The sequence below is a fragment of the Anolis sagrei genome, chromosome 3 (genome assembly GCF_037176765.1).
Source record: "Anolis sagrei isolate rAnoSag1 chromosome 3, rAnoSag1.mat, whole genome shotgun sequence".
In the NCBI taxonomy this organism is placed as follows: Eukaryota; Metazoa; Chordata; class Lepidosauria; order Squamata; family Dactyloidae; genus Anolis; species Anolis sagrei.
In genome coordinates, this window is record NC_090023.1 from 90572528 (window position 1) to 90633475 (window position 60948).

The window sequence follows — 60948 nt, forward strand, 5'->3', positions numbered from 1 at the left end:
TCATATATCAGATGCAGCTACCTTATGGCCCTCTCTTCCAGGAAGTGAGGGAAAAGGTAACACAAGCTTTGATTCCTCTCACATACTATTTTCATATTAGTCTTGCAAGATTTATGGAGCAAGCTGTAAATCTGATGTTGCTATGGCTTATGTTTATATTTTGTAGGTTTTGCAGAATTTATATTTTTCGGGGTTTTAAAACTGTGTCATTTTAAAAAACTATTTTGAGTCTCAGTTCCTGAAATAAAAATGGGGGAAAATAAGAAGAAGAACAATTATTACGGCAACAATGACTATTTATATGATTATTACATTGTTCTTACTGTGTTGAATGTGATTCTAAATTAATGTTATTACACGTTCTTATAAATATGCAATGCATGTTTTTAGGTTGTTTATATTTGTTATAGGCATTACTTTGTGCATTGTTTAGCTTTTACATGAGGCAGAAGCTAATTTTACATGTCTTGATTCCCCAAAAGAAATTACAAATATTTTCAACAAATACCACATGTTTTTACTAAAGAAATGCAATTCTTTTGTAAGAAAAAAACCCCCTATGTGTGCTTCCTTGTTTACCCAATAAATAAATGTAAATGAATCTGTGGGGAGTGCTCACAACCTAAAATGGATATAGAATTTTGAAGCCCATTATTCCAAGCTCCTGGTGATTCTAATTTCTGTGCCTTAAGAAACCAAGGGAGCCATATGGAAATGGAAAACAAGTTGTTTTTTTTTCCAGAAAATCTGCCCACTTTCAAAACTGTAATAATAAAAAGGATCTCCCAACAGTAGTAAAAACATTTTATATGATACTAGCTGTGCCCTGCCACGCGTTGCTGTGGCTTTTAGTAAGAGTTTTGAATTCTCTGCCTGGCCTCTCTTCCTTCCTTCCCTCGCTCTCTTTCCCTCTCTCTCTCTCACACACTCCTTCCTTTCCCCTCTTTCTCTCTTTCCCCCTTTCTATCTCTCACACTCCTTCCTTTCCCCTCTTTCTCTCTCTTTCCCTCTTTCTCTCTCTCTCACTCCTTCCTTTCCCCTCTTTCTCTCTCTCTTTCCCTCTTTCTCTCTCACACTCCTTCCTTTCCCCTCTTTCTCTCTCTTTCCCTCTTTCTCTCTCTCACACTCCTTCCTTTCCCCTCTTTCTCTCTCTCTTTCCCTCTTTCTCTCTCTCACACTCTTTCTGTTGGGTCATGGGAGTCCTGTGTGCCACGTTTGGTTTATTTCCGTCGTTGCTGGAATTCAGAATGCTTTGATTACAGGTAAACTAAAAATCCCAACAGCTACAACGGAGGGGGGTGGGTGGAGGAGGAGTGCAGGGGCGGGGCGTCGGTGGGTGTGGGCGGGGCTTGGGCGGAGGGGGTTGGAGGAGGAGTGCAGGGGCGGGGCGTTGGTGGGTGTGGGCGGGGCTTGGGCGGAGGGGGGTGGGAGGAGAAGGAGTGCAGGGGCGGGGCGTCGGTGGGTGTGGGCAGGGCTTGGGCGGAGGGGGGGTGGGAGGAGGAGGAGTGCAGGGGCGGGGCATCGGTGGGTGTGGGCGGGGCTTGGGCGGAGGGGGTTGGAGGAGGAGTGCAGGGGCGGGGCGTTGGTGGGTGTGGGCGGGGCTTGGGCGGAGGGGGGTGGGTGGAGGAGGAGTGCAGGGGCGGGGCGTTGGTGGGTGTGGGCGGGGCTTGGGCGGAGGGGGGTGGGAGGAGATGGAGTGCAGGGGCGGGGCATCGGTGGGTGTGGGCGGGGCTTGGGCGGAGGGGGTTGGAGGAGGAGTGCAGGGGCGGGGCGTTGGTGGGTGTGGGCGGGGCTTGGGCGGAGGGGGGGTGGGAGGAGGAGGAGTGCAGGGGCGGGGCGTCGGTGGGTGTGGGCGGGGCTTGGGCGGAGGGGGTTGGAGGAGGAGTGCAGGGGCGGGGCGTTGGTGGGTGTGGGCGGGGCTTGGGCGGAGGGGGGTGGGAGGAGAAGGAGTGCAGGGGCGGGGCGTCGGTGGGTGTGGGCAGGGCTTGGGCGGAGGGGGGGTGGGAGGAGGAGGAGTGCAGGGGCGGGGCGTCGGTGGGTGTGGGCGGGGCTTGGGCGGAGGGGGTTGGAGGAGGAGTGCAGGGGCGGGGCGTTGGTGGGTGTGGGCGGGGCTTGGGCGGAGGGGGGGTGGGAGGAGGAGGAGTGCAGGGGCGGGGCGTCGGTGGGTGTGGGCGGGGCTTGGGCGGAGGGGGTTGGAGGAGGAGTGCAGGGGCGGGGCGTTGGTGGGTGTGGGCGGGGCTTGGGCGGAGGGGGGTGGGAGGAGAAGGAGTGCAGGGGCGGGGCGTCGGTGGGTGTGGGCAGGGCTTGGGCGGAGGGGGGGTGGGAGGAGGAGGAGTGCAGGGGCGGGGCATCGGTGGGTGTGGGCGGGGCTTCGGCGGAGGGGAGTGGGAGGAGGAGGAGTGCAGGGGCGGGGCGTCGGTGGGTGTGGGTGGGGCTTCGGCAGAGTGGGGTGGGAGGAGGAGGAGTGCAGGCAGCATGGGCAGGGTAAGATGAAGGAGGGGGCGGAGAGATGCTTTCGACAGGGCAGGAAGCGGCGTGGCGGGGCTTGGACTGGGGGAAGAGGGTGGCAGGGTTAGAAAGGGGCGAGGCTTGGCAGCGGCGTGGGTGGGCTTAGCAGGGGGAGGGGGGAAGTTGCGTGGTGCATGTGTGGGCGAGAAGGGGGCGGGGCGAAGTTGGATGTCGGTGAACTACAACTCCCATACTCAAGGTCACGGAGGGAAGGGGTGGGGCGAAGGGAGGGGGCGGGTCTTTCCGGAGGGGGTGGAAGGAGGAAGGAGTGAGTCAGGGAAGGCAGGGGGGTTTGTTACCGCCGTGTTTCAGGGCCGGAAGGGGTGGGAGGAAGTTGCGATGCGTGTGTGTGTGTTTGTGGCGGCGACGTGTTCGTGCTGGGCGAGGGAGGGAGGGAAGTGCCGTTCGGCCATTCGGCCATGTGTGCGCGCGCGCTGGGGTCTTTGCGGCAGTGCGCATGCTCAGTTGTTTTGCCACTTTGTGAGTGTGTTGTTGTGTTGTTTGTAATTGTGAGTGGATTAGTTTGTACCGAGTGGGTTGTCCTAGGGCCATGGCAATTTTGGTGCAGTTTCGTTGGGGGGGTTTAGAGTTTACCTGTCCGGTATAACCAACCTAACAGATTTATATATATAGATGTGTGCCTATATGTAGATCAAAAGGTTCTGTTTGTTGTGCCTCAGCCAGCTATAAACCAAATGATTCAAGTCCAAGATAAGCCATCAAACTGAACACCTGCCAACACCAGACAGCTGTCACTGCATTAAAAAATCATTTTCTCCAACAATAGAGATTTAAGCCAATCATTTTATGAATATTTTTCTTCACCCAGCCAGATTTTTGCAATGCCTAATGTCAGTTGGCCGCATATAGAGATGAAAAACAGCTCTGTCTGGCATAGTTTGTCAGGATGTTTTATATCAGGTGAACAGATGGTGGGAAGCTATGTAGTAAAGACTGCAGTGTACATGGAGATTTCCTAACCAATTTCAAACTATTATGCACATTATAAATGGTCAGGTGCGGTAGAGGTAACAGAGCAATACTTTAAATATATTTCAACTACAACTGCCTTTTACAAAAAGTAACCAAAATCCTTTCAATGAGCATTTCAGACACTGCAATTGTATGCCATTAATTTCAAGGTATTGGTCCTAAAAGATGGATGTATCTCTTGTTTTATTGGACAATGTTATGGGTCAATCACAATTAGGCAATTTTACGTGTCAAGGGTCTTCCACATTAGAATTGCTGATCTAACTGGCCATACATCCTTCTATGTCTCTTCTTTATTTAGTAGAGTGTATGAATTGTGTTAACTTCAGCTAATTTTGTGAGGCTGGAGCTCTTTAGGTGGAAAATGATATTGTGGCATTAATTTATTTCCCATCACATGGGAAGGAGGAGGGTGGGCATGCAGCTCGCAGGGTGACTCAAATTGTGGCCTTCATATAGTCCCTGAAACATTACCGGGACGGGGGGGGGGGAGGATAGTGTGATGAGGTCCCAGGGGTATGATAAAAGGACATGAAAGAAACAGCTTGGTATAGTGGTTTGAGTATTGGAGTAGGAGTCGGGAGAAAAGGGTTGGAAATCTTGTTTGGCTATGGAAACGCACTGGGTGACATTGGGGTATCTGACACTTTCAGTCTCGGAGAAAGATCCATGTGAGGGGTTCAATACCCCATTCAGCTATGGCTTGGACTAATCAGGTTTTCTCAGCCTCAGAGGAACACAAAGGGAAACCCCCTCTGAACAAATATTGCCCCCAAAATGCCCATAATAAGGTCTTCATAAGTTGGAAATGACTTGAAGGCACACAACAACAACTGCTATGGGGCACCAATTTGTTATTGTTGAGGATAAGCAATAGCAAAATAACAACTAGATTTGGGGGCCAATCACTTTAACTTGGGTGAGTGAACAGAATCACCTGACCTTCTATCTCAGGCAGCAAAATGCTTTTTCCTGTATATCTTACCAAGTACAAACAGTCCCCAAGTTACGAACAAGATAGTTTCTGTAAGTTTGTTCTTTTTTTTAAAAAAAATTAAGATTTCCAAATAAACACCATCAGAAAAAGAGTTGAAAAAAAGTTCTGTAAATTCTGTAAGTTTATTCTTAAATTGAATTTGTATGTAAGTGGGAACAGGTACATTTTTAAGTGTAGCACCAGCCATATATAAAAAAAATTAGGGATGTGCATTCAGGGTAAATCTTGACCTGTTTCGTGTCCTAGCTTTCAGTGGGGATCCCAATCCATTTTTTGGGAGCCTTCTGAAATCGGGAAGGCAGATATGTGTTTTCGCTCTTGGGTACCGAAAGATCCGTTTTCTATCAGCCCATTATGGGGGGTGGGGTGTCTTCCCAGGCTCCCTTTCCTGTCATTTTAGGCATTGAAGCTGTTTTAATCTAGAGGAGAGGTGCTCTGCTGCAGGCAGGCACGCACTCTAAGGAAGCTTCTTACCTATTTTTGCTCTAGACGAAAGGCGCTCGGCTGCAGGCAGGCGCACAGGCTTTCTGGGCTTGCACATGCACTCACTTTCCAAGGCAAGGATACAAGTTCTTATTCTTACTCTTGAGGAGTCACTCAGTTGCAGGCTGGTGCATGATTTAAGGCTGCTTCTTACCTGTTTCTACTCTAGAGGAGAGGCACTTGGCTGCAGGCAGGCTTTCTGGGCCTGCATGCCACACACAAACACACACACACTTTCTTGGGCAAGGAGCCAAGAAGCTCCACATGCTCACAAAAAGCAGGCAAGGAGCTGGGATCGGCTCCTGCTTGCTTTCGGGTTAAGCTGATTTTTGTATGGGGAGGGGCTTCCCCATTATGTGCTCCCATAAATAACAGATGAAATGAAGGGAATCACTTCCGTGCACAACACTAACATACATAAGCTTTGGATAGCATATGGAAGGGTTATTGAAACGAAAGGACAAACAGATCTCTAACTGAGAAATTGGGAGAGAGAGTTTGCTTAAAGGGAAACGAAAGACAACCAACCTTCTTCCTCCTTTGTGACTTCTTGAGTTAGAGGTGAGATATGGAGAGAGAGGCTTTGTTTAAAATGAAACAGTAACTCAGTTTATTTGTAGCATTCTTGTGGCATAAGCATAGTGGTTACAAAGGATCAAATGCTTGCTGATTACAGAACGTTTCAATATGAGTTTCATTTAATCTATTCTTTTCCTCCTAAAGCACTGTTATGCTAATACATAAAAACAGGTTCAAACTATCTTTAACTTGTTCCTCTAAATTTTCAGCTGCTTCTCAGCTAACATCTTCCCCGACTCTAACTCACTAACCAACTTCCATAGACTGTTTAGTTGGGCTTTTTCCAACTCTTAATTACTCCACATTGGAGAATGAACACCTGGCTCACTACTTAATGCAGCCTCTCTCTTCCTGACTACCTGTCAGAAGCCTAAGCTTTTCGGTCTAGTCCCACCTCTTTAGGACTAACCATCCTTAAACTCATCCAGCAACCAACTGCCCCCTTTTTTAAGCCAACATCCTTTTTACCAGTGACAGTTGGCTCCGCCCCTTTTCTTCTGCCTGGAGGCTACGTTGCTATGGCAACGCCTGGGGCTTCTGGCCACCTCTCAGCTAATATTAATAAACCTATGTAAAACTTATACTTTAATTGGGCATTTTGTTACATACACCCATAGTGTTTGTTTTGTTGTCTGTGCCCCTGTTAGAGGATTGGATTTTGAAAAATTAGGCTTGTTGTGGAAACAAGAATTAGTGATAAAGCTTCACTTGAGACCCCCTTTCCTCAAAATAATTCTTCCAGGAGTGAATTTCCCTTCCAAGGGGTGGATTTTTCTCCCTGTTTTAACTCACCCAGATTTTTAACTATGAGTCATTTGTAACTCAGGTGGACTGCCTGTATAGCCTTCAATATCTGTCCCCAGATCATAATGGAGAACGCTCCTACACCTGGCAACTGAGATGATCCATGCCAGGATTGCTTAAAGACGCTGAATTGTTTGGCCAGGTTCCATGGAACAATGACTATGCCTTTTAAAAATACCACCTTTGGATCTTAATTAGAACGGACATGCAAAATAATGGTCACCAATGCTCCAAATGCTGTGAGGACAGTGCTTCCAGATGACATGTTTATTGTGCAAAGGCCTGCCTTGTCCATAGACATTGGGGCATATTTGAGTGAGTGACATGCAATGACAATCAATGAAATCTGCAATTCCCTTGAGTTTTCTCACAGCTCCTTCTGTATTCCTTTTTAAAACACACATACAAAAAAGTATGCATGCACACAACAAGAGAAAGAATAGCTGAATAACACCTTTTGGTTTATTTATTTATTTATTTATTTATTTATTTGGGGTTCTTTTACCCCGCCCTTCTCATCCCGAAGGGGACTCTAAAAGCTCCCCATTTGAAAGCACCCAAAAGAGAAAGAAAGAAAACTTTCAAAATAGCTTCTTAAACTGTCTTTTCAATTCAGACCTTATTTATCTTGTCCACTGCATGCTTTATTGGCATCTGTAACAATTGTTATTATTGTGATAGATGTCCTTGTTTTCTTCTTTTATGCATCGGTTTTAGTTGCATTTTTACGAAACCACTGGTTTGTGTCCTGTGATAAGTTTTCTCTGATTTTTAAAAATTGTGTATTATTTTAAACATTCTTTTAAGCCCCAGATTTCTGCTGTAGGAATGGAGCGGAAATAGGATTGTTACTGCACTATATGCAACTTGACACCACTTTATATATATATATATATATATATATATATATATATATAGCATACTAGCTGTCCCCTGCCACGCGTTGCTGTGGCCCAGTCTCTGTATATGTGTTTTGTGTGTGTGTGTATGAGTGTGTGTATGTTTGCGTATATATGTGGTTTTGCGCATGCGTTGTAACGTATTTTTTGTTTTTTGGCTTTTTATGTCCCTTCTGCTGTGTTTTTCAGTGTTTTTATGAGTGATGGTCACTCATTGGCCTGATAGGTGTATTGTGTCCAAATTTGGTGTCAATTCATCCAGTGGTTTTTGAGTTCTGTTAATCCCACAAACAAACATTACATTTTTATTTATATAGATGTTGCCTATGTTATCTTCTAAACTCCTTCAGAAGGAAATGTGGTTATGTTATACTCTATTTGTTTCCAACAACAACAACAACAACAACAAACACTACTCCAACTATCATGGTTCAATGTTATGGAATTATGGGAGTTGCAGTTTTACCAGGTCTTTCACCATCTCTGCCAAAGAAGATCAGTGCCTTATCAAACTACGAATTCCAAGATTCCATATCAATGAGAAATGGTGTCAAACTGCATTAATTCTGCAGTGTAGATGCTCCTCTAGCCAGCTAGCCTGCAAAAATTTAAAGAGGGAGGAAATGGGCATGGGAATTTTTTGTGTTCCCACTGTGTTCAGACAGCTACACAATCATTCCCACCTCCCAATACTCTTATGTGCAGAATTCTAAAGTGTCAGAGGTAAGAAAATTTTCTGTTTGACCATGACGTAATTTTTTTGTAAGAGACATCTTCAACACAATGTTACACTGTGAGATACACTTTTTCAGGATGTCATTTTCCATTTTTCCTCAGCTCCCCTATTTCTCCATATCACTCCCAATACTTAGTGTTCTGTAATCACTGGGCTTACGCAGTCCTCACTGGTCCTTTTCCCTTGATGTTCTTGCTGTTTAAGCAGATAACTATGAAACTAGGCCTCAAAAAGACTTTAATACCTTTTTGTTGGGTCTATTATGGTTACGTAAGGATTGGTAATCACAGAATGAAATTGCTATATTAGCATGTAGGACATGCATTACAGCCACAAGAATGTTTTGTGATTGGGTTGTGTTATAATTTTTGATCATTTGATTGCCCACTGGGAGTCTGAAGTAACATAATCTAAGAGTTGATAAACTTGTGCATACATCAGTTCCAATGGCTTGCACCACTTAAATGTCTTCCCACTCTATATTGATACTGTGTTTAAAGACAAAGTGCCTGCCACACTTGCTGGTGAAATGCTGATCAACATCTGTTATCAGCATTTGTAAATAAAACATACGTCTGTTCAACAGTCCAGATCAATATCTTTCTGTCAGGTTATGGGCGCCATTCTATTTACAGAAGTCTTCCTCAACCTGTGCCCTCTAGATGTGCTGGACTACAACTTCCAGCATCCATTGTCATATATAGAGGTTCCCAGGTTGGGAAAAGTGGTATTTCCTGACATTACTCTACATTTCTCTTTCTCTCTGTCTTCAGCCTGATCTATATGTTTTACTGAGTAGATTGTATGAATACCTTATTTAGTTGGATTATGGCAGAAAACAAACTCATACCAATTAAAGATTTCTGCTTCTGTCTTCTCTTATTGTTTAAGATTGAGAAAGCAATATAATCTGGTGGTGAATGGAATGTGCACCTTTAGACAAAATCACATTTTAGTTGGATGTGTTACAAAGTAATAATTGGCGTTAGGAAAAAATCTTCGTTATCTGTAGATGTGCATGTTCTTTTAAATTACTTACTTGTAACGCGGAATTGAACTGAAGGTCGATATTGTTGGGTCTTCTTTGTTTTTAAGGTTGCAAAAAGTCTGATACCACAAGGTTGGAAAGATAAACAGTTACCATCCATTCATTGTTCTACAAAAAGAAGATCTTGGTGCTTGAGCTATGCATAGAGGTATTTTTGTACTAGACATCAACTCAAGAAAATGTGTTTTTGGAAATATGGTCAGCTTATACTAATGCCTATGGCTGATGTATTTTGCTTTCCAATTTTTCTTTCCACCCCTCCCAATTTTTGTAACTATACTTTAAAACTTTTTTTAAAAAAAAAATGGATTCACACAGAAGAAGATATTTCAATGGTTGCTAATCATGATAATGATGCATTTTTTCCATTATCAGATGCGGCATGTCTCTGAATATTAGTTTCTAGAGGAGAGTGGTGGGAGAACACCATCATCTGTATGTCTCACTGCTTCTTAGAGCTGTCCAGTTAGCCAGTGTGAAAAATGTGGTGCTAGACTGCAACGATTAAAGAAATCCAAAGATGTGAAGTATATTACTGGATAATGATCTCAACAGAGTCTGCATGTGCAGAAACAACCATTTTCTCTGACTTGTAGATTTGTTGTTATCACCAAATTACTTCAACCTGTGATGATTTAACGGCTGGGAGACCTGTTACTTCCTTGAGTGAGTTTATCCACATCAAGCAGGGATTTGACCCTGGTTTCCTCAGTGTCCTAGGGAGAATCTACACTGTAAAATTTATGCAGCTTGACACCGCGTTAGTTGTCATGGCTCAATACTGTAGAATCATGGGAGCTTTAATTTGATGAGAAATCAGCATTCATTGGCAAAGAAGGCAAAAGACCTTGCAAAACTAGAACTGACATGATTCCATAGCATTGAGCTATGGCAGTTCAAGTGATATCAGTCTGCATTCATTCTACAGTGTAGATCCACCTCTAGTCCAATCTCAAACTACTAGGCCATTCTGACTCTCTTCCACTCCTACAGAATCCTATTCAGGATTGACTTTCTGGGAAAACAGTGCTTTAGGATTTCTTGCAGTAAACAAAATCTGCCTTGTTTTTAGACCTTGTTCCAGCACTAACTGCTTAAAAACAGGACCAAAAAACAGGACACCTAAATTTAGCAGCAAGAAATCAAACACCAATAAAACACTTTTAAAAGGGTCCTGTGGTCTGCTAACAGCAGCAAAGCAGGAGGAACACATCAGTAAGCATTTCCTACTCATTTCAGTGGCTTTAGCAACCTGCTGCTGAAGTTTCCCCTAAAATGTCAATAGTAAGTCATCCCGAAAGCCAGACAAATGCAGTGGTTTGCGTATTGGACTCTGTACACCAATGTTCAAACCTGCACTCAGCCATGGAAATTCACTGGGTGGCCTTGGGGGGAAAGGCACATTTTCTCAGGCCTCTGAGGGAAGCAAATGCCTTTGAACAAATCTTGTACCACTATCACAGACTTCGCTGAGGAGGAGCGAGAAGTTTCCCAACAAAAAACACTTTTACAACAAGAATTTTTAAATAATTTTGTGCACGAAACAAAGGTTATATACATTCAACCAGTAAAAGGTAAACCTGCTATTATCTCAGCCAGCTATGTGGATAATTTTGTATTGTGGAATATTTTGGAATTCCAGATAAGAGATCCTCAACCTATATTGCCCTTTAGTGTATTTTGAACTAGAAGGGTAACTGGAAGGGTAATTTAAACTAACTCCAAGCCCATCATACTATAGTTGTTCTGAGACTGAAGCATCATAAACAGTTAATATTTTAATGATCCAGACAGTTGTCACTCTGCTGAAATATATGGAATGACATTTCCATCAGAAAATAACTTTAGTGACAGTGCCCAGCTAAGCAACAAAATGTTGCTTCTGAGTCCAAACACTGGAACTAGTATAGCTGCTAGAGAGGAATGTATTTGTTCACTGAGAACAGGACATTTTTGAGAGCTCCACCATCAATCTGTAGCAAAAGATATCAGAGAATGGGTCACCGTGATGCTATTGTTTCAATTATTTTGTCCTTTGACTTTTTAAACAAGGTTATGACAGTAATCTTGTTACCCACAGAGTAACTACCAGATACCTACTTTGTTTTCCACTTGGTACAGGTGGAGATCATTCTTTTTTCCTGAATCTCTAGATATAATTTCAGTCTTGTTTATTTTATATGCCTATTAAGACACTGCTGCTTTATAGCACCTGTTTTTATTACCGTGATTTGGATTTTCATTATTCATATTTTAATTGTACTGGTGCTTTATCATAAATAAGCTATGCTGGGAATTTATAATGAAATGCACCATAAAAATATCTATAATAACTAAAGCACAGAATAGTTCTTTATGCTCCTTTCCTCTTTCTTTAAGTTAAGGCATTGTCTATATTAAATATACTGGGATTCTACTTTGAGTTATTCAGATTACTTTTGCCCCCAGACAATATGTACCCTTCATTGTTTGTCTGAAGTTATTGGACATTGATTTGATTTTGAAGAGTGTGCTGTAGAAGCTAGGCATTCAACTAAGTGAAAGAAGAACAGTAATTCTGCTTAAGGGCTCCAGGTACCAGCAGGGCTAAAGAATTGGTGGATAATGACAATGTTTGTTTTCAGGCCCAAACATGAAGCCAGGATTGTGTTGCTGATTTTTTGAAATGTTCATATGCCCTAGAACATTATCACACTTGGCTGATGTCTTGCCACAACTGCATTAGTGTAGGGAATTGAAACATAGTGGTTTTAGGACATCAAGTATCATTGTCCTAAAACTATAAAACTCTAAATGGTTCTGTCCCAGCTTACCTGTCTGGATGCATCTCCCTTTATGAATAAGTTCAAGCATTAAGATCTGCCAAGACAGTCCTGCTCTTTGTCCCTCTGCCTTCACAGGTGTAATTGGAGGAGACAGGGGACAGGGCCTTCTTGGTGGTGGCCCCTCGGCTGTGGAACTCCCTTCCCAGTGCGATCGGAACGGCCTCCACCCTCCTGGTGTTCAGAAAAAAACTTAAAACCTGGCTGTGCAAGTAGGCATTTGGAGAGTGACAGAATTACAGTATAACGCCTATCATGATATAGACAAGAATGAAGCAGCTAAACGACAATTATGGGTTGGTACAATGTTTAATATGTTTTATGATGGTTAAACATAAACCAGAAAGGAGTCTGTGGGTTTAATTGGTTTAAATATGTATTTATATGTCTATTGATTTTAGTTAGTTGTGCTATGTATTGTTTTTGTACATATATGGTGGCATTGAATTTTGCCAATTTTAAGACACTCTGAGTTCCCTTTGGGGTGAGATAGAGCAGGATAGAAATATACAGCAAATCTATATAACTAAAAATGTTATGTTAGTTTGTGGGATTAACAGAACTCAAAAACCACTGGGCAAATTGACACCAAATTTGGACACAGGACACCTAACAACCCAATGTATGTCCTTCACTCAAAAAAATTGATTTTGTCATTTGGCAGTTATAGTTGCTGGGATTTATAGTTCACCTACAATCAAAGAGCATTCTGAACCCCACCAACAACGGAATTGAACCAAACTTGGCACACAGTTCTCCCGTGACTAACAGAAAATAGTAGAAGGGTTGGATGGGCAGTGTCCTTTGGTTTTGGAGTTGTAGTTCACCTACATCCAGAGATCACTGTGGACTCAAACAATTATGGATCTGGACCAAACGCTATATGAATACTCAATATGCCCAAATGTGAACGCTGGTGGAGTTTGGGGAAAATAGAATCTTGACATTCGGGAGTTGTAGTTGCTGGGATTTGTAGTTCACCTACAATCATAGAGCATTCTGAACCCCACCAATGATAGAATTGGGCCAAACCTCCCACAGAGAACCCCGATGTGGGCCACAGCAATGCATGGCAGGGGACGGCTAGCAAATAAATAAATAAATAAATAAATACTTCTCTGTATTAGTGCAATCATATTGCTTTGGCAATCCATAGTCCCATGGCCTCTTAACTCCTATATTTTACCCAGTGTGCTTTTTGGTTTTCATATATTTTCCCCCCACAATTTTGAAATTATGGGAATACATTTTTTTAAAAAAAAATTGAAAAGAAATTGGGGGGGAAAACAAAAATAACACAGAGAATAGTGAGAGGGAATGAGAAAAGGGAGAATGGAGGACAACCACATCACATGACTTCCAGCATATTGGAAATATATGGAAAATGACCAATTGCACAAAAGTCAGTAATGGGAAGGCAAAGATATTAAGTGCCATTGATGGGTTTAATCTGTCAGTGAAACCTGTCCTATGCAAAGCAGTATAGGATGGAGACAGTGATGTCTGGTAATTACTTGCCAAAGATACTACAGTATTATCCTGCTGAAATTCCACTTTGCCAGCCTTATGCGATAAAGTCCTTAGTGAATCACAGTTCATTGAAAACACTGGTGTATTTGAAGCATGCAACAAAGAAGGGAAACATTGTTCTCCTTTGTTGTTGCTGATTTCCATGCCACATATCCTGATCTGATGAAAGACATATTCTAAGGACATTCTTCCTTTAAACAAATAGTTGCTTGTCCTTGCTTCCACATGACTCTGTTGTTTCCAGAAACTGCCTAAATCAATCAAAGTCATTCATCCATGAATCTATAATCAAGGTCTTAAGTTCAGCTCACAAAGTCGCCAGCAGGGAAAGGAGGTCATTGCCAAAGAACCAGGCCTCATTAATAGCCAGCTCCACCGTTTTGAAGCACTCTCCTCTCATACTGCAGGAAATGTTGCCTCTTTCTGGCTCCATTCCACCAGTAATGAGTTGGTCAAGGTCTAGGAGCACAGGGCAGATTCATGCTGTTGAATAGGCAATATCGTTTCCTTAATGGGCCTTGCTAGGCTGCATCCTAGATGTAAATGAAATAAAAGCTCTGCTATCGGCGCGGATGTCTGGGAAAATGGGAGGAATTGTTTATACGCTTCAATACTTGAAAATCCCCTAATGGCAAAGTTTAGATACATTACTCTTCATCTGGTACTAGTTTTTTTTTCTCATAGCAAATAAGCAGCTTGCTCTTAGCTGCTCTATGAAAAGGAAAATAAGATATTTCTTCTAATAAGACAGTTTGATCTTGTAAAAAGGAGAAACAGAGTCAAAATGCCTCCCACTATTTCATCAGAGAGAGACATTTGGGTTGATGTAGCGATGGTAAACAATGCAGAGGGAATTGTTTCAGAAACTGTAAAATTTCATGGATGAAAACTGGGACACATGTGGTCAAGTGACATCAGAATGTTGTCAAGATGGCAAATACCAATGAAAGAAGAGATATAGGTCATGTGAGGCTGCAGCCGTTTGCTTTTCCCTGAGCCTAATGGGAAGGACACCTTCTGCCTCCTCCATTCCCCTCTCTACTACATTTGAACTCAGTTTGCAATAGCCAAATTAAGAACAAATCATAAGCGAGAAAATCACAGGAGCAGAGAAAGTAGGACATTATTAAAAAAGGATCTAAAAACATGCAATAGAGGATTAATCAGCACTGTCCGTGCCAAAGAGGGGCAATTAGAAGGTAGGCTGTTTACCACCAGATTTTTTTCTAAGCCCTATGACTTGTTGCCTTTCTTCCTTTCTACCCACCTAAACCATCAGAATAATGTTATGCCATCCTTGCATCTCATCCTAGAGATGTTTAGGAAAGAAGACTTTGTTTTGCTTGTTTTTTCTATGTGTGCTAGGGAGGGCAGATGCTGACTGTCACCTTCAGTATAGACAGTATAATTTTTTAGACTCTCTAATGTTGATCTCGCTCTAAAAATTGCTCTCCCATCCAATTTTATTTAAAAATAATAAAATAATGGTCTTGCTTCACTATAGAATAAAATTAGTCCTGCAACTACTCTGTTTCCCCTAAAATAAGACATATCCATAAAATAAGCCATAGCAGGATTTCTAAGCATTTGTGCAATATAAGCCATACCCCAAAAATAAGACATAGTGATAGGCATGGCTATGCAGCGTACAAAGTTGGTCCTGGTCATTCTGTGCATGCTGCAAGCTGAGGCATAGAGGGAGACATAGAAAGTAGAAGTCTCCTCAGTGAAGTGAGGAGCAGGACTCTCTGCTTTAGATAATGTGTGTCATCGGGGGAAGAAGTAAAGCTGTGGCTGCCATTTTACTCAGCACTGTGGGTCTCTCTCCCCCAGCACCAACCAGCAACAGTCTGGGGGTCTCTCTCTCACACAAACACCAGGGGGTAGGGGAAAAGCTTCAGCAGGCAGTCTGCTACTGAGTCCAAAGAGATTATCCCATAAATGCAGATTGTTGTATCGTACTTAATAAAAAATAAGACACCCCCTGAAAATAAGCCATAGTGTGCCTTGTTGAAGAAAAATAAACATAAGACAGTGTCTTATTTTCAGGGAAACACGGTATCTAATTCTTTGCCAACAAAAACGTGAGAACAAGAGAATCATCATGTATAATTTTGGATATTGAAGCTTGTGTTTTTAGAAGACTTTTACTAGTCCCTCATGATCCTAAAAGTAATGAAGCAGTGAATTCTGCAGTTACATCCGTACAAAGAGAACATCTTCAAAATATTATTTCATGCCTGCTTATATCTGAAAGAGCAGGAAAGAGTTCCAAATGCAATCTGATGACTTACTCGTTTGCAAGAGCTGTCCTATCATTGCTCACAAGGGATATCCACACGCACGCAAACACACAGGCAAGAAACTGTGCAGTAATGAAAATCACACTGTGTAATTTATTATCCCTGTGCAAATATTGAAACTTCTGGTTCAGCTGAAAATTATAGTGCTCCCCAGGAAGTTCGACAGGTTCATTAAAATCTAAGCCAATAGTGAGTAGTTAAGTGAAAAAAAGTATTATAATACAAACAATGCCATAATATCTAAAGCCCAGCATGGATTCTTTGTACTCATATGATTTGACAACTGCTGTCTTCGTGACCAAGGCATGGATAACATGTCTGAAGGAACCATAAAAAGAAATATAGCATGCCATTAAAGCCCTGATAAATCACAAAATAATGTAATTGGGATTACGTTCCAATATGTACCATTACCTCACTGTAGGTGACTCACCTTGCCCTGAAAATGCACAGAACGTATGCAGAGGAGAAAAGAGAGACTGTCACATATTTTGTACACTGCCATTTATCTAATCTGACCTACGCTAGATTCCTTTTCATTTCTAGACTGATATATTTTGGATTGGTAATACCATTTCATCCTCCATTTTATTTTAATTTTTGCTATAAAAGAAATAAATTGTCAGCTCAAGCCCATCCACAATTCCATGACACTATCCTCCCCCCTCCCCCTTCTGTCGATCTGATTATAGCATAGGGACCTACATGTAATCAATCTTAATACTTCGGATGCATTGGCTAATGTACATTCATAAACAGGACAAGCATACAACAGTAGGTGAATCTACACTATATAAACTAATGCAGTTTAACATCTCTTTAACTGTCACGTTATGGAATCCTGAGATTTATAAAACTACATATCTCATGATTCTATAGCATTGAGCCATTGCAGTTGAAGTGGGGTCAAACTGCATTACCTTAATTCTATAGTGTAAATACACCAAGGATATACATTCAGAATCCCATATCCAGAAGGAGGCACCCACTTTCTTCCTTTAATATGATAATCCATGTCATCTAAATTGGGGCTGGTTCACCCCTAACATAACAGCATAAAATTCTGTATTCTTGTGAAATACTTTCAATTGTGTGTGGACATGGAGGAAAGGTTTGTATTCAAACTTGAAGATTTTAAATGATTTAAAATTATACCAAGGTGTTAATTCCAAGATTTGTCCATGAGTGCTACGTTACTTCCTCTCACTTTTATGTAGGGGTGATCTCACAGTGTTGGATAGTCATGCATGGATGGATCAAAGTCCAGCACTGCACCGTGATCCTCCATGCTCCACTTGTTACCATGATGTGGAGTTTCAAAGGTGATCGGAAGCCACTCTTTCTTCTATTACTGCTATTAGCCTCCTTTAACTGTTCATTCAGAACTCTCTGTGCCTAATATTTCCTTCATACAATATGTTGCCTGGACTATCTTGAATGTGCCATGAAAGGTTTTGAGGTTGGGGAAGACAAAGAGGGCACCTATATTGTAGAATTAATGCAGCTTGACACCACTTTAACTATGCTATGGTACAATGCTACAGAATCTTGGGATTTGTAGTTTGGTGAGGCACCAGCATTATTTGGCAGAGAAAGCTGACCCCCTTGTAAAACTGTGACTCCCAGAACTCCATAGCATTGAGCCATGGTAGTTAAAGTGGTGTCAAACTTCAGTATAGAGGCATGCAAAACTGTATTTCTTAATTGGTTGCTGCAGTTTGTATTAGGCTAATTCCCAGAATGAATGAAGCATCTATTTATGTGAAAATGTCTGTGGGATGTAACCCCAAGAGGACTTCTACACTGCAAGGGACTTAAAAAAAATCAGCAGCATACATCTCTGAAGACTTCCTCCCTCTGCTCCAGACTATTACCGCTTTCCTTAGAGAGAGGATATTTTTTCTATATTGGAAATTTTTGGGCAATCATGACTCCTTGCATCTCTACCTTAGGGATTTCATTTTTTCCTGTAGTAGATGAAGGCTTTCCCATTTTGCTAAGATTTTTGAAATGATTGTTTTTCAGGGTAAAGTGGTCTCCTCTAGGGATCTTGATATTTCAGAATAAGTGAGTAAGTGAGTTCACTTACTATCAGTATATGCTCTCACCCCAGAAGAGGGAAAGGGGAAAGGGAAAGGGAAAAGGAAAGAAGAGAAATTCTGAACAATGATGACAAACTGATGGCTAAACATATTCAGTGGGCAAGGGATTCTCACTGGTGATTGAGGGAGACTTGGAGAGAAAAATAAACTTGAAGAGAAATCAGGAATGGAGTGGAGAGACATAAAATTCTGAACTTAAATGCTACATGTAATAACATTTTCCTGTATATTCTCACTTATAGGTATATGGAATGCAACCTCTGTTCCCCATGTGCTGCTAGTAGAATGGTACCGCCATCGTATGTGCACAAGAGAAAGGTCTCAGCTTTCTCATCCTTAGATATATACTGGGAGTGTGGGAAGGATCCTAGAAAAACACTGTTCAGTGGTTGAATAAAGCTGTTTTCAAGGGATAGGGAATAGACAATAAGAATGAGACGCTGGAATCAGGGCCGTAGACAGAAAAAAAATTCGGGGAGGGTTGACAATTTTTGGAGGGGGTTTGAAAATATCGGGGGGGGGTTGAAAATTTCGGGGAGGGTTGAAAATTTCGGGGGGGGGGTTGAAACCTGCCTCCTAGCTCATGCTGAAGCAAAGAGCACAGCAGGGGGCAGAGCAACCTTCAATAGCCTGCAGCTCCGCCCCTGTCAACCACCTCCACCAAGTCTGGCCTCCTTAATGAGTTGCTTGGTTGCTTCACTACATCAGCTATTGCTGCAAGTAATGACAGTGTGAATAAATTGTCAATATTTGCTTGAGATAGTACAGTTCTGGAGGGACTCTTAATTTTTTGCATCTCATAGACTTAGCATGGGGATTTGGTTAACCAGTTAAAATTCATGAGTAAACCAGGTTTTTTTTAAAAAAAATCTGAAACATTTCGGGTGGGGGGGGGGTTGAACCCCTAAAACCACCCCCTCGCTACAGGCCTCGCTGGAATGGATATTCTGAAAATGGGGATATTGTCTGCTTGTCTGGTAGCAAAAATGGCTGCCTTGAAAATAGCAACATTTTGTTGAAGGTCCCAGTTGTTCCTGTTGAAAAACAAAGTACAAATTCAATAAGCAATTTCAAAGATGCCAGAAAAAGTGACAATAACAAAAACTAATAGATGGGGTGGCACTTAAATCACACACAAAGTGCCAGGAGACTAGTTATTAATTGCCATGCTTGCTTCTGATACAAGAGTCAGTTTCTGTGCCAACCTAATAGATGCAATTTTACTTCTTTTTAAAAGGGCAACAACACAAGGCAATGCTTGCAAAACAAGCCATTTGACCTTTTAGTATATGACCATTTCCTTCCCTTTTTGCATCACATCATATTCAGTCTTACATAGCAGAAATCAGACTTCCCTCTTCTTAGTTTCAAAAAGTTGGTACGATATAGTTTGTTCGCTGAGAGAAGAAAGGAAATAGTAAATAAACTAAGCTTACAAGCAGTGTGATTTGTTTCTTTCCATTGCATATTCTCAAAACTGAGATATAGATTTGAAGAAATATGAAAAGATTAATATCATACTGTGAAGCTAAAGATATTTTTAAAAACAAAATGTAATTATAACTGTAACTTACTACCTTGTAGGCTTTGGAACTGTACCTGACTTTAGAAAAGTAATTTCCTATCCCTACATTGTTTTAAACATGTTTGTAGGAGGCACAAAAAGAATTCACAATGACACTCTCTATGCTTTTAGTTTAAATTAATGCATGCTTAATGTTGCTCCAGACTTGTTGTGAAGGCAAGAAAGGATGACACTAGACTGATCAGTGCAAGGACGTGTTTAAATTCAGGAGTGGAAAATAATTGTCAGTCTATGCCGTTCTGTCTCTTGTATGGCATTGAGTAACATTTGGAATTGGGATTTGTTATCTCCTCAAATGTTAATGCAACATTTTCTTCTTGGAAGTGGTAGCCCCAGCATTTCTGTGATACTTCATTTTACTTTTTTTCACTGTTCCTAAATTGTTACGTTCCATACACTCATCCTTCTGGGACTGTCAACACAGTTGTGTTTTCTTTACTTTTTAAAAGTAACTTTCTGAGCACTGGAATGGTTACAGTGTTATGGGAAGAAGGACAAAAACAATGCTTGACAATGCTCTCCGTGTTAACCATTTTAGTCAGCGTATTATAGTAACTACACACATATTGTGCGATACATTTTTAAAAGCAGGATTTGGGCCAATAGAGCTGTTCATTAGTATCCACCTACAATAAAGCTGATATGCTGCCATGGGCACGGGAGCTTAGGGTGCATCTACACTGCAGTATTAAATGAATTTTCATACCACTTTAACTGCCAAGGCTCAACACTATGGAACCATTTTAATTGTGGCATTGGGATCTGTAGTTTGTTGAGGCACCAGCACTCTTTGGCAGAGAAGGTTAAGGACCTTGTAAAACTGCAACTCCCAGCATTCCTAGAATTGAAGCCATTGTAGTTAAAGTGGTGTCGAACTACATTAATTCTACAGTGTATGTGCACCCCAAGAAACAATGCAATGAAGTTGCCATGTCTTGAGGACAAGAATGACAAAGTCATTAGGTAAGATGAAGTGGAAGATACCGATGGCAGAAGATATTGTTTTTATACTCATGTACCGTTTATACATTATATACTACACTTATAGTGCCTTGTAAGCCACCCGAGTCCCTTTTGAGAGATGGTGGCAGGATATAAATAAAGATGATGATGATGATGATGATGATGATTGAATGATTCTTCCCCATTGCTTATGAATAGCAGCAGTTCGTATCAAAATTGTTGATTTTAGAGTTTGGATTTGACTCTGCTTGTTTTGTTATTCATCTTTGTTAGCCACTTCATGGTCTCTCCCCCCCCCCCCCCCCCCCCGCTAAATCAAGGCACAGATCTGAAAACAAATAGCAAGTACCCTTAAAAAGTGCAGAACACATTTATAGAATCAATATTATGCAATGGCAAATCAGAAAGCAACATCTTTCAATAACCAAGAACCCAAGCTGTGATTCTCATGATTCATGAAGGCTGGCCCTATGGGGGTTGAGGGAATATTTAAAATACAGCACTCTTTTCATGTAATCAATCCTAATCATCATTGACTCAGTCTGCATTTTAATCAATTTTCATTAAAGGTACTTATCTGCTTCTTAACGGTAAGATGTGCTGTAAAACCTCTGCCAGAGCTCTCCAAGAATTTCTAGGTCTTAAAGCAGCATTAAGAGCTCAATAAGCAATGTTAAGAGAACTTGTGAATATTTCAGGCCTAGCATCCCTTGGGCAGAATCCTAGAGGAGCCGGCTGTGTAATGTACAACTACCCAAGTTAGAATCCCTTATCTTTATCCCCCACATCCACATAAAGTTTCAGTGCACAATGAATGCACTCCCAAAAATTATCTGTTTATTTCAATATGTTTGCCACTTAGTTCACCAGCAATCCCAAGGCAATGGACAATAACATGATTTAAAAAGACATTAATAAAATGGCTTGAAACAGGTGTTGTTGTTTTTTTTTAAAAAAAAAACATAACTTAAGCAATCAGAAGTCCTCGACAGAGTTCTTTTAAAATGATACAACTAAGCAACCAGAACCAAAGGCCACAAAAAAACCCAGCACAGTCATGGCTGTCCATTGGAAATTTTAAAAGGATGCTGAAAATCTCACTTCCTTCCAGAGAAAACTTCACATCCAAGGTGAAATCTCTGTTTCATATACTCACCAGCTTAAACATGGAAAAACATGCAGAAAATCCTCTTGTAAAGATTTTGAAAGTTTAGGGTTAGGGTAAGTTCTCTTATTTAACTCTTGTCCATCAAATTTCTATTTATCAATGAAAAGGGAAAATGAAATCATAGGACACTTATGATTCTAATACTGTAAGTACAGGGGAAAGTCGCATGCATTAATGAACATGATCCAAAAACAACATGACAAGCACTAGGGATTTGGATTGTTATCTTCCAAAATTATCTTTTAAAGACTATAAATATAAAAAGATAAAAAATACTGTATAAAATTAGGATGTTAATCTTATACGGTATGAATTATCAATTATATTTTAATGTTTGAGATAACTCTCAAGGATCAGATAAATGATGTCAAAATAAATCTTGATTTTAATTTTCAGATCATTCCACCAGAGCTAATTCTTTTTACACTGATACAAATCAAAGCGGGGAGCCTTCTTTTTCCAGCCATTATTGGGCCAAGCTTCTCAAATCCTTCTGGTGATAGCAAGTTGATTTCCTATACCACCCAATATCCTTTCTTAAACTTTAATTTTTTTTATTGTTGTAAATTTATTGTATCTCCACAGTTCATGGGAGGTTTTAATTGTGGCATTTAACTTGTATACTGCTGGCATCTAATTGTTGCCTTTTGTAATCTGCCCTGAGTTCAGAGGTGAGAAGGACAGGATATAAATACCCAAAATAAATAAATAAATAAATAAAAGTGCAAAGCATAAAGCTATCTATCTATCTATCTATCTATCTATCTATCTATCTATTTCCTTGGTAGAATTGGACAAAGAAAATACTGAATGTTTTAGACTTTATTATTTTAAGTAAGGATTAGCTATATTTTTTATTCTGACATCTAATTCATGGAATTCAGGCCCTTTATAGTAACAATTTCACAGATTTCATATCAGTATCCTACAGAAAATTCCAGCCCCCAAAATGTGTTGCAGTACCTGATAGATCGCCTTCTCCGACCTGGCACTTTCCTTATGTATTGGACTTCAGTTCAATAATACCCCAGCTTCAGGAGAACATCCCACTGAGAAATATGGTTATGAAATAATTGAAACCAGTAAAATACAAATGCAGTAAATTAATCAATAAAGGCTGGAGATTGATATGGGGCCCATCTATATCAGCCAAATTAATAGGTTGGGAGTTAATGGGTTCTGTGGCATCCACATGCTGCCTTGTTTTTTTAAAAATGAAGGATGTTGCACAGCTTTCCTGCATTTTGGGCCACACAACTATTCTGCTTTCCCCAGGTACAGAGTCAGGGGATGGAGCAATTGCACAACCGAGAAAGGAAGGTAAAGGAAGAGTGATTCTTCCTTTCCAAAACCTCTCCCTCATGTTGTTTCTTCACTCAGACTAGCATCACTACAGGTGCCAAGCAGCTACTTCTGCTAGATCAACAAGAGGAAAGTAAGGATAGCAGTCCAGCAGCAATGAATTCTTTCCAGTGCCGCTGGGCTGTGTGAACACCCTCTGGCTTGGAGCCACACAGCGCAGACACCTTCCAGTCCTTGAAACAACTTGGAAGCTGTCTGTGCAGACTTTGGCAACACTGATCTGAAGTACCTCACCTAAAATCAGCATCACCAGTCCTAGCACTTGTAAATGGCCCCTCAGCTATGAGAGCACCCACTCCACAGGCTCTGAATGCTTTGACCACCTAAGGAGAACTAGGATGAAAAAATACTTGCTGACAGATAATTCTTGCATGAATATGGTATTCGATCTGTATTTCCCAGATAAATTCAAGTGGACTACAATAAGGAGATATGCCCTAAATTTGGAGAGGAGCATGCTGATGGGATTGACCTTCTTTCTTGCAGCCTGGTCCATTGAAGTTTTATAAGCCATCACATCTAACATGATGTAGGTAGAGGTTGTCTGAGTTCATGGAGATATGAATGGAAGATGAAAACTGGGTGTGAAACCTGTGGTAGATCTCTCTGGCAATCCAAGTTCTGTCACCAAATGTAGGGGGACATGAGAGAAGCCTCCCCACAGGATGGTAATACATCTGGGTGTCCCCTGGGCAACGTCTTTGTAGACGGCTGATTCTCTCACATCAGAAGCAACTTGTAGTATGCAACCATCCAAACCAAAAATTGATCTTTTCAGAATCAACTATGACAATAATCTCAATTAACATTTAAGGCATGTCAGCTGCCAAAGAGCAGTTGCTTTATGAACTGTCAAGATAAGATATGTGACATGTTGTGCGTAATTGGAGCAAGTTAGAGGGAGCGGTCAATCCCCCTGTTTAAACAGTCCCACTGGCTGCCGATAAGCTTCCAGACCCAATTTAAGGTGCAGATTATTACCTATAAAGATCAAAACAGTTCAGGACCTGCCTATCTTCATGACCACATCCTCCCTTACGAGCCCACACGGTCCTTAAGATCTTCTGAGGATGCTCTTCTCATTCCCACCTCATTGGGGGATGAGGGAAAGAGCATTCTCGGAGGTGGACCCTCATCTCTGGAACTCCCCCCCCCCCCAGGTAGATTAGGCTGGCACCCTCCCTATCCACATTCCATAAGGAACTAAAGACGTGGATGTTTCGTTGTGCATTTGACTAACGACTCCTTTGACAGATGGTCTCTAACCATGACCTGAATTCAAGTTCTTATATTTGATTACTGCACTTTTAAGTTAAGCTGAAATTATCCTGTCTAATTGCTCTATTCCTATGTTACTATACGTTCTATCCACCTTATAGACCAGCCTATCCTTTAACTCGTTTCGCACACTGGCCCCCAACATTGGCCCCAACAAAGCAGGGGCCAACAAGGCAGGCCCGTAGCCAGGATTTTGATTCGGGGGGGGGGGGGGCTTAGTTTTATTTGGGGGACTGAGGATCTACCCTAGCAAACCTTTTGTATTGTTATCTCAATAGCCCCATGCATATGGGATATATTGAGCCCCCCTCCCTCCCCAGCTACATGCCTGCAATAATCGATTCCTCCAGGCAGGAAGCACCCAGGCTTTGAAGCTGCAAAGCCATTCAGTGCTAATCAAGGTGGCCAATTGCAACATTCACACTTGCTTCAAGCAGACAAGAGTTCTTTCTCCCACTCTGGACATTCCACAGATATATAAACCCTACTTCCCTATAGACCTCACAACCTCAGAGATGCCTGCCATAGATGTGGATAAAACATCAGAAGAGAATGCCTCTGGAACATGGCCATACAGTCTGGTAAACTCACAGCAACCCAGTGATTCTGGCCATGAAAGCCTTTGGCAACAGAATCCCCAAGTAAGTCACACCCCAGATACATTGGGGCTTTCATCCAAGGAAGGACTGCAGGCAGCCTTTCGCAGAAGTGCATTCGCATCTCCACCTTTCTGTTCCTGTGCCAGCTCTCCAGGATAATAATTACATTGCTTACGGAGGCGGGCAGACGCAAGCAGAGATAAATGTAATAGTGGGCAGTGAATCTGCTTAGAGCTGCTGCCTGTGTTCATCCCTGATGATTTGCTGGATCTCATGCCTCTATTTAATAGTTTTGCAGGGACCTGAATACAGGTTGAGTATCCTTTAGCCAGGCTTCCAAAACACACCAAAATCTGAAATTATCCACTTTGGTGGCTGACATAGAGACACCTTTGCTTTCTGCTGGTTCAGTGTACACAAACTTTGTGTTCCATGCACACCATTATTTTTTTTAATTATATAAAATTACCTCCAGATGATATTATAAAGTGTACATAAAACATCAATGTATCTCAGGCTTAGATTTGGGTCCCATTGTTAAGATCTCTCATTATGTGGACTTTAGATGCAAGCCAATATTCCAAAATCCTTAAAAATCAGAAATGCAAAACACTTTTGGTCAGGCATTTTTTTAGAAGGGAATCATAGAATCATAGAATCAAAGAGTTGGAAGATACCTCATGGGCCATCCAGTCCAACCCCCTGCCAAGAAGCAGGAATACTGCATTCAAATCACCCCTGACAGATGGCCATCCAGCCTCTGTTTAAAACCTTCCAAAGAAGGAGCCTCCACCACAACCAACGCAATCTCTGAACCAATTATGAAGCAACACAGAATAAATACGCAATGCCTGGAGAGTTTTCTCTTGGGTTCTATTTTTTTTAACTATGTCACTATGTCATGTTGTTGTTAGTCGCTTAGTGAAATGTTTCCTAAAGGCGAAGGCGGGGAGGGGGGGGGGGGGGAGAAAGGCGCGCGCGGGGACTACTGAAGCCGAACAATGACAAGCGAAAACGTGACGGGGCCTACAGCGCATGCGCGTCCCGCGTCTCTCTTTGTCGAGATGTCATCTACCAGTCTGTGCCTCGATGGCACAAGAAGGGGGCGGTGACGGGGCCTTTCCCCCCGCCCCTTGCGCTTCTGATTGGCTGAGCTTCAAAGCCTTCGTCTTCCGATTGGCCCGCCTTTTACTCCTGCCAACCCGCCCGCTGTCGTTTGCCTCGGCTGGTTACTAACCCTTCCAAGCCGCTCGAGGGAGGTGTTCGGCTCAGGGATTGGCTGCTCGGGAAATCCTCCCCCCTCCTCTTCCCCCCCGAGGAGCGAATGAAGTTTGGAGGTTGGGAGAGAAGTGTCGCGCGGCCCGCCTTGCTCCTTTCCTTGGCCCCGCCCCCCTCCGCGCGCTCGGGCTACTTGCCGGGAGTAGCCCCTCCTTCCCCTTCAGTTGCTCGGGCGGGAGGGCGGGAGGCGGTTGGTCCTCTTCCGTGCGGCTGAGGGACTATCCGCGGAGATTCCTCCCTCAGCCCCCTCCCTCCTCATCGGCTGCCACGCGACGGCAAGGCGCGCGCCCCCACCGCTCCTAAGGAACCGTAAGTGACGCGGCGGGGCTGGCCTCGCGCCTGGATGCGTGCGTGCGTGTGCGCGCGCCTCCTTGACCTGGAGCCTAACGGCCGGGAAGCAGCTCCTGAAGCGGGTGGACATATTACGGGGCTTTTTTTGGGGGGGGGGGGCAGGGATCGGCTTGTCCTGTCAGCAATGGGTTCAACCCCTTCCGCTTCTTGCTGCCCTGTTTCCCCCTTCCTTTTTCGTACAGTGTATCGGGGAAAAGAGTTACGTGTGACCGGGTCTGTTCCTCGAGGGATAGCTGTGCCGGAGTGTCAACAAGGACAACAACAACCCTGGAGAGTTAGGCCCCATTCCCACCTGGGTCTTCCTGCCCCGAGTCCCAAGCGATGCCCTTTGTAAATATACTAATTTCTATTAAAAGGGGGGGGGGGCATACACCTATAATTCAACATTTAAAAAAATGAACAAACACATCACCTGCGTCGTAACTAATACTAGTACAGTAAATATGGTTGGAATTGGGGTCTGTTTGTGTGATTCTTCTAAATTGGGAATTTGAGGAGGAAGGGAATAAACCAAACTTGAGTCTCAGCTAACGCACGCCCTCTTCTTAACATTCGCTGTCCATGGTTAAGGAGTAGTTGTGCTTCTCATCGTTGTTGTGCCTTCAAGTCATTTCTGACTTACAGGGACCCTATCGTCTTTTTTTTTTTTTTTTGGAAGGCAGGATTTGTTCAGATGGGGCTTTTTTCTTGCCTTCCTCTGCGGCTGCAAGAGTGTTACTTGTCCCAGACCACTCAGTGGATTTACATAGCCCTTATTGCCCTAGTCCCAACACTTTGTGTCCCTCATCCTGTATTTGAGAGCCAAGGTAGACTAAGTCTCTTGTATTCTTTCACCAGTCTTCTAGCTCTGCCTTCAAGTAATTTCTGACTTACAGCAACCCTATCGTCTTTTTTGGAAGGCAGAATTGGTTCAGATGGGACTTTTTTCTTGCTTTCCTCTGAGGCTGTAGAGTATTTTTGTTTATTTATTTATTTATTTATTTATTTTTTATTTATTTGACTTGTATACTGCTACTCCCAATTTGGCTCGGAGCAGTTTACAGCAGTAGATTAAAACAATTAACTTTAAAATACAATAAAAACAAGAACAGACATAGTCCCGAGTTATTCACCCATCGAAAGCTTGTCGGAAGAGAAAGGTATCTCCGAAAAGCAAGTAGGTCTCGGATAGATCGGGTTTCAACTGGCAAGGCATTCCATAAATAAGGGGCTACAATCGAGAAGGCTCTCTGCCTAGTAGAGGACAGATGATAAGTCTAGATGTTGGGGACTTCAAGCAAATTTTGGTCTTCAGACCGAAGTAATCTCTGGGGTTGTTACTTGTCAGTGGAATCACTCAGTGGATTTACATAGCCCTTATTGCCCTAGTCCCAACACTTTGTGTCCCTCATCCTGTATTTGAGAGCCAAGGTAGACTAAGTCTCTTGTATTCTTTCACCAGTCTTCTAGCTCTGCCTTCAAGTCATTTCTGACTTACAGCAACCCTATCGTCTTTTTTGGAAGGCAGAATTGGTTCAGATGGGACTTTTTTCTTGCTTTCCTCTGAGGCTGTAGAGTATTTTTGTTTATTTATTTATTTATTTATTTATTATTTATTTGACTTGTATACTGCTACTCCCAATTTGGCTCGGAGCAGTTTACAGCAGTAGATTAAAACAATTAACTTTAAAATACAATAAAAACAAGAACAGACATAGTCCCGAGTTATTCACCCATCGAAAGCTTGTCGGAAGAGAAAGGTATCTCCGAAAAGCAAGTAGGTCTCGGATAGATCGGGTTTCAACTGGCAAGGCATTCCATAAATAAGGGGCTACAATCGAGAAGGCTCTCTGCCTAGTAGAGGACAGATGATAAGTCTAGATGTTGGGGACTTCAAGCAAATTTTGGTCTTCAGACCGAAGTAATCTCTGGGGTTGTTACTTGTCAGTGGAATCACTCAGTGGATTTACATAGCCCTTATTGCCCTAGTCCCAACACTTTGTGTCCCTCATCCTGTATTTGAGAGCCAAGGTAGACTAAGACTCTTGTATTCTTTCACCAGTCTTCTAGCTCTGCCTTCAAGTCATTTCTGACTTAAGGCAACCCTATTGCCTTTTAACGGCGCTCCATGCAGTCATGCCAGCCACGTGACCTTGGAGGTGTCTACGGACAACGCTGGCTCTTCGGCTTAGAAATGGAGATGAGCACCACAACTCAGAGTCAGACATGACTGGACTCAATGTCAGAGGACTACCTTTACCTTTACCTATCGCCTTTTTGAGGGCAGAACCTGTTCAAAGGGGACTTTCTTCTTGCCTTCCTCCGAGTGTGTGTGACTTGCCCCAGACCACTCAGTGGATTTACATAGCCCTGATTGTCTTAGTGTCCTAGTCCCAACACTTTGCCATCTCTCATTCTGTATAGCAGAGCCAAGATAGGCAAAGGCTCTTGTGCCCCCCCCCCCCCCCGTCTTCTGACCCCCTTCAGAGCACAGGATTATTCTGTGAAGTGCCTATGAGTAAAACCAGGGTGGTCATGCTGTTGAAATGTGTGATCTTCCATATCTGAGTTCTATTCAGAATGAAGAAGGGCAGGGTTTGCTCTGGGCATGGATGCTTCCTTTTTTCTAAAATCTGTATTAAAGGGAAAGTGGTCCTCAGCTTTTCTTGTATGTCCCCCGCAGCTTTGTGCAGTTCCTTTGCCCATGTATCGTAAGGGATTTAATTTGGTTCTATCCAACTTTCTGAACAGTGAAGTCAGAAAAAACTCTAAAATCAGGACAGTAAATAAGGAGCAACACTCAAAAAGCAGGGGAATTCCAGACAAGAATCAAACAAAGGATCCCCCAGACAGCAATCAGCCAAGCTTTGAAGCTGCAAGGCCATTAAATGCTATTCAAGGTAGCCAGTTGCAAAATTCACACTTGCCTCAAGCAGACAAGAGTTCTTTCTCCCACCCTGGACAGGTATTCCAACATTCCTCACTTGCCTAGTTTCCAACAGACCTCACAACCTCCGAGGATACCTGCCATAGATGTGGGCAAAACATCAAGAGAGAATGCTTCTGGAACATGGTCATACAGCCTGGAAAACTCACAGCAATCCAAACTTCCTTCCATTTTGCCTTTTGTCTTTCAATACAGTGTGGATCATTGGTAGCCTCTTTGCCAGATAATGGTCACTGTTTTAAGATGTGGCTTATGTAAATTTAAATTGCATGTCTAGATTATTCTGACTCCAGACTGAAAATGGCTAAGAGTGTTTAAAGAGAGGGGGAAAACTGCCTTTTCTATAACTATCCCATGACTTCCCATAGTGAAGTGTGATGATAATAAAAACAACTTTTTGAACAAATTGTTAAAATACTATGTCAGTTAAGCACATCATGGGCAAAGTAATGTCATGGCTTCAACTCCATTTTGAAGATAACAAATCTGGGTTTGAGAAAGTTAATTTTTACATATGCTTGCAATATCCATTAGTTTTGTCTCTCCTGGATTTTTCAAGCCTTTTATATAGGTGCTTTGGGTTCATACTCAGTAGAAGTGAGATTCTTCCTTACTCTGTAACCCACTTCCAATTGCTTTGACTGGTCATCTCTCTATTTTTAGAAGCTGGTATTTAGGAGCTCCTTTATATAAGGATATTTGAACTGATAACAAAAAGGATTTTCTTGATAATAAGTCCAAAGTAGGGAGTGATTTCCTTTGTGTTGTGGCTTCTATTAAAAATAAAAGTGCTGTGTAAATTTCTTGCTACTGTCAGTATAGTATCTCATTCTACTTCATACCAGCATGGTTAGAATACTCCTTTCTTTGTTTTTTCTCTCTCGCTTGAATGTTCAGAATAGAGAACTTGATCATTGTCTTGAATAAATGGGAATACCCATTTTTCATTTTTCTCTCATACCTTCAGATGCATAAGAGAGAAAAGGTGCTGTCTTGGCCCAATTACATAATTAGTAAAATGTCTAAAAGAAAAAAAACAACCAAAACAGAAGGGTGCCTTGTAAGAACAGTTTGAACATACAAAGCAATTTTCAAAATGGTAAAATTTGAATACCACAAAACTATCTGTACAGTGCTCCTCAAGAGCATCTTAAACACGGTGCTGTATTTCTTAAATGAAGGGCATCTTATTAGGGTGTCATATGATAATTTCCTTGATAATGTTGGTGAAAAGCTATTCCTCCCTAATGTACCTCTTTGCTGCAGTTATGAAGATCTAAAGTGTTTTCATTCTCTGTTGTAGATTATATTGTGATAGTTTGCATGTCCACAACAGCGCAAGCTAGATAGCAGCAGCATCAGTATTGGAAATCAGTTTAATATAAAATGATGCCTTTTCAGAGCTGATAAATTCAGTTGCTGTGTAATGAATTCAGGAATATTTATCACTGAAATACCAGCAATTGGGCTAGACAGTGAAGCTGAAACTATAATGTATGGAGTTATGTTGTCTTTCCCTTTATTAGACAGATACTAAGATGCACTTTGCAGTTTTGAATTTTTAATGTCTTTGGTAATTATGATAAATTTTAAGTTATTTTAAAGAAATTTTACCTATGATATCCATTTATATCTAGACTTACTTTTTATGTTGGTCTAACAGTTAGAGCTAATGTATATTTTTAAATAACTCGTGTATATATGGTGAGAAGAGCTCTTCAAATGTATTGTCCACTGTTTGCTGTAAAAGTTGGAAGAATATGCTGGCAGTCTAAGAAAGCATTGTAAAACATAATGTTCAATTTACATAATTTGTCTGAAGGGCTAACATACAACTTGGTTTTATTTAACTCAACAGATGCAGTTCATGTTGCTTTTTAGTCGTCAGGGGAAGTTAAGACTTCAGAAGTGGTATGTCCCATTGTCTGACAAAGAAAAGAAGAAAATAACAAGAGAACTTGTTCAAACAGTCTTAGCCCGTAAACCGAAAATGTGCAGCTTTCTGGAATGGAGAGACCTGAAGATTGTCTACAAAAGGTTGTTTTGCCTATATAATCTTGTAATGAACAGTCAGAAGAGACCGGCTTTCCTGCCTTGACTGTGTGTGTGTGTGAGGGGGGGGGGGGGGGGGGGAGGGGGAGGATTTACATTTTTTTCTTAAATGACATTTATAACAATAAAGAGATTATTTATGTCTAGAATAATTTTCATGCATTTAAGAATGTGTTCATAAAGCAGGTTTGTATGAAACTGTTGTAAATGAGATACACATATTTGAAATTGCTTAAATGATAAAAGTTCATCACATTCCGTTTTTTATAAACTAGGCATTGATTTAGCTGAAGTATGGAGAGATTGCAAATGTACTTAGATTTATTCTTCGATCAAGTGGAGGGTGAACCAAGAACTGTACTGACAATTCTAAAAAAGTGAAATTACTTCACCCATTTTGTTTCACTATATACAACTTGTACTTTGGTCGAATTATAAATCTCTCCTAGTTGAAAATTTCATGCCATACAAATCAGCTTGAAACACTTATTGAAAAGATGAAGCAGAACTGGGGATTATGAAGATGCTATATCTAGCTAACAACTACACAGACCTGACTGACTTGTCATACTTGGAATCTGGAGGAAATGCTTCCTATAAGTTCAGCTATCAAGATTATTTTTCCTAAAATCTACTGCTTAGTTTATGCATGCATAAGATCAGAAGCTCACTTCTGTTTAGTTTTCTTGAATATATATGATCTTGACTGAGAACTATTACCTATATTAGCATAGTAAATGTCTGACATAGGTGTGTTTGGAAGCACCAAATCACTCAAAAGGAATCATCATCAGTAGGCCCTCCACTTTTCTGGCAGTTAGGAGCATAGAACCGTTACAAATCCAGAAATAAATTAAAAAAAAAAACTTGAAATCTGTATTTTCCAGGGTGACTCTGATCAATCTCTGCTGGAAGTTGACCATAGATTCACCCTGGAGGTTCTTAGAAAGAACATATTAATGAAATATGCAAAATGTAAACCCATTAATGTTGAGGGTGGATTGTAAAAATGATCGTCCACCACACTTTATGGATCAGCAAGAACAAACAATACGTTACAGAGTTTGAAGAGCATATCAAACTGTTAAAGGAGCATATAAAACAGATATATATGGAGGACAACCAATATAAAAACCATTTGATAAACCTACCAAAAGAGGCTGGTCTTTAGGGCACTATATCCAAATGTTAAATCTCTTCTGCTTGTCCATTCCACAAATTTGGGGTGGCTGGGGGGGGGGGACCCTTTTCTTAGTAATAATTGCCAGCTTAGCCCTATTTGACTGAAGTATGTGTTCCCAAGAGGTATGAGTGTCGGGAGTGGATAATATGGGAGAAGGCAATCCCTTAGGTATCCTGGACCCAAGTCGTGTAAGGCTTTAAAAGTAACAATTTGTAACATGCCTGGAACTAATTGACAGTCAGCAGAATTATTTTACTATCAATCTAATATGATTATTTATAGATGTACCAGTGACAAGTCTGGCTGTCATGCTTAGCTAACTGAACTTGATACAGAGTAGCCCAATGAACAGCACATTGTAGAAGTTCAGCCTTGAGGCCAACAGTTCATGCTATCATCTTTAGATCATATTACTCTAGTAAGGGGTTGCAGCTGTATGGTAGCTAAAACAGATAATAAGCAGATTGGGCAGTCATATGCATCTAATGTGCCAGTTGGAGCCACAGATTCACAGGCACTCCCAAGCTGTGAATACAGTCTTCTAGGGGAGTGTAACTGTCCAGGACTAGCTGAGAAACCTCCAAACCCAGATTAGGATCTTTGGCAGTAAATAACTCCATCTTGTCATGAATCGTCTTCAGTTCATTTTTCTTTATCCAGCCCATTACTTCCTCCAGATATTCATTCAGAGGAGACATGCTTTCCCTAGCAATCAACCATGGTAGAACAATGAAGATGGAGGGAGGAAGTAACCCACACAGACAAAATACTACTGGGGAAGCAACATATGGAAATTGATAGCAGAGAGGAATACGCGGGCACGAGACTTTGGTCAGCTACTGAAATGTATGAAGTGGAAAGAAGGATGTGGCCTGTTGCTTACTTATAATGAGCCTGGGACACAAAATGAGGAAATAATTTTTGGTTTGGGAGATCCTGTGATGTATATCTGCTAAATCTAATCATGTCTACCTCCCTCTGCCTTGTAAGGAGAGTCTGGGATGTGGAGTATTTGCTGAAGAACGCGTGCCCTTGCCTTGTGGCTAACTTCTGCTCAATTTCAGTTAAAATATAAAACTGTAGGTTAAATAATGATGTTTTAATGGGTTAGAAGAGGGATACAGTCCAGACATAAGCTGTCATTTAGCAGACTGATCACCTAAATGTGCTCAATTCTTTGAAACAGGCAAAACATCTTCCATCAGGCCGACCGCTCCCATTTGTGAGAAGTGATAGGATTGCTATCCAACAGTTTCAGGAGGGCCTCTCCCTTGGGACAATATGAACCTCTCGTTTCATTGTGGCAGAGCAATTAAATTTGCTAATCAGAGAGGTTTCTGTTTACATGACAAGACACACATTTCTTAAGACACAATAGTTGTTAAAGCCTTCATTTGCTACCAACAGTGCAGTGAAATAATTCATAATCATCATCATCATTATAAAACCTTACAGATTCATTCATAAATTATAAATCAAGTTTGAGTTCTGAAATGGCTACTTCAGTAATTGAATTTGAGCATTTGAGTCAAAAAACACATTCTTGCTTTAGCTGAACTCAGAAGAAACTTCTTTTGCCGGCTTTCATTTGTGTTTAAGAATCAACGTCTTTTTTCTTCTCTGCATATCTGCTAATGACTAGAATATAGAGGTTAATTAAAGAATTTGCCAGCATAGACAGCATCACTGGAGTCATGCAGCTTCTTAATCTTGAGAAATATTTCTTCACAATGTGGTGCTATTATATTAGAACTAAAAATAGCTTTCTATTTAAAAAGTACTTTAAGGTCCAGTGAATTTAAGAAGAGTTAGATTACCATGCATACTTGTGTATAAGTCAAAGGCAGGTTTTGTAGCCAAAATTATGGATTGTCCTATGGCTCCATTCCATGGAGAAAGAAAATGCTACCTCCACTTCAGGGGACCAGCTGCCCCAGACCAACACCACCATTTTCCGAGTCCTGCATTCAAAAAGTCCTTTTGCCATTCTGTTCAGAGAAGGGGGTGGTTCCTTTTTTAAGGTACAGTATTAACTCTTATCAAAAAAAGAGACAACCTTTGGTGACTCCCAGTAGAGTGGCAAAAGGTGAGAGATTGGCCTGTCCAAAGAGATCCTAAAAGAAGTCTACTTTTTAATGCTCTTTTGAGAGAGACACCAAAGAGCCGCCTTCCTTCTCAGTGAGGCTTGGGCAGCAATCTATACTCATAGGTTAACCCTTCGTGAAAACTCGTTTAAGGCAGGGTCTTCAGAATTCTAAAACGTTATATCCACTGTTCTTTACTCTCTCCTTGGTTTTTCAATTCTTGTTTTGCAAACAATTTGACCTTTTCTCTCTCTTTCAAAAAGTCAAGAAGTGATGCTGCAATAAGATGAGTGCTTTTAAAAAAGTTCTCATCTTTTGCCATCCAGTGAAAGCGATTATAAGAGTTAAGGTCTAACACTTACATTCACCAATGGATATGTCTTCTCAAGTTTTTTAGGGTCAATTTTTTGGCTGAAGATTTTAGATTTAAACATGAGTGTGTGAGTGTGTGTGGTTTTTATTTCACAAGCATTCTTATACATGAATAGGCATAGATGTAATTCAGGGTAATAACGGAAAATATACAGGTCGATTATCTCATATCCAAAATAGTTGCCACCAGAAGTGTCTTGGATTTCTGGTTTTGGAATACCTGTTTTTCCATATGTATGGAATGACAGATTTTAGAGATACAACCAAAGTCTAAACATCAAATGTATCTTATATGCACAGCCTGAAGGTATATTATATTCTTAATAATTCTGTGTATAAAACAAAAGTTTTTATACATTGAACCAGTACAAAGCAAAGGAGTCACCAGCAGCCTGCCCATGTGGATAATTGAGATTTTGGAGTATTTTGAAATTCTGGATAAATGATACCCAGTCTGTTTCTAATACATGTAAATGTCTTCAGTATTTAACATGATTTCCATAGTTGTGCTTTCCTACTTTTTAAAATAGTATGCATAATAGCTATTTTTTCATGCTTACAAATAATGCTCCGTACAAATGAAAAACTAAAAATCAATTAAATCAGTTTTTAGCAAGTGACTGAACAAAGTACCATCCATATCCACAGATTCAACCATCCATGAAAATATTCATTAAAAATCCCAAAAGTAAACTTTTTTTGCTATTTTATATAAGGGACACAATTTTGTTGCACCAACAATATTTATAATGGAATTTGAACATCCTGTGTTTTTGGTATCTACAGGGGGTCCTCGAACTAAACCTCAGTGGACACTAAGAGCCCAGTGCAATACATAGTGTATTCTTTCAGATAGCTTTAAGAATTAATCACGTTTTTCAATGTGGTATTTCAGAAATCAAATCCAAAAATCAAAACAACAGAATGTTCCTAGATAACTTGGCAAACTATACAGCCGATACTACTCCAGAAGCCTGTTTGAATAAGACAGAAATGTCATACATAGGTATCTGGCAATATATAGGGTTTCCAAAAGTAGCATATATGTATAAAATTGGAAATTGTAGCTAAATGTATCTTTATGTACAAAATATTATTTACAAAATTTTACAAAACTCACACATATAAAATAAAAGTTTGTTCATTTTTTCTATGCATAGAAACATTTGGCACACCCTGTAGAATTACATTATTAGACAAAAGTTCATTATATAGAATTTTAATAGTCCTTGTGAAAGAGCTGACTGTAATTAACAATTCTTTAGGAAGGGAATGCCAAATAATTGTAATTGTTTTGGCTTGTATGTTTTAATTTGTGTTAATTAGAGTAGGAAATGTAGAGTATTACAAGGATATTTTGCTCATTAGTTTGGATAAAGATACAAGAACTATAGACACAAAAGCCTGCTGGGAAACATTGGAATTAGATACTTCTGGTAGCCTTCCCAGTAGCATGATAGGTTTCCTGTGTTTCCAACAATTTACGCTCTTGAATCTAAGGGACAGTTCTACATATAGTTGAGTAATTAAAGACGTTATAAATATGTAACTATCAATACTGAAAACTCTTGTAATTATTTTTCCTCATAGTATTTTGTTTATGTGCTTCATCTTTTGGAGTTTCAGCTGTCTTTTCTTTCCTCTGCTTTGTGAAGCTGTTTTCCCCCTGGTTTTGACTTTTTATTGCTCTTGTGTTTTTATACCTGCACCTTAGAAAACAAGGATTCTGGCTAATTAATATACTGATAGAGAAAGGGATGCCCTTTTATTACAGACTATAAAGATGAAATAGAGTGCCTTTCATCAGATAATTCACTTTAGTTGCTGGGGGAAGTCTTCTCGGTAGCAACTCCGAGACTATAAAATTCCCTCCCTAGTTGCCCTATGTGTCCTTTTCTACTGTCAGAAAAAGCTTTTTTTACAACCCAGACCTTTGATTATTAACTGGCCACTGCAGAATGTCCTTTAATCAGGATACGCTGCTATTAATAATCATTATTATGTTTTAAATGCTCTTAGAATTAATATTAAGTTAATATTTTAATATAACTTCATTGAATTGTTTTTGACTTTGAATCTTTCCTAATTTTAGCTATAGTCTGTTTCAATTTACACTGTCAGCCACTTTGGATTCTGTATTGGGAGAAAGAATGGATTGACTAAAAATAAGTAAATAAATAGAAAGAAAGGGAACCCACTCCTTTAAAATAAAATACAGGGTGTTTCAAAATGATAGATCCAATTTGAGTATAAAACTAAATGATATTACAGTATGACCCCATATATGCATAGGATATATTCCCAGACTTTGCATCTATTAGCAAAACCATGGATAAGCTATTGAAATGAAGGGCCTCTATAGGAAAAAATATTATTTCTTTGTGTGTGTACGTGTGTGTTGAGAGAGAGGAAGAACAAAATGATATTTTTGAATGAGGGAGTGGGACCAGTCATTCCTAAGCATAAAATATGTATTCCCTCGATGGTACAGAGGAACAGTTTACAATCATTTGGAATATATCCTCTTCTGCTTGTTCTAGATCCAGTAGCAATAGTGCCATTTGCTTTCTGTTAAATCTACTGGATTATTCATCCTCTTGGATGTTTTGAGTTCTGTCTTGATCATGACATGAAAAGTCACAACAAATTATTTTAAAATTACGTACGTTGATGTATAAAATAGTTTCTTCCTTCCCTACATTTAATTAGTTTTAGTTAACCTGAAGACCAAATGCTTTACGGTTAAGGAAGGTCAAACGATTAACATATGCAAAAGTATGTGGGAGTATTTTAATACTTCAAAAAAGAATTTGACAATGATGTATAAGATTATGCAGCTGTTATATTAACATATATTTGTTACAGATATGCAAGCCTCTACTTCTGTTGTGCCATTGAAGATCAGGATAATGAGCTAATAACACTGGAAATAATTCATCGTTATGTAGAATTGCTTGACAAATATTTTGGAAGTGTAAGTTAACTATTTTTCTTGCATTTAATCTAGATTTATATTGCTCTTATAAGACAAGGCAGAGCAATGATTTTTCAAGGTAGATTTTTTTGCAACTCTCTGCAATAGTTCAAAAGAGTTAGGGGACCAACAGGACTGCTATGGGAAAGAGAAATTTGGCAGTGTCTCCCTTGGTAAGAAATCTCTGCTGATCTTGATTCCCTTCATGAACTGATACGTTTGTGGAGGAACTCAGTTCATATATTTTAATCACACTTTTACATTTGTATACATATTAACCTGTATATAGAAAGGTTCTTTCATATGTATATATATTCTGCACCTGAAAATCTTAACAGTATTTTGCACATTGAAAAAATATGCAGAATAAAAGAAGAAGACTGAGTTGGACTTGATTTTATGACTTTGATGACAGAATCCCTTGGCTAGCACAAAATGAGAAATAAATAAATAAATAATCTATTCTAAGCTATTACATAACATTGTTTTGCATTTTACATTTGCAGCTTCTTTTCTGGAAAATGTAAAGATAATTATGATACTAGGTGGGAATGTGGGGTGAAATACATTGTCAGCCTAATCATTATATGTTTTCTAGGTATGTGAACTTGATATTATCTTCAATTTTGAAAAGGCTTATTTCATTTTGGATGAATTTCTCTTGGGAGGAGAAGTTCAGGAAACTTCAAAGAAAAATGTTCTTAAAGCTATTGAACAGGCAGATCTATTACAGGAGGTAAGCAAATTTTATTTCTCTGTCAAAGCATACCAGCATGCTGTGCTCTTCTCTTCGAAAAGCTTTTATTCTTTTAAAAGTGTAGAAAAAGCTTTTCAGCATGTCTGGCATGTAGCTTTTACTTAATATTCTGTATACATAATTGTGTTGCCTATTTCTTGTTCTATTTCATTCTCATTCTATGCATAGAGTAATAGTAATGTTTTAAAAATAGCCTTATTTCATGGCTTCTTTGGACTATGTTAGATGTACAGCAGCTGCTGTCTTTATCTGTGTTTCTTGTACTTTAAGGGCTTTTTTTTAAATTCATATTCATTTATATGATTTTCTTTTTATTACTTTAATGGAATGATAACTAATTTTTGTTGTACCTGATGCATGTATGCCTCTTTACTGTTTCATTGCTGAAATGCAGAAGCTAGACTCTCTTCTTTGACACTTTTTCAGGTATATTTAAAATTAATTGTGTCTTAAAAACAAGTCAGAATGCCATAGCTAAATAGATTTGCAGTAGGTGCTTAGAAAATTAGTTATATGTCTAGCCTTAGAAGTATATAAAATAGAGTAAATATGTGGTTGAAACCTTTTCTCTCAGATGCCAGCAAAATGTATAAATGTTTGAGTATCTGCTGCCTTTAGTGCACTGATTCAGAATTAAATACAGTAGTTGAAAAATGGGGTGAGGAGTATGGAATATAATTTATTGTATTTCAAAATCTGATAACCTCCCTTGAGGGAACTAAAGGTAGCAAATAGACAAAATAAAACTCCTAGAATAACAAGCTTCCCTGCAAGCTCTCCACATTCCTTTTTGTGGCACTATAATCCTAAAGTGGCAATATAGAAGTAGTAGTCAAGATGTTTTGCAATGTAAGTCAGTTTTAGTCCATTTCTTTGTGGAACTTAAGTTAATGTTGGTTGCCTATATAAATGCAAACTTGTAGCTTTGCTATATGGACAGTAACTTATATGTGTATGTGTTTTGATCTGTTATGGATGCTTTGCTTGAGTCTGTCTTATGTTCCCTGTGTGCCTATGGTATGGTTCATCAGTGAAATTTTAAGGTAGCGAAAGAACAACTTTTTCTTAAAAACATTTGTCATCAAAAATCTTTTAGTGGTTAATACAGAAGTATCATATAGAAGAAAAGGCTCAGCTTAAGATGAAAAACTTCCCACATTGAAACTGATAGTGTAGGAGTTTAGTAGCTCTCTATGGTTTGTTCATAATATACAAGAAGCACTACAAAAAAACTAACTTTCGTTCCCCCAAAGAAAACATGGAATGAGAAAAACGAAACAATAGATTGCCATCAGTTATGTAATGGCTGTAGCTTACTTTCTTATTTTTTGTAGGTAGCAGTTTGAAATGTCTTATGTTGGTTATTAAACCTACATTTTAATCAGTAGCTCGGTTTGTTGAGAAAAATGACTCATTTTTTTCTGGTGAATGTAAAAAAGTGATCTGCCTCTTATTACAGTTGAATAAGTCTGTCACTAATTCTCTCTGTATTCCTCACTATTGACTAAGGATGCTACACATTTCCCCATTATATGATTCTCATTCATGCCATTATTGCATGGAGAGCCTTCCAAAATCTCTGATATGCAATGCTTCACCACCACCCCTTATCTAACAGTTTCTTGTAGTTTACATTTCGTTTATGACAATGAACTTCCTCTTCCTCCTATTTACAGTAAATTATGTAGATTGATAAGGGTGGCATCCTGCAGCAAAAATGGATATTTCACATTGTTATAATGAGAGGCTGATACCATTTTTATTTTCATTTCGTCTAGCTACTCTTATGAACTGTTGAGCAGATTCTGAGCAACTTTACCATAGGAAAGAATCTGCATGCTATTTTGTTATCATTTGATTTCAGCATTGGAAAGTTCTCTATGTATACACATGTATATAAATCTAGAAGTGGCTGGCTCCTTGAAACAGCACCAGCACTTTCCCCTTAGAACATAGTTTGAAGTCTCAAATACCTTGTTCTCCTGGTATTTGGGATTTCAATTCCCAGAAGCCCCAGCCAGCCTGACTCTCAGGAAGTTTGGGACCTGAAGTCCAAAATACCTGGAAGATCAAAGGTTGGGAACCATTGTCTTAGAGCAACACTCAACTTATCCATGACTCATTTCAAAAGCCATAATTGCGACCCCAAAAAGTGGACCTATTCACAAGTATATATAGCAATTCTAGATTGAATCTCTTAAAGATGCCACATTTTATACAGAATCTACTAGAATTTGTTGTTTCATTTCTTTTCACTTAATTAGTTTAGACTCTTTAAGTCCCTAAAATGTGATCTACCTACATCTGGAATTATTTGTTTAAATCAATGTTTCTCAAGCTGTGCTCCTCCAGGTGTTTTGTCCTTCAGCTCCCAGAAATCCCAGCCAGCTTACAAGTTGTTAGGAATTGTGCCAGCTAAAGTTCAAAACACCTGGAGGAGCACAATTTGAGAAACTCAGGTTTAAATTGACATTAGCAGAAGAATATTGCATGAAAGGTCTTGGTTTTTATCTACTTCCTCAGAATTCATATAGCAGTAGAATGTTATCCTCCTGAAACCTAATTGCAAGTGCTCTTATTTAGTTTTTTATATTTAGTATTCTATTGTTTATTTCTTTATTTTTATTTTTTAATATCCTGTCCTCTCTCCCTCATAGATACATTATGATAAAACATATAACAATATTAAGTGATCAAGATAAAATTATCCAGTTGTTTTAACTACAGCAGCAAAACAACACAAAAACAAAAAAGTGGGCATCACTCCCTCAGATTTATTTAATGATATTTTTTGAAAGTTGTGGCTTTCATTGGTTTGTTAAATTACTGCACAGTTGTTTACTAAGTTCTTTGACTGAAATCGTTTTGCTGTTGTCAGTGCAATTTTGTATCTGGTGTATGCAGGAGCAAGATGAAAAAGATCATGCGTTCAGGAAATGACAGCATTTGTCTGCCAGTTCCTAACTACCTAATTCACAATTCCTAGTTTCCGGGTGGGGAGAGTTGTTAGAGCTGAAGTTCCCAGGGTGGGATGGCTTGCATAGTCATCTGTGCTACAAGACAGATGACTGTCCAAGTTGCACTTCCCAAAATGCATTCATTCAGGATAAACAGAGAAGTATGATTTTTAATGGCAGAAGCATCAGGTAGGGAGGCTTCCCCCCTGTCATCAGGCATTTCTCTGGTACTAGTCTTCTGGTATTTTTTTTTATTTCCAACTAGAATTCCCTGGTGCATTTTTACAACTGTGAAAGTAGGTGCAAGGAAAAATAGTAGAATGGTTACATACTATATCCCTCTTAATCCTTCCCTCTAAACATGCAACTTCTCCCATTTTTAATTCATTTAGAAAAACCAAGGTCTTCTGATCGCATTCAGCCAAAATGCAATAAAAATATTTAATAGAGAGTATCTGAAGTATTTTTCCATGTCACTTTTGTGACTTTTGTACAGACATGACATGGAAAAGCTGTATCTCCATTTCAGGCTGCTTTGGTAATGATGCCAGGCTGCAAAGATCATATTCAAAAACCAAGTTATATATGAGCAAGACAGAATTCTAATATAATAGGCTTAATTGTGTGTTTCTGTGTATGTATGTGTTAGAACAATATTTTTCCTACATCATATTGTCTTTCATACATTATTCTGCGTTCTTGGGACATAGGATCAAAGCCTAGGTTAATGTGAAAAACATTCCCTTAATGTATGTATTTGAAACTTATAAAAACTGCTTAACAGGGCATTGGGAGTGTCCAGAGGGAGATGTATATTTTTAAACTGCTTGCATAATACATGAAATAAGTAGTTCTCTTGTGAAGTAAAGCTGTTTAATCCTCATTACAAAGCTTATGCTTTGAGTTATGTAACTGTCAAAAATAGTTTCATGTTTTTTACCACTGATCACAGAAATAATCTTAAAAATATGCCATGCAGAAAAGGATTTTGAATTAAAACCTTCAGTAGTCAATTCCATTGTCTCGCTACTTGTGTCTTAATACAATTATACTAAAAGGAACTACACATTTATTTTAATTTATTAAAATATTTATGTACCTCCCTATATCTAAAATTTCATGGTGGCATTCAGTTAGGGTATGTTTGTGTCTACCTGTATACATTTTGCTGTTTGTTGTTAGTATATTTAACTTTCAACATTTGCAGATTTTAACTTTTGTGGATTTGATTAATATGTTCTTTTAAGGAATCTCTAGATTGTTCAGTGCAATTCTATCATCAGCTTCAGTTGGATGTTGATCATAGAGACCACCTGGAGAACCTAGCAATTTCTAAGATGTGTTCTCTCAAGTAAAAAATATTATCGTTTTTAAATTCACATTTTTAAAATTTGCCATGTTCCCCTTCCTCCCATGAAATTGGAAGTTCTACTATACTAAAGTTAATTTATAGTTTAATTGCCATTGCAGAGAACCAAGAACTATATTTTAGGGCACGTGTTGGGTGCGAGTGAGGGTCTAAGAATAAAATCAGCTCCTTGGAAATTGATGTTCAGCTTCATTCATCTTTTAGGATGAAAGGAAGCAAGTATCTGCAGCCATCACATATATTTTGACTCTTACACATGCACTCATTGTGTTCAGAGTAACTACTATAAACTTAAACTTGTAAAAAGATTTTTGCTATGTTGAATCCTTATTTTTTGTGTGTGGAGTTCACTGCAATTTTGTCTTGTTAGTGTTTTCATTAACTTTGTCTTGAAAACATTAATGTTTTAAGCAGTGCAGTGAAGCCAGTTGCTTGAGCAGCCCTCATATGTATAGATTTTGTGACAGTGGATTTTATTTTATATATGGCTAATTTTGCAACATTAAAAATGTTACACTATGAAATTTTCATTATGCTTGATTTTGTTTGTAGAGCCAGAATGAAGACTGGGGAGGTTTGTCTGAGGATATCTTATGATTAAGAGCAATCTAAAGGCTTAGCGTTTTGATCCCATCTGTTCAATTGGTAACTACCAAATTTACCATTTTGGTGGCATGGATGACATGAGTGCTTTGCAGAGTTTTGCACGTGTAACAGAGCCCTTGCCTGAAGTATAAAGAGGAGCAGAAAAATTACAAGTGATGGGCTTCTGCAATACTTGCATGACAGTACTGAAGTGTGCTTTGGGTGCTCTGCCTTATTTTCCTTTTCATACTAACAGCATCAGTTTGAAGTGTGTGATTTATGGTTTTTGTTTTGGTGTTACTCGTTTTTAGGTGTCAATAGAGCTTGGGATTCCCAAAGCTAATTGCTAGGCAGATGTTGACTTCATAAAGCATATTTAAATATGTCCTGGAAAGTCATTTTGTTTGCTGTGAAGTAAACATAAACTTTCAACAGAGTAATTTGTGTACATTTTAACAGTTGATTTTATATGCTACACAGTAAGACAAGTCTAACCTAAGCATATAGGGATTGCAATATATTTTTGTACAGAGCAACAAGGGATGTGCAACATGAAGAGGTAAGTGCGTGAGACAGAAACACAAAGTCAAAATTCAAATGAAAACAGCTCAGAAAAAGTAGCTTGTTATTTGTCATCATGTTGACTTTTCTTTTTACACCCTTATGAATACAAGGCCTCCCAAGAGCCCTAGTCATAAATTACCCTACTCAGAACTTCCAAACTTAAAATTATAACAGAAAATATATATTAATTAACGTGGGCGTAAAAGAGTCTTGAATCAGCAACATTTCCCTTTTTTATGCTTGCATTGACATTTCTGAAAAATTAATATTATAATTGGATGCCATCTACATAAGATTGTCTTTCAATTTATACAGTCTTGTACAATTCTTGGGGTGATAAACATCCAGGTGGATGAATATCAGAATGTTTTTAAGCAAAACTATTTATAAACAGATTTTAATAGATTTGAAAAATAAGTTATAGTTTCTACTTAACTTAAATGTAAGAAATGCAAACTTATACGTTCAAATCTGCAGTCAAACTGAATATATAACCATTTAGAGCACATGTTTAGTAATGAAAGGAAAAAAATAAATAAACAAATCCCTCAAATTATTCACTGATTTTCTCTTTCCCATCACATTCTTTTTACTACATTTTATGCTGTTTGCGAACATGTTCAGATCTCTAGAGTGGCTTTTCAGAGTTGCACTGGAGAGGAAGGGTGGAAAAGTATTGAGCAAAAAAAAGCTCTCCACATTCACTTTGGGATCCACACCTTTGAATATAACATAGATGTGCAGATACAAAAAAATTCATATGAATTGCGTGATTATCAGCTAAACAGAATAAATTTGCCAAGGAAGAGAACATCTGAATGCAAACAGTTTTTAGTTCCATTAGTTTTATAAGAAAGTGGTCAAATCCATTGTTTTCCTTAGTGCAGAAACAAGTGGAACATAATTTAAAATGTTAAACATGTTTGTACTGCTTTTATGTTAAGCAGCTTTTACATTTGAGGCAATGACTTAGGGGCAAACCTAAAATAATGAGCAGAAATTTTGGGGAGCAGCATTAGTCTCCACTGTTGAAGTAGCACTTGGTGAGGGTATTTTACTCTGGGGCGGTGAAATGTCACTCTAAATTGCAGCACTGAAAATCTTCAGCCGATAACAGACAGGATAGCAGCTTTGCTTTTATATTTCATCTAATGACTCACCTGAGATTAGAAGGGAGATCATCTTAATCCTGAAGGGATATTTCTCAGACTTCTTGCAGTGATTTATGCCCTGAGCTGGGATCTAATAGGATTTTTGTTGCTGATTTTCCTTGTAGCCTTGTTCCCGTTTCAATCTATTTCAGACAACTGGGAAACCTTTTAGAGCAGGGTTTGAACATTACATGGAGAGGTTCAAGGGGATGGAGGAAAATACGGTCTCCTTGTCATCCATTAAATCAAGACTTGATGCTTGAGTTCTGATTAGCTTTCTCTTTGCAAAAGATTTGACACCTAAGTGTATTTAAACTGGGTTTATTGTCCTGTCTTCTGAGTGGATTAAGAAGTGCTGTACTCTTGCTGATGAGGCTAAGTGTGTTTGGCACATTTGTACCTAATCATGCCATCAAGTGAGTTGGCCTAATAGCAGTACTTCATCAAAACTTTAATGAATTGACTTTTAAAATACTTTGTCTTAACCTTCTAATGAGGATAGGATAATGTATAACTGTTCAGCATTTTGAAATGTGCTTTGAGATTTATAACTGCCAGTTGGATCATTGACCTATGAGAGATACCCTTGGATTATCTTCATTTATACTTTAGATAGTTGGACTATGTTGAACTCAGATCAGGAGACAGACTTGCATGAGAGAAAAGTGTATGCTGAAGTTCTAGCAGTAATTTTTCAGAGAAGGTTGTCCAAAGTATGAAATACTTTTGATCACTAATGAGATAACTGATGTTCTGAGCTTGTATTGAGAGGGCAGTTTATCTTCTCTAGAAGAAACTAGCCAGAGAGAACAAGTGGAATTGGCTAGATTGCTGGCCTCGTCCTGAAAAGAAATGCTGGCTTTGCAACCCAGAAGATCACAGGGTTTTTGTATGCAGGTTTTTGCATGATAACATGCAGGTTTTTGTATGATAGAAAACATAGCATCACTTCCAAGTGCTTAATTGCTTGAACTGAAGACTTGTTCAACTCATAAAAAATAATTATGTAAATTGATCAAAAGCCCCCCCCCCCTGCAAATGAGATGACATCATGGGGAAATAGTTAACATAAGCCTTCCCCCAGCCTGGTGCCCTCCAGATATGTTTTCAGCATTAAATTAGATCATGAAGGTTTTTATGGGTAGTAGCCCCATCCACTCCCTGCACTCCACAATATCATACTTGCCATACAAACCCTAGTTCTTTTTTGTATGCCTCTGCTGCAGCATCAGTTAGGTGTCCAGCCCATCTGGGCCACCAATCTCCAGCTCACCCCTTGCTCGGATATCAGCCAGCACACCAACACCTTAAATCAAGAAATAGTCTTTTTAAGATCTACAGAGATACTCGCAGGAACACCTCAACTAGTGAGAGTCCAAATGTGGCAGGCTAAAATCCAGAACCTTAAGCCATGGCTAATATTGAATGAGAGACTCTTCCCTGGGCACACGGAAGACTGGGCAACTTAGAAGGAGCTGAACAGACTGTGTTCTGGCACCACGAGATGCAGAGTTAACCTTAAGAAATGGGGCCACAAAGTGGAGTCCATGACATGCGAGTGTGGAGATGAGCAAACCACAGACCACCTATTACAATGCAGTCTGAACCCTGCCACATGCACAATGGAGGACCTTCTTATAGCAACACCAGAGGCACTCCAAGTGGCCAGCTACTGGTTAAAGGACATTTAGTATAATGCCAAGACTTTTAAACTTTGTGTTTTTTAAATACATTACGACTGTACCCTCAGTTTACTTCTGATACGATAAATAGTTAGGTGCTCTATGAATGTTTCTATCTACATCAGACTGATTCTTGGTTTGACTTGGACTAGGTTTGTTTCAGTGTCTCTTTTTGGCTTTCACTTATGTTTTTTTCTGCTCTGTTTCCTTGCTGGTTTTGATGTTTCTTCAGCATAGGAATTTCTATTGGTTTATGCTTTATTTTGCTTACTTGGAAAGCTGTATCTCTTGTGGGGTTGAAATTCCCAAGGGTGATAGATACTTTAAAGTTTCTTTTTTGTCTAGGAGAGGGCCACAACATTGGTGTCTGTTCTAATTGCTAGGCCTTCACTCCATAGCCCATTGGAACCATATTTCATTCCTCAAGGCTCATGACCCTTCAGACATTGTTGTGAATAAGGCTGTCCTTATGGCCTCAATCTCAAATACAAAAGCTTGGTCCTATTGAACACAATCTTTGCAGACAACATCAGGTTCCTGCTTTTATGCAGGATTCTATTTCATATTTAGAGCATGCTCTTAACTATTTGGACACCTTTAGTGCATTGGCCTTATACATCTGTCAGATCCAGGTACCCTTAGCTTAGAAAGCAAGCTCACCTTGAGATAGTAAACCTTTATTTAAGAAAACAAAGGCAAGTGTTTCATGTCATGGTTGCCAGGACTGGTATGTCATGGTATTCTGAGGACTGCCAACCATCACAATCATATATTTATAGGTAATGTAATTTAAATAATTTGTGGGCTTTCACCCCATTAGTCAAGTTATAGCAGAAGTTATGCTTTTTGTGATCCTTTCCTTTACTGGGCAGGTAATGAAAACATCTTTGGCTTCCCCCTATACTGCCCTTCAAATGGAAAAGGCTTAGATGCCAGGCTCCTATAACAGGCCCATAAATCAGCCTAAACACTATAAGCATCCACAAGTTATGAGGCTTGCCATATTTGCTAGTAGCCAAGCAATTAGTCTTAACAGAGCACTGCCAAGCACAACCCATCATCACTTTTACATGTATGAAGCATGAGAAGTATTCAACTGAATAGCTTGATACATTGATTTCAGTAAGGGCTTCGACAAGGTCTCCCATGACCTTCTGGCAAACAAACTAGTCCAATGTGGGCTAGGCAAAACTATGGTGAGGTGGATCTGTAATTGGTTAAATGGACGAACCCAGAGGGTGCTCACCAATGCTTCCTCTTCATCCTGGAAAGAAGTGACGAATGGCGTGCCGCAGGGTTCCATCTTGGGCCCGGACATGTTCAACATCTTTATTAATGACTTGGATGAAGGGCTAGAAGGCATGATCATCAAGTTTGCAGATGACACCAAATTGGGAGGGATAGCCAATACTCCAGAGGACAGGAGCAGGATTCAAAATGATCTTGACAGAGATGGGCCAAAACTAACAAAAGGAAGTTCAACAGTGACAAATGCAAGATACTCTACTTTGGCAGGAAAAACGAAATGCGAAGATACAGAATGAGGGACGCTTGGTTCGAGAGCAGTAAGTGTGAAAAAGATCTTGGAGTCCTCGTGGACAGCATGTTAAACATGAGCCAACAATGTCATGTGGTGGCAAAAAAAGCCAATGGGATTTTGGCCTGCATCAATAGGAGCATAGTGTCTAGATCTAGGGAAGTAATGCTACCCCTCTATTCTACCTTGGTTAGACCACACCTGGAATATTATGTCCAATTCTGGGCACCACAATTGAAGAGAGATATTGACAAGCTGGAATGTGTCCAGAGGAGGGCGACTAAAAGTGTCTGGAAAACAAGCCCTATGAAGAGCGACTTAAAGAGCTGGACATGTTTAGCCTGAAGAAGAGAAGGCTGAGAGGAGACATGATAGCCATGTATAAATATGTGAGAGGAAGTCATAGGGATGAGGGAGCAAGCTTGTTTTCTGCTTCCCTGGAGACTAGGACACGGAACAATGGCTTCAAACTACAAGAAAGGAGATTCCATCTGAACATTAGGAAGAACTTCCTGACTCTGAGAGCTGTTCAGCAGTGGAACTCTCTGCCCCGGAGTGTAGTGGAGGCTCCTTCTTTGGAGACTTTTAAACAGAGACTGGATGGCCATCTGTCAGGGGTGTTTGAATGCAGTATTCCTGCTTCTTGGCAGGGGGTTGGACTGGATGGCCCATGAGGTCTCTTCCAACTCTATGATATTATGATTCTATGATACCGTACAGTATAATAGGTACACAATGTGGATATACACATAATAGCAATATGTGGTTATGCATAGCAGCAGTGTCATGTTTCAAAAAAAGCACGGTAGGACTTAAGCATAAGATCCTGACAACATTGACAGCCTCTTTTATGAAATCACAGCAGCTATAGAGCATATCCATACTAGATTTATTGCAACTGTGCAATTGTCTTGAGCTGTAGCAGTTAGCTGATGGAATATTCCACAACAACCCTTTGCTCACCCATAGCTTTTATTTCCATATTTGCATGTTGGGCTGACAGATTAATATATAGTTACAATGCAGTATAACTCACTGTGATATCCTTTCAGTAGAAGTCTTTTTTCCCCAGCATACTGTGATAGAATGAGAAATGCATTCTGCTCCTACATGAGACATTGAGTGATTGATTCAGAAATTACACAATATAGGCTGAGAGAGGGTAGTGGAAAGCCAGACCCTGCACTCTTAGGCTCTCTCCTGCATGTACTACTAGTGCAAGGCTAGGTTTAGATCTGATCCTGATCCCTATATGACCATTTTACTCACCTGCACCAGTTCCCATGTCAGGCTGTCTGTACAATGGTAGGGAAGTTAGGGGGAAATGTATCTGAAGCAGTGGAGAGTTAATTGTGAGGAGACTTAGAAAAAGAGTAACTGACAGGAATCAGCAGCAGTTTCTTTATGCTGGAGTATACTCTTGAATATAAGAATCTCATATCAGCTGTTCCCTACAGAGCTACAGTGTGGGGAGAGGATGTGGTGCTCTCTTGGAAATTAACTTTTAAAAACTGCCTCCTGATCTGAGCTGTGGGATATAATCCAATCTGTTTCATCGGAGTTTTAACTTAAGACACCTGTACACGTTGATGCATGGTAAAGAAGTTGATAGTTCTTTTCACAGTTGGATCCTGTGGAGTTTCCCCTTTTTCTCAAATTGATGGTTGGCTTCATTGTTAAATCATAAACAGGTTTACACACTTGAGTAGAACCAGACATTCATACAGAATCTGTTAGTGCATGACATAAGATAATGCCTGTTGGGTTGTAGCAAGAAGTGGAAATAAACAGCCATAAATCGCTATGATCCATGGTATTTAAATGCCTTATTTCTTTTTTTTTTAAAGAAATTGAGCAGTTGCTTTCATTTTTTACAGTAGAGAGTGGCAGTGAACATCAGAGGGAGTGGAATAAAAAGTTGATTAGGAGTGGATGCTAATGTTTAAACATTTTAATGCATATTTTGAGGATGAAAAGCCAGAACAGAACAATTTTAGATGCCTCATTCCTGTGCTGTTCTGTCATATCGCCCTACTCATTTACACATACATATGGAAATAAATATGGGTGAAGCCAACAAGTGATGAAAAGTTCCAGCTGGTTTCATTCCTTTTCCAGACTGCAACTTCTTAGAGGAAATTACAGTCATACAATGACTAAGTGGGAGTTAGTTGTTCAAATCATGCACAGACAGTGGCCACTCACTATTTTTCCTCATTTTTTGGTAATCTGATGGAGCAATTTATGATGTGTGATTAACCCTTCATACCAACTTGATAAATGCAGGAGTCCACAAAATTCTAATCTGTTGTAGCTATTGACCACCTTACACACTGTCTGTTCAGTTTATTTACTCCTGCCTTGCCAGTCAAACATTCCATTTTCCCTCTTCTTTTTTGCATCTAAGTTTTAAACTAGTAAAAATAGTCAGGATTTAGCTAAGTAGCAGGGTTAGTCATAGTTACTGATTTATTGGAGAAAACTGTGAACAAAACAATTGGAATGGAGACAAAAATGATTCCTACTTACTTTCTGAGAAGAGAAGGCAACAAGTAGATGATAATTTAGTGTCAGTGAGCTCCCCCTAGACCTTGAGTCTATAGGTCATGGAGGAAGAGCATCATAATCTACCACGAGTTCAGATTGTTAGTTAGCAATGTGTCTCTGAGTCAAGACCAGAGTCGCTATTACAGAAAACATTTATGATGGCAGACAAAAGGAAAAGGGAGGGCCATTCTCTGTAACAGCTAACATATCCAGAAAAGCCAAGAAAGTCAGAGTAAAAGCAGTTGAACAAGCCTCTGTAAGGTGCCAAAGAATCGGTAGCGCTTGCTGGCTCAGATGTAACACCCAGGCACCATCTTTAAAAGCTAGATTCCACTCAGAGTGGTGGGACAGAACCAAGGAAGGTGAGTCCCCAGTCTAATATGTGGTTGCAGTGGCAACAATTATGCGGTGAAATACAGCAAGTAGTCTTAGTGAGTCAAGTTCTGCAACACAAATTACTTAGTCATGTGCAATGAGAAACATCAGAGATTTAGTGCAGACATGTGTTAAAGCAAGAATTCACCAATCATTACATAGGTCCCATGTTGCAGCAAATAGTCCAGGTAATACTGATATGTCTGGGAAAAACAGCATTATCAGAATTGGATTCAAATTCTGGAGACGATGATGAGTCAGAGAGTGAAAGTGAGAATATCTCTGAGGAAAAGGCAGGAAAGGAAGGTAGTGGAAGTAAGTTTGAGTTAAGCATTTCAAGGGATTGTTGAGAAATAATTACATTAGCCTTAGATTCAAGTGGAACTTCAGGTGAGGAGAGCCTTAAGGGACAGCAAAGGGCTAGCAAGGTGGCTACAATAATGCAGCAAGTACCATTGCTAGAAATGTTTAGAAATTTAATTGATTCTGAATGAAAAGTCATTTTAATAATAGAAGATTTACTAGTTATAACAGGAAATTATATGCGTATGAGAAGGAGCTCATATTATTTGCATGTCCCAGGAATAAAGAATCTGCCAATCACCCCACATATTTATTATTATTTATTTACAACATTTCTACCCCGCCCTTCTCAACCCCGGAGGGGGGTCTCAGAGCGGCTAACACTGGCAGCAATTTGATGCCGCAGAACACATTATAACAATATAAAACCATAAATACATAATAGATTAAAAACAATAACATTAGTTATACTATCATATAGCCGTTTCCATTATTGTAACAGTCATATAGTCTGGTTCAGTGTCCGAAGTGCTGTTATACCTGCTAGCCAAAGGGCTGGTTCCAAAACCACGATTTCAGTTTTTTCCTAAAGGAAAGGAGGGAGAGCGACATTCTAATCTCGCTGGGGAGCGAGTTCCACAAGCAGGGGTCACCACCAAGAAGACCGTGTCCCTTGTCCCCACCAGATGCATTTGCGAGGCTGGTGGATCTTAAACTACAAGGCGGAATGTAGTGGGAAATATGTTTCATGCTTATGTCTATGTTTGATTTTTATATAGTTTTAATGGTTTTTATCTACAGTTTTATGTTATTGATTTAGATATGTTATATTTTTAAATATATGTGAGGCATTTAATTTGCCATTTATTATGTTGTAAACCACTTTGAGTCCCCCCAGGGGTGAGAAAAGTGGTATAGAAATATAGTTAATAATAATAATAAGGAGTTGATGGACTACTTAGCAGTGCTCTAAGTAGTCCATCAGCTCTGATCCCAAACTTGTTACTCACAAGAGAAGGACATACACATGCTGAAAAACAAAGATGAGAAAATACTAATAGATGCAACATTTAAGAGAGGACAATTGTTTATTTTTGCCCAGGTCCTATAGCAACTTCCTCATTCTTCATTTCTTTCATATATTCTCAGTAGTAATTTGAATTTGTAGAGGAATATGGAAAGATATAGCTAGCTTTTGTTCCTTCTTAGATTTAATTTGAGTAAGACTAAAAAGTTAAATATTTGATTTGAGTAACAGAAGATAGTGTGGATACCTGTGACATGGGATGAAAATCTTTTTTTATTTCTGAATAATTTTACAGCAGTTTTCTTCTGATACCTTTTAGAACACATTTTTATAAACTGAACTAGGTGAATGAACATAATGCCAGCAAATAGGGGAATTTCAAAACTAACATTTTTCTGATGATTGGGTTTGAGGACACACATGCTCACACGAATAAAAAATATTTTCCAGTAATTTCATTAGAAATAAATAATGCAAAGAGTGTTCATTGATTGATCAGACTGTTACAAATACTAAGAATAAAATATTTTACTTAGTGTAATTGAACTATATCCTATATGCTTTGAATGTGATTTTCCTGCTTCTTGGCAGGGGGCTGGGCTGGATGGCCCACGAGGTTTCTTCCAACTCTGTGATTCTGTGATTCTATGATTTTATATCCAATGTTATTCCCAACTACACTATCTATAAAGTGAATTAGACTAAATTACTGCTTAGATCCCATTGATTTCAGTGGGTCTATTCAAGTACAAAGTATTTTGGGGGGAAATACAAGATGTGCTGTATACAAGTCTGTAGGAATATCAACAGACTAATTATATGTATGAATTAGAAGGCATAGGAACACTTTCTCACATGTGAAAATTCTCTGAAGTGAGTTTGATCTGATTATACACAAGCTGCTTCTAAGATAAATCTGAGAAAAAACATGAAATAATTTTAAATACTGTGTACGGTTTTAAGTGATAGAAAATCCACAAATCCAAATCTCCATCTCTGCATAGCTGGATTAACAATTAGCTGGCCTGGAATGTTAATGCAGGTGGTTTTAAAATGGATTAAAGACTGTGGTCTTGTGACTTGTGATTATAAAGAATCCATTCATAAGATTGTGCTTGAAGAAGAAAAGTAAAGATTCAAAAACTCAGTTGGGCAGTACTTTGAGAATCAACTGAAATGCCATAAGAATGTGTGCTATAATTAACCATAGCTTTCATACTGTGTAAGAAACAAATCAGTAGTAATGCAGTTGGGTATAGTTAGATGCAATTGCAGGCACAATCTCCATCCCAGAAATAAAATCAGGTTGCTGAATGTACAAATAAAATATGATGCTACCTGTTATTCTGGTGTTGTGATTGGTTCAGCAGGGCACAGACTTTGCTCTTTCTTTTCTTACTAAACTTGGCCATATGCAAAAAACAAAACAAAACAAAAACACTAGCTATCGTGGTATGCATGTATAGAACAGATCATCATGAGCATGGTGTGGGAGAAAAATAAAAGAAAACAACCATACAGCATTAATTTTTTAGCCCTCAATGATGTGTGGTTGCATATAGCTTGCAAAACTATTATGGTAATGTCCTTTTTCCAGCCTACATACATTTGTAGTAGTATATGTAATTTTAAAAATCAGATAATAAAACAACAATAGCATTAATAAAGAAAACAATAATAACATTGATGTTATTAAGCATTAATAGAAGTACTAAATAAAAAGCCATTTGTTTATATTGTATGCATGCAAATTTCTGTACCATTTATAAAGAATCTACACATTTTTTTTATAGCCACGTCATGAATACTTTAATGTCCCAGTGTACTAAATGACTTCATTCATCATGCATAAGAGAAGCAATAAAGCTGACTTACTCATGGCAGAACACTTATCCTCAGCTTGGTGAATCCAATCATCTTGAACAAATTAGTGTATATCACACTGTTATTTTTTGCTGTTTGTATATTTTCCTGTCTTACCATTTGCAGTGTCTGTGTTTTTCCTTTCATTTGTCTTGTCTTGTCAACATGCCATCATTTTCATTTTAAAATATTTAAATCTTTAATTAGCACTTGATATAGCATGTAATATTCAAGCTGAAATACTATGTGGAGCTTAGATTTACAATTTAAATACTGAAACCCCATGGTACAGTATTCTGTCAAACTGGATATAAATGTGATATTTGTATTTGCAAAATAGATACGCACTGACCTTTTCTTAGGTGCGTTAAACAAAAAGTGTTTTAAACAGATGGCTTATAGACAGAACATAATTTAAAAACCTTGAAAATTACTTTTTTATTTTAAAAAAGCATATTTTGGAAAGTAGCATTTTGTACTTGATGTTTATATAAGAATTTAAAATTTAAATATTCTGATCTTGCATTATTAAGAGCTTCAGTATTTATGGTACCCTCTAGTGTTTGAAAGGGCTTTTCCATTCACTGCAATGTTGGAGTTGTTTTCCAGGCCTACTAATAGACCCAATCATTGCAGGTAAATGGAGACATCCACGAAAATGAATATATCTTAAGTAAAAAATACAATTCTAGAATTTCTGTGCTGAAATATGAACCGCCCAAGAATTAACAGTGGAAAAAAGGGTTATTCTGCTTGTTTTGTGTAGGGAAATTATTAACTTATGCAGTGGCTATGTTTCTCAAAAAATATAATATAATATAATATAATATAAACTTTATTTATAACCTGCCCTATCTCCCCAAGGGGACTCTAGTCAATTTTCCAAACTAGTGGCAAACACTCAATGCCATAATAATGAAACCAACCAAATCGAGACAATACATAAAACAACTTATAATAACTAGCCAAAAATAAGTAAAAATAAGTTATTAAATAAAACATAATAAATCTAATCAAACGCATTTACACCATAATAAAATCTAAACAACTAAATTGCATAAAATATAAAATAATTTATAGTAGCCTTAACTATTTTAAGTTATAAAATAATAGGGAATAAGGGTTAGCTCAATCAATCATATGCAATATAAAATTCCAGTTTAATTGGTATTGGGTGATACCAAGATATATATCAAAATACTTTCAACAGTGAGGCATTTAACATATTGATTCTACAACATTTCTAGATATATGGCAAATAAATTATAGAAAATTTCTGCCTTATCATTTTGGTTTTTTTGGGTTTTTTTAAAAAAAATGGTATTGCTTCTGTGAATGTATTTGGTTGTGCTGCATTGCATACCCTTAATCTACGAAGTGCTATGCATGGAATGCTAATGAGCTGTTGTGGCCTGTTACAGTTTTATATTCTTGCATGCTTGCAAATTATTGTGAATTAGCTTTCCTGGCATGTCTTTAATAAAGTATTGCATGCACTTCTCATGTGAATGCCTTTTTTTTCTTCCCATCTCTTCTGTGTTGATATATTTCCTGTTTGTGCGGTTCGCTATTGGTAATTTTGCTCAGGAGAATAAATCTGTGAAACACTTGACTACACTGTACAAATTATTCCTAAAGCATTTCCTGCGTTACACATTTCCAAACTCACATTTGTATGTACACTTGGCAGTTGCTACGAATGTATATTTTATACATCTATATATGTATGAGACTCAATGCTTTTGTAGAATGTTGTTTGCTCATAGTATATTTATTACAAACTGAAACACTATCAGATATCTAGAAGTAGACAAAATTAATAACCACTTATCTATTAGTTATATAGTGTATCTACATTATTTGTTTTTTAGGATTAGCCTCCTTGTGAATAGAGGGCAACTTTTGTGGTGCCAGGGGCCACTTTTCTGTTGGACAAGTGTTAAACTGCAGCAAACTTCCACACAAACAACTCCTTTTACTGGAAAGGGACTCAGAAAGGTGCAACATTTAGGTATATTTTTAAACGGGGTGGGGGGAAATAAAATGGTAGAAATAGTCTATTTATATTATATACTGTACATTGCAGTTCAGTTATTAACAAATAAAAACCACAATTTTCAATAGATTATTACTTGGGAAATGTATTTGTTTCCTAAAAGTAACTCCTCCATGCATTATTTGTAAAATCCCTCCCGCTCGAACTTTATTAAGTGTTACTAAATTATATAAATGAATGGTAAATATATCCATTTTTACTTTCATGGAATACTTCAGAAACATGGCATTTTCCCCATATCCACAAACTAGTCTTTTATTTTTCTTCTGTGGTTTGCTGCTGAATTTTGGCACAGTTTTTCAAATTTAATTTTCCTTTAGGGTGCTGGTCTGTCACATGAAGCGTGGAGAATGTTCTTCTCCCACAGTGCTAGAGATCCACTTGCACAGAAGGAGCCCTGGGCTTGCTTTAACCTGTTTAACACTGAACTGTTGCAGTGGTTCCACAGGTGGGGATCTGCTTCTGTCTGGGTGGATCCATCAGTGGGTAGCTTACCTCATAAATTGCAAGGGTGGTGCTTTTCCTAGTATAGATTTTCCTATTAGTTAACATCTTTCAGCACAGATCAGCTAGCTGGATTAAATAGTGTGCCAAAGGAAATGGTAATTTATACACTCCAATTTAAATCAGATAGTGTTGGAATAACAGGTTGCTCCAGGGGTTACTTTTACTAATCTGGACATCCTGGAACTGACTGTGTAGCTTTCTAGTGGCACTGTTTATCCTTTCATTCATGAATGTTTAGAAGCTTTATTTCTATAAAACAAAACAAAATCTGATAAAGATAGGTTTAAGGTTGTTGACAATAGACTTATCAATAGCGTGGTTTCAGTGACGAGACTGAACATCACTTGTGTTTTGTAGTGAAGCCAATGCACTTATTTTAAATAGAAGATTTAAAAACAACATCTGAAATTTTGTGAACACTTTCTGTTCCTCTGTGGGAACTCTATAATTAAAAATGTATGTTTATGTATATCGTTAACACTTCCTTTTCTTAGAACGTTATTGCTAAATTCTGATTCTCTCTTTTTTGGCTATGCCTTATTTAGGATGCTAAAGTAAGTGTTCATTCTGTTAATACAAAACTTACAAGTTGTACTTTTAACAAATCAAATGTATTTTTGTTATATAAGAAATCATTAGGAAAATGTATTATTACAGTTTTGCTTTTAAACATATCCAAATCACTTCCAGCATATTAAAACGTCTACTTGAGCATTATATACAGAATATGGAAACTTTAAATGTCTGACAGGACTGATACTTCCAAAAGGCTTTGGGCCTAACATTTTAAAGATACTGTCTTCACCTTTTTCCTATCTGCCCAGTTGACTCAAAGAATAGATGGATGGGGTTGCAGGAAGTAAGAATGTGCACAAAATACAATTAGAAACTTCCTGAAACAAATAGTGTGATCTGTAGCTACTAGTTGATTGTTCAGGACTGTGTATATGTTTCAAGTCGCTTGTTAACCCCATGAATTTCATAGGGTTTCCTTAGGCAAGGTGATTTTGCGAGTTGCTTCCTTTCTTGTTAGAATGCTTGCAATGCTTCCACAGGAGCCCAAGATCTGTTCACTCTCTAATTTTCCTTCCACAGGAAGCGGAGACTCCTCGTAGTGTACTTGAAGAAATTGGACTGACATAAACCTCGTTTGCTGATGTCTTACATGGTGTTTCATATACCTGTAAATGTTCACTGCCTCCATTTAATGTTAGCTAATGGTGTTATGATGCTATTTGTCAGTATTACTGTTCTGCTGAGCTACTTCATTCAGACCTACAAGAAAAATTCAATTTACTGTCAAGTTGAAAAAGGGAGCATACTTTTTAGGGAAAAAATTAAAGGGATTTAAACTACAATAATTTAGAATGAATCCATAAATTAAAATGAACCATACATGGTAATTTATGTGATATTTTATAAACATTACTGTGCCATCACGTAATGTGTCAGGTACCATACATTTTGCCATATACTAAAACAAGTTACTTATGGCAAGAAGGTGAAATTCAGTTAATATAGAACTTGGCTTTGTGTAACCAAAGACTCTTATTATACAGTCAGACACTCATACATTTGTTAAAATTCAATTTAGGTTATTACATAAGATTGGGGGAAAATAACTTTATGGCTATTTCATTTATACCAAAGAATCCTGCTAAGGTCTGCAAAGTCAAACTGTTGTGAATTGCCATTGTAACTTCATTTCCAATAACTGAATGGTAAAGGATTTCATTAGAAATTCTAATGAATGAGATCACAGTGAGATTTTAAATTGAATCAGAAAATGGAGTTCATTCATTACAAAAGGAAAAAGACTGAGGTCATATGAATTTTTTTAAGCAACAAGCATTCTTTTTAATACCAAATTGAAATGCTTCCTGAATTGCATATTTGGTTTTTTTGAAAGTATAAAGGAGAATCAATTCAAAACACATTAAGCTACTGTGATATAATCTCAAAGGGAAGCATGTAAAAATGATTTTACCAAGCACATGTCCTTAACGTTTTACCAGTATAACTATATGTTTGAACTAGAACTCAAGCAGTTGCTTGTAGAGTTTGAAAATATGTAGTTACACATCAGTTTTCATCTCACCTCACAATGTTAGGTTTCATTAAAATGAATTTCTTTACATAATAGAAACAAGCCTTAAAATGGGAACTTTGTTAAAATCACTGCCATGTTTTCACAAGACACAAAAAGGCTGAAAGTGTATACACATTTAACTTGGTAGTAGTCCCAATAACAGGGCTTGTGTCAAAATAAATATGCATAGGTTCAGGCTGCAGAGGTATCACAAAGCCATACTCTATTTACTCCGATGTGTGTTTTTGCTGTTCTATCCTGTATCCTACTGCTAAAAAAGCTTCAGTACAGAGCACATGCTGTGAAAAGCAGTGTAACCCCCCCCCCCCCTTCCACATGTGTAATATCTTGTGTGTGTTCTCACTTGGCTACTTCTCCAATAATGTTACTACTTGCTGTGATTGGTGTGCTTTAAAGCATCCAAATGCTTTACTTTAAACAGTACCACAGATCTGAAGTAATCATGTTTGCTTAGGGTACAGAAGGAGTTGGGTTCACCCTGGGGAAACATGGACTCCTGAATTTCAGGTGACATTATAATGTGACCTCTTGTGTGACACTGAGGAGACAGAATTATTTGGCCTTTTAAAATGTCAGCTGAAAAGCAACTTTTGTGTATATTCAAACCATGTTTAAAGTTTACACCATTGCCTTGTATGTGCTTGGTTGGAAAAGCTTTGACTGTGACATGCGCAACGTGAACACTGTCTTAGTATCACACTGGTTTAGTTGTAATAAATGTCCATTTCTACTGCATTACTTTGTCCGTGTATTCTAATAGTTAATGGGAAGACATGTTTCTTTCAAAATGCAGTGAAGGGTTTTTAACTGCATAAACATATTGTCATACTATGCAACTATTTTTTCTAACCAACACAAAAGTATGTAATGGTTTGTCATAGACCCATGTTTTTAAGAGTATTTCATCGTGGTAAACTTCTAAAAACACAAACTTTTAAAAGAAATGTACTTTGTTCTGTAATACACACAAACATGAGGGGTAAGCTGCACCTTTGATACTCCAGAATTAAAAATAATATAGTGCCCTATTGGTGATAATTCTGTGTAGATACCATTTTGAGTCTCTTTAAATGTCATCACCTCCAGTTTCCTCAATTTTATTTGATATTGCTTAATCAGAGAAATATAGTGTTTCTGGCCAAATGTCTTACTTTTCTTGATTCTTTTCTCCAGAATTTAGGGGCAGTGATTCAGGATGGGCTAGATTGTGTTTAACTATTTGTACCATTACAGTAGAGTCTCGCTTTTCCAACATAAACGGGCCGGCAGAATGTTGGAGAAGTGAAAATGCTGGATAATAAGGAGGGATTGAGGAAAAGCCTATTAAACATCAATTCCATTATTATTTTACAAATTAAGCACCAAACATGTTTTACACAAATGGACAGAAAAAGCAGTTCAATACATGGTCACGTTATGCAGTAATTACTGTATTTATGAATTTAGCACCAAACCATCGCAATGTATTGAAACAGCTGTGGATCCAGGCGGGAAGCAGACAGCGTTGGATAATACAGAATGTTGGATGAGCGAAGGTTGGATAAGCGAGACTCTACTGTATTAAAATACAAATGTAACC

General features: G+C 38.9%; 1 protein-coding gene across 5 annotated transcripts; it reads left to right on the forward strand.

Annotated features, from left to right (window-relative positions):
* Positions 1 to 26073: 26073 nt before the first annotated feature.
* AP1S2 (adaptor related protein complex 1 subunit sigma 2) lies at positions 26074 to 60104 on the forward strand. Of its 5 annotated transcripts, XM_060770018.2 has the most exons (7): positions 26074 to 26346; positions 26571 to 26718; positions 31173 to 31351; positions 37871 to 37979; positions 38578 to 38715; positions 43615 to 43707; positions 58355 to 60104. In XM_060770018.2, the coding sequence occupies exons 2-6, from the start codon at positions 26710 to 26712 to the stop codon at positions 43657 to 43659; spliced, it is 480 nt and encodes a 159-aa protein (XP_060626001.1). In that variant the 5' UTR covers positions 26074 to 26346; positions 26571 to 26709; the 3' UTR covers positions 43660 to 43707; positions 58355 to 60104. The 5 variants fall into 5 exon arrangements, with proteins under 5 accessions (XP_060626001.1, XP_060626004.1, XP_067322896.1 ...); XM_060770021.2 differs by lacking the exons at positions 43615 to 43707; positions 58355 to 60104 and adding an exon at positions 39131 to 39166 and having other exon boundaries at positions 26076 to 26346; XM_067466795.1 differs by lacking the exons at positions 43615 to 43707; positions 58355 to 60104 and adding an exon at positions 54627 to 56192 and having other exon boundaries at positions 26084 to 26346.
* The last annotated feature ends 844 nt before the right edge of the window (positions 60105 to 60948 follow it).

What these genes read in the sequence shown, in the direction of transcription:
- AP1S2 (XM_067466794.1), top strand. An exon ending in TTGACAAATATTTTGGAAGT is followed by an intron (nt 37,980 to 38,577) that starts GTAAGTTAACTA and finishes TATGTTTTCTAG; the next exon opens with GTATGTGAACTTGATATTAT. An exon ending in AGGCAGATCTATTACAGGAG is followed by an intron (nt 38,716 to 58,354) that starts GTAAGCAAATTT and finishes TTCCTTCCACAG; the next exon opens with GAAGCGGAGACTCCTCGTAG.